Genomic DNA, 60,345 nt, shown 5'->3' on the forward strand with positions numbered 1-60,345 from the left:
ACAAGCAAATGGTGGGAAGGCGTTGAAGAAATAAGAGAGACAAGAGACAAGAGGAGAGCTGCATCTGCAGCAATAGTTGAAAGGGAAATGAACAGGTAAACTATGAGAAGTTGCAGTTTTTACCTGATTCTACTTGGCCAACCGCTCACTTCTGCAAGGAGCTCCGGTCTTAATCTGTGCATTAGAACATGTACAGTCAATTCCATAAGATCAAGGAAAATGCAGTTCATCAGTTTATTTTCCCAAGTCTACGGAGTTGAGTCAACAAACCTGTCTATTGGCCAGGTTTGTCTCCACTTCGGTGGCTGACCATCACACCCCAACCTGCAGCTTTGGAGTCGAATGCTGCCCTAATGGATCCAGTCACTGTACCTACCTGGTTGACCTGCAAGTCAATAAATCAAGATTAGCTAATTTAATTACACAGTCAGTATGGAAGATATTTACTTCATGTTTCATTTTCCGAGAGCAGGAAAAAAACTAAAAACTCAGTTATGGTCATAGCTCAAGTCATGAGTTGTGTAAAATAACCTGTTAGTCATGGATTGATAAAATTTTATTTTTTATTCAAGCCAATATTGTTTTGAACAAATTTTTTTTTTTTTTAAAAAAACAAAACCGTTCATTTTTTATAAAAATTAAAAAATAGTCATATCTCACTAAAATTTTGATCAAATTATTTAGGTTATGGATTGACCGATTGAACCACTCAATTTAACCATTTGAACTATATTAATAATTCAAATTGAATCTAGGTCAAGTGCAGACCCTGGAGTGGTGGTGGGTGACCTCTTAAGCAAGTTTTCAAAATGATAATTTAGCTTAAGAATACACCCCCCCCCCCACACACACACACTAAAAAATTAATAATTTTTTTTTAAATTAACCTTAAAATCTCATCAACTCTAAAAATGAGAATAAGCAAACTAACTAGCATGTTGGTTAAACTTGCCCTTTTTTTTTTTTTTTTGGATGTTGAACTTCAACTTCTTGTTTTGTAATACCCTATTATTGATCTGATAAATCTATAATTTTTCATCTTTTCTTCTTCATAAGCTTGCTATCTAAAATTACTTTCGAGATTTTTTGTCATAAGCATTATAAAGAGGGAGACAACTGTCATAACCTAATTTTTTTATTCCCCCCCAAATTGTCCTTTTCTTTTAAAAACAAAAATGAAAAAAAAAAAAGCAAAAAAAAAAAATTAGACTGACAACTTGTCAAGAGCAGGCTGAGAAGGGTTTTAAATGCATGGAGGAACCAAGCTGGAATTTTGGACAAAATTAGAAGTCTAATTGTACCTCATTGTACCCAAGATTGAAAGCCAATGCAGATTAAAGGTTAAATTAAATGATTACTGGAAAAATTTGCATAAAAATTAAGTCTAAAGACTTAATTAGATTTTTAATAAGTTAATTTGATTTAATCATGAGCCCAATTAAAGATCTAATTATGTTTAAGAATTAATTTAGGTCAAATTAAAAGAGTTAATTAAATGTAAGGATTTAATTATACTTTTAATGAACCAGATTAATTTTTTTAGCGACTTATTTGGTGAAAAAATAAGTTTGAAAGCCTAATTTGAGCTTAATTTAGAAACTAAAATTTCAAAAGACCATATTTATTTTTTCCAAGCTCAATTGGATGAGATAAGACATAAAATTACAAGAAATTAGAAGTTTGAAGGTTAATTGAGGGTTAAATTGAAGAATTTTAAAACCAATGATTACTTTGTAAAAAACCTAGAAATTTAAGGGTCCAATCAAAGAATGTCAATGGTGAAATTGTAAGGAATCCAAAAGATTAGGGCTGATTGAGTGCTCCATTACAAAGTTCTAAAGATATAAGGACCAAATTAAAAAAATAGCATAATTTCAATATTTATTGTCTTCTTCCTATTAAAACAAGAAAAAAAGATGACCATATGTCCATCTTTCAGCCCTAATTTCTCCCTTACCCCTTCACAAACCACACAACTTTTATGTCAAATTATACCCTGGTATATGTTCTTCACTTTAAGACAAATTTCAACTCTAATTGCACAAAAAACAATTGTATATTATCCTCTTCCAAAAACAACACCTAATATTGTTTTGCTTGCAAAAACAGTCTTGGTCCTCCCTTTGTCAATTGTAGAAAAGGACAAGGTTTTGTTCTTAGCTCTAATGAATGACTGAGATATATTCTTCAACATCAAGGATCGAGATCCAATTAACTCATAATCAATAAAACCTTTTTATTTTTCCTATAAACCCCCCATAAAACCCGAGGGGGACACTGCCATGAACAAACCTCCTATCCATGACTGCAACAGTCATTTCCTTAATCCTTCCAGCTTGAAAAAAAAAAATCCAAAAACGACTCTAAAAAAAATAGCAACCACTTCCATCTGTGACAACCATTATACGACAACTCTAAAACCTCCTTAAAACAACCCTTACAAACAATGATAGTAACAACCAATTATAAAGAAAAAATAGGAGCAAACATCAAACTTTAACTTAGCAAAGCTCCCACTATAAAGAATGGTTTGTGGCACTAATAAATGGGGAATCCAAAAGGAGAAGGGTTTAATAATCTATACACTCTTAACCATAATCGCATATTATAAAAGCAGTTTATGACCTGAAACAAGCTCCAAGGGCTTAATATAGTATACAGCTTTAAAAAGTGATATTCTTCAGCTTGGCTTTCATATTTCAAAGGCATACTCATTATTATTCATTTATAGCCAAGCCTTTATAACATGTTATTTCCTTGTTTATGTTGATAACCTTATGACTAATGGTAAGAACTCCACCTTTGTGACTTTTGTTATCCAGCAACTCGGCAATAGATTTTATCTCAAAGATATAGGTGCTTTTTTTTTTCTAGAGGTTGAGGTCATACCTGCTAAGGCATGATTGTTTTTATCACAACAGAAGTATTTTCATGATCTCTTGTCAAATACCAATATAGATGTGTTTATACTCCATTATCTATAAGTCAATCTCCATAATTTTGTTGTATTAATAGGAGTCTTCAATATCTTTTCTTAACGTGTCTATACATTTACTTTATTATGAATAGTCTCAATTTATGCATAAGTCAACACAAAGTCATTAAGCAGCATCCAAATGACTCCTTCATCATTTGAAGCAAATTGTTTTTCATGGTATCCAGATTACTAAAGTTGGTACACATGTTCTTAAAACCTTCTTTGATGACTGAGTTGGCAACATTGGTGATAGAATTTCCACTTCTGCTTATATTTGTTTTCTAGGTTCCACTTTAATTTCTTGAAGCTCAAAGAAAAAAAGAGTTATTGCATGTTCTTTTATAAAGACTGAATACCAAGTAGTTGCCAATGCAGCCTCTAAATCCATGTGGCTATGGAATCTCTTCACTAAACTTGGTTTTATACTCACATCCATACCTCACTTGACATGTGACAATATTAGGACTACATATCCCAGCTTCAATCCGATTAATCACTCTCATATAAAATGTATTCAAATTGTTCTTCATTTTGTATGACTTAGTTGGTCATGGTTATATACATGTTCGTCATGTTCATACCCAAAATCAACTGGCTAATATGTATCTTAGATTTAACTTAAACAAATGAATTTACATAAATTATAATTCTAAAAGTTGTGTACATATATGTTACTTCATATCAATAACAAATGTGTGGTTAAATATTTATTGAAATTCAGTGGTGTCAATTATCTTATAGCTAATTGGTTGTTAGTGATAAACTAAAATCACTATAATTAGTTAGAGATTTATGATTTTTTAAGGAGGTTTTTTTGAAAGTTTATGTATTCATACATGAAAGTTGAAACTTAAAAGAATAGAAAAAAAATCATGTTTTTTTTTTACTAAGTCATTTATGAAATAAATTTCAAACAATTCTAACTCATTTAAATTCTTAAGATTTTAAAGAATTAAATAGAAAAACAATCTTAGACATTTGAAAGTGTTTAGGAATAAACAAATACAAAATTATGAAACCTAAAAATTTAGGAGATTCTTAGTTGTTAGTTTTTTTTAAAAAATTGAAGTAAAAAAAATAATTTATTTTTTAAATTAAAAAAATAAGAATATCAAAAAATGTTCAATGATCAATGTTTTGAAAAAAAATTAAGAAATGAAATGATAAAAAAAATACAAAGAATTTTTTTTTGTTTCTTAAATATTTTAAAAAAATTCTATTTGTTTTATCAAAATGTTTTTTTAATTTTTAATATCTCTTACCATTGTTAATCAACTTACAATTTAGTGGAATTTAGTCATTTTTAGTTGAATTGACTCAATTTTATGTTATAAATAAGTGTTTCTTGTGAAGGATAAACAAATTTAAAAGAAGTACTCTATTATTAAACCGAAACAATAAGTTGGCTATTTATAGCCTTATAAGAAACTTGAAACACAAGTAGAATAGCCCACGTCAATAACAAACACTATGGATGTGGTTACTGACTAAAGAATAGGTTAAATTAAACAAACTTCCCTAAACAATAAGGATGATTATCAAAACAATACTCTACTGTTAACAACTCTAACATCCTCTCTTAAACTAATTGCTACTTAGTAATTGTGGCTTACATCTGATTTTGGACAAACTCCCAACAATTTACGTAGCTTAAAAAATGCATCTAGCTTCAATGGCTTAGTCATCACATTTGCTATTTGATCTTCAGTACCACAATGAGCTAGGGTCGCAATGCCTACCTTTGTGAGTTCATGAAGAAAATGGAAGCGAACATCTATATGTTTACTTCATCCATGCATTACATGATTTTTTGAAAGCTTAATTACTGAATTGTTATCACAATAACTAATAGTAGACTCACTTTGGAAATGACTGAGCTTTTCCAGAATTTGTCTTAGCCACACTACTTGACAAGCATAAGAGGCTATTGTAATGAATTCAGCTTCAGTGGTGGATAAAGTCACTACTGGTTGTTTCTTTAAAGACCACGACACCACTCTTGTACTCATTTTGAAGACATATCTTGAGGTGCTCTTCTTGTCTTCTAAATCCCCAGTGTAGTCATTTTCCGTGTAGGGTATTAGTCTCTCATCTTCACCTTTTTTATAAAGCACACTATAATCTGTTGTGCCCTTCAGATGCCTCAAGACTCTTTTAGTAGCCTGTAAATGAAGCTGAGTATGATTTGTTATGTACCTACTGATGAGGCTAGCTGCAAACATCACATATGGTCGAGTAGCTTTTAAGTACATTAAACTCCCTATAACTTGTTTGTAAAGAGTGTTATCAATTGTCACTCCACCTTTATTTTTTTTAAGTTTGTAACCAGGGAGAATGGGATTATGGACTGGCTTGCTTTTGTCTATTTCAAACCTCTTCAATATCTCAAGTGCATATTTTTTTTTTTTTTGTTAATAAATATTCCATCAACCCTTTGCAACACCTCAACCAAGAAAAAATCTCATCTTCCCAAGATCAGACATGTCAAATACATACATCATAGAGCTTTTAAATTTAACAAACATAGTCTCATCATTCCCTGTGAATATAAGATCGTTAACATAAAGACATATAATCAGAATTTTACCTCCTGCCTTGTTTTTTATGAATAAGGTATGTTCATAGTGACATCATTCAAATCCCTCCTTTATAAAATATGACTCTATACGACTATACCAAGCTTGCTTGAGTTCATATAAAGCCTTTTTCAACTTGTATACCATCTGTTCATGACCTTTTTTAACATATCCACAAGGTTGTTCCACAAAGACTTCTTCATTTAGTTCACCATGTAAGAATGTTGATTTTATCTTGGCATGATTAAGCCCTAGTTCTCCCTCTTATAATTTTACATCAATTATGTTATCTGGTCTTTATTTTTTTCCTTTAAAAATTACAATTAGGAATTGAAACCTAAATGGAAGCAGATAATAGCTTCACAAATCAAATGAAATATATGGAAACCTACTTGATTTTAACATATTAGAAAGAGAACAAATGCGAGAAACTAATATAAACAAAAATGTAAGAAAACAATAAAAAATAAATATGTAAAAGTGTAAAGAAAAATAAATTGTAATAAAAGGGTAAATTTCAAAAAGAATTGTGCATATTCATTATTGCTATAAACAAAGAATCCTATATGAACTAGAGTTCCTAACCCTTCACAAATAATTCATAGCATATTGGAAGCTCACAACATGAATCTTAACATAATTATATATCTATCATTGCATCTTATTCTTTGAAATCATATGTTTCCTAACTAATTTGTAATTTCTATTAGTGTAATATACTATAAACTCTTATTTATAGTTTAACTTGGTCTTATAGTCAATCACGCAAACTTTTATTTCTGTGGTCAATTCTATTATCCTAATCGATCACATCTTTTAGCTCTCCCAATCAATTATGACTCCTAACTCTTTTGATCGATCACTTCCTATCTTTTTTTCTCAACTTTGACTTTTCTTTATTTTAGTTAATCTTGCTATTGATTATCGATTTTACCCTTCTTTTGTTAATAATCAATTTTAGATTTTCTTCCCATATTTGGTAGTAAACAACTATTGTTCTTACTTAGTTTATATATAGATATTTATTTTTGGTGTAAATAAAGGTTTTTTTATTAGGATTCAGGGTTTCATAATAAGTCAATTTAGGTTTTTTAATCTTGTTATTACACTAAGGATGTGGTTATTGGCTAGATTGAGAATAGATCAAACTAAACAAACTTTCCTAAACAATAGAAATTATTATCAAAAGAATAGTCTAGTCTACTCTTAACAACTCTAACATTTTGCAAACACAAAGTAAAATTTGATCAAACATTTTCATATAGGTTAATTTACCAAGTTGATACACACATAGTAAGGATTTTGTGATTTTTCTTTTCTTTCTATCTCATTAATTTTTGTTTTCGTCAACAATTTATGTGTGATTAGTTAGTGTTTTGCTATATTTTTTTAGTATATATTAGATTTGGATAAATGAATTTATAGAAATGAGATAAGTTTTTATTAGTATTATTAAACGGTTAAACTAATATAAATCAATATAATAAATCCATTAACCAAATTGGAGGAAAGATTTTTGTTTTTTTACCGAATTGTAGTCAGAGGTCAGATTATCTACCCGAGTACGTAAAAACCTTTCAATTATGTGAGAACATGCTTCCCAGAGCATAAGCACTCAACTATTTTTTCTATGTATAGCAAATGCCGGAAAGTCTATCCATAATAGTTTTGTATGTAGTTTTAAGATATAATTAGGGGTCGTTTTGGTACATCAACTTCAAAATCTTAACAAGCAACCTATGTATACATATGTATTATTGAGTTTATTCAATATGCTATGTTTTAATATTAAAAAAAATTATCTTGAATTAGTTCTTTATATTTTTTGATCAATTAAGTTAAATTAATGAATTACGTTGAGATAATTTCTCCATAATTTAATTTAAAAATCCAAAATATACAAGTAGTAAAGTCACTTATTATATCAAGTTTAATAAAAATAATAATAAATAATTTCATGTAACCTTAATGTTCTTTTATCACATTCAAAGAAAAATAAATTTAAATTGATTCAAGATGCTATAGAGCGCGGTCCCTTATAGTATCTTCGTCAGCCTTACCAAGAAACCAATCCAACTACCAAATGCTCGGCATATTAAGCAAATTGCCAACCCATAATTCATAACACAGCTTTAAATAACCAAAACTAGAAGTTAATCATGTGTGTGTGTGTGTAGAGAGAGAGAGAGAGAAATCACACGTGCAATATTTACCCTTCGTTTTCAAAAGAAGGAAGGAATTATCCCACAAATTAACATCATAAAAATGGTTCGTGTAAGCAAAATCATCTTGGCCATCTTCAACTGCATTACTTTACTAATAGGTCTACATTACTTTACTAATAGGTCTGGTGATCATGGGTTTAGGCCTATATATCTTTGCAAGAGGAAGTGCCACAGGTTGTGATAAAGTTTTGCAAAACCCAATGATTATAGTGGGTGCAACCATTTCTGCAATATCATTGTTTGGGTTCATAGGCTCATGTTGTAGGGTCAACTTTGCTTTAACGCTTTACTTGATTCTCTTGTTCTTGTTGCTTTTGTGCCTTGTTGGTTTCATGGTTTTTGCCATTTTGGTCACAAATGAGAGCATTGGCAAGTCCTTCTCAAAAACCAAGATCATGGATTTCCATAACTGGTTGAGGGACAATCTTGGTGATGAAAAGCATTGGAATGATATTATTAAGAGTTTTTCTATTCAAACAAAGATATGTCATGAGAATAATCACAAAAAGCTCTCTAATATACAGGTTCATCTCTAGGTTTTCTCGGTCATTTGAAATTCTAACACTTTCTTCTTCAAGCTCTTGTGTATTCAATGTCGACCATCTTGAATAACTCTTTAGGGTGGATGCTAAATTCTTCTTATGAACAACGTTCCATATTTTTCTGAATTTTCCTTGTCAAATAATGAATGCAAATATGTCGGTCAGCCTGAGATACTTTTGACAGATCCTGGTTTTATGATCCAAGCATACACGAATACACACATACAAATATATATGTATATATGTATATATGGATGCTGAGAAATAATTTGTCTAGGCAAGGAGTTTTGGCTATCGAATTTGGATTAATTAGTAGAGAAGTTTTCTCATCATAAATTAGGTTCAAATACCATTTATCCCACCTAAGAATAAAAACTATTTATGCGGTTTTTATTCATTACAATATTGCATATTTTAATAACAATGGTTACCAAGCTTAAAGCATCCCTTCTTTTAAGGCATTAAATCGTGCGCTATTTGTGGTAATTTTTTGCTAATAAAATATTTCCTTTCTGCTTTCCTTTTTCCTCCCTTACAGTCTAGATGTTGCTAGCCACCAGTTTCCTATGGATTTGTATCAAACAATGCGATGCTCTGGAATCGTCCTAAAACCAGCCCAACTATGAAACATAGTGATGACTGCGCTGCCTGGAGCAACCATCAGAACACCCTTTGCTTCAACTGCGAGTCTTGTAAAGCTGCATATGTTGTCACTAGTACGAAGCAATGGGGACAGTTGGCCATAGCCAACGCCTATTTCGTTGCCTTCACTGTTATTTTATATTCCATTGGTTATTGTGTAAGAAGTAACAACCAAAAAGACAGCCACCATAGATACAGAGGCTATCCTTGAACAGACCATTCCATGACCAAGATGGGGACTCAGAAATTACAAGGAAAGGCATGCATGTTTTCACCAGCTATTATTTACTAGAGTTGGCCTTGTAATGACATTTATGTATCTCCTATGACTTTAATAATCAAAACCGTAGTTTGTAATCATATATTTTTTTGCTGAAATATTATTATTCTTCATTAGTATAGCTATTAATTGTTGTTTTGTTTTGCTTCTGCCCATGCGATTTCTTTTCCTTTATCAAAACCTGGTTAATTTGTCAAGTGAAAACAATATATTGAAATTGCATTTGCAGAAATCATGCAGTATGAGAACGAAATTAATATTATTGAGAAATGTTAGTGGTTAACAAGCATGTTACAGCAAACGAGTGTCGCAAGGGACATCTTTACAAGCTTTTAGTAAAAGAAAGTAAAAAAATTCACCTCCTAGTTTATGACAACTAGTCCTTGGAGTTTTCTAGTTTCTAGATAAAGAATTGGTTATCTTGAAAAAAAGATTAAGATCACTCTAAAATATTCTACTTCAAATAATTTGTTTCGGGTATATAGTATTTCTAGTGGTGCTGCACCTTCAAGGATCCAATCTTCTGGAAGGGATATATCTTTCCATTGGATGGCTTTTGGAACAACAATGTTTGAGCGGGTATATATATATATATATATATATATTGTCTGAACTAGTATATATGTATTTTGGTCATTGTAAAAGTGCAACTACTAAATCTTAAGACAGTAATATAGGATCTGGACGTGTACAATCTTTACTTTTTGAATATAGGCATTGGACCGGGGAAGATGGTTGTGGTATATTAGGGATTTGGTCCTATTTTCTTATGTTATGTTTAAAATAGGACATGAAAGCCTCATCTCACACATAAAAAGCCTACGTTGGATCATGTCCATCTAGTCTGAACTTACTTGTCTTAACATAAAACATTATTCATCTACATTCATCAAGAATACAAATTCATCTACACTTCATGTGTCTTACATATATATATATATATATATATATATATAACTTTAATTTACAATTTTAGGGTCAATTTTGAGTTACAAAAAAGATACATAATGCATTAGATTAAATAGAGGCCAAAATACAAAAATTAAATTAATGTTTACCTCCATAACTCTTTTATCTTTAATGTGAAATTCAAGGAAAAACCTTATTGGAATTTATAATTCTCGTGCCAATTTTAAGTTACAAGGAAGATTCCAACCATATCAAATTAATGGAAAACTAATTATGATTTCTAATTCTTGGTTTGATTTTAAATTATGAAAAAAGAATCCATTGAAGTGAAAAAAAAATACAAAATATACATTACGCCAATAATTACAATACCAAATCGACTTCCCTTAGTATAATATCCAAGGAGCAACCTAAATAGAATTTAATAACTCTAGGGTCAACTTTGATTCCAAGGATTTAAACCAATCTACATTCATAATTCAAAATCCACAAAAACAAATGCTAGTTTTTGCTCTTTTCTAGTTTTTTTTTTTTTTTTGTCTCTTCTAAGTTTATGTATTATTGTATTTATATTATTAAGGTTCTTAGAAAAGAAAAAAACAAAAAGAACAAACATGAAACATAATATTTTGAAGATTTTATTTTATCTCATTGAATTATGATTATATATATATATATATATATATATATATATATATATATATATATTCCTTTAGTGTCAACATGTTTTTGTATTTATCTTTCCAATCTAACCTTGATTTTCTACTTATTTTTTATACGATCTGGGCAATGAAAAAACAATCAAATTCGGATTCTGAAGTAAAATACGTAACTATCCAATTTTATAAAAACAGTCATAATTCTCAATCCAACCGTTGGATTGAGCTGAAAGTTTACGTGAAGTCTCCTAACATGTTGTCCTACCTTGGGTTAAAAGTTCATGTAAATCAGAGTTTGGAAAGACATGGAAATACTGGTCAAAAAAGGTTGTATGAATTTTATTATTTACTTCATTTTGACTTGTAGATTTCTTATTTAGCTAAGATTATTTTCCTACAAGGATATGGCAGCATGTTTTGGGAATTTTTTACTCTTACAAGGATATTTAATGGACATAGTTTCCATGTCTGGTATGGACTCCATATTAATATGGAATTCTTATGGTGTTTGAAAACAATTATTTTATCCTCATTAAATAAGTTTCCAAGTCAACTAAGAATACTTTGCAAACAGGGAAACTAAAAAGGAGGCAACTTCAGATTTGATTCTCCTAACTTACATGGAACTTCTAAAGAGCAACAAATCTGATCATATCATATTTAGGATATTAAATTCAGAATTATTATTATTATCTTCTTAGTTTAGGGTTTATTTATATTATTTAGGTTTAATTGTAAGTGGACATCATATAAATCCACATAAAGGGTCCATTAGTGTTTGTTTCAGTCTAGAGTCGGTATAAATAAAGGCATAACCAGATATGTAAGTTATACAATTCAGATTAATAAAACTTCTCGTTTGCCGCATTATTATGTATTGGTGGGATAATCTCCCTTGGTTCTCTAAAGAACTAAAAAAATAACTTATTAAAGAACAACTAACTTCATGGCATCATCCTTATACTTCTCGTTCGCGAATCAATATTTGTTGGGTGGGGGTTTCTGTTTTTAATAGTGTTGGTGCCTGGGTACAAGTTATCTTTGTGTCACACTCCTATCAAACCTGATATACTTGGCTTTCAGGAAAATTGATGTCTTTGTGTGTGGGTTGCATGACCACGTGATCACGAGGTTCGCATCAATTTTTTACTCATTTAATTTGATCTCCAATTATATTATTTAGTCCTCAATCATCTCAGTCCCTCTTTTTCCTTGCATCTCGTTTTACTCCCTATATTTTTATTATTATTTTTCTATTTTATTACACACACAAAAAATGAAATGAAATGAAAAAAGGTGCCTAAAAACATGAAAATGACATAAATTAACAAAATTGCATTGAAAATACAGGAAAAACTAGGGATAAAAATTGGATTATGATAGTTGCCCTCTCTATAAAATACTTATTGTATAAAGACATTTCCAAAATTCATTTTCTTTTGGCTTTATATAGTAAGTTTGTAAATAAAAAAAATAACACAACACAAAATCTAAATGGGTCTAAATTGTTAGGTGACCAACCTAGACATGAAATTTAAAAATAGATCCAAATTGTTTGGTGAAAAATCTCAATATGAGAATTAAAAATTGGTTCAAATTATTATGTGATCAACCTCAATAAGAGAATTTAAAAATAGGTTAAAATTGTTAAGTGATCAACCTCGAAATGAAATCTAAAAATGGATCCAAACTATTAGGTGACCAAACTTGATACAAGAATTTAAAAATTGATCAAAATTATTAGAAGACCAACCTTGAAATTAAATTAAGAAATTGGTCCAAATTTTTAGGTAATTAACTTGACATGAGAATTTAGAAACGGGTTACTTGAAATATAGAAACCTCTTTACGTCACCTTAGACTCTTGCCTCAATTCATTAATCTTATAATTATAATAGTAGACTCACTTATTTGCTTGAGTTCTACTTTTGAATAGGTGATCTAGTTTAAACCCTCTAATATTTTCATGTCCTAATTTCTTATTATTATTGTCTTTGAAATTTATCGATGATTATTTTTGTCTTGAAGCTTCATTTACCCCCTAACTTGCCCTTAAGAGTTCTTTTCATAGTTGTATTTTGTTCATTCTATTTCATGTTTTGGTCCCTTGATACCTTGTCATAACTCCCTTCGATATCCATCCTTACCAGGCATTTATTATGTACTCATGCTTGATTTTTTTTTTTTCTTTTTCTTTTGTAGTATCCTAATTGTTTATTAAGTAGATAAATAAAACTCATCTCTTTATTTATTTATTTATTTCCTTTTATTCATCTAGTTTATGCAATTCATATCAATATCATCCATTAAGTGAGGGATATGGGTTTTTAGGAACATGATTATAAAATAGGAAATTTATGTAGTAGTTATGTTAAAGGAAGAAGACAATCATGACAAAAACAAAATACTCCGAATAAAATTTAGCCAAATTTCAACTTTTTATTGCATTAGGAGAAACAAGTACAACTTTAAGCATAGTATTTCTTTATAATATCTAAATTTACAAGCTTCAACAATTTTCTTTCATCATATCTGATAAAATAAGGGCTTTTTCTAAAAATATTTTCTTTACTACATAAGAACCTTCATAATTAGATGCTCATTTACTTTGATCTACCCTGGGGATTAGTGAAACCTTTTTCAACACTAAATCTGCTTCTATATAGAATATATTCTACTAAATTTCCATTAAATTCGGTAACTTTACTACTTATAATGATAAATCATTTGTAGGTTGTAATGCTTATGAAATATATTGTAGTTTTCACTCATGGTATTAAATTCACTTGGAGTAAGTATGTTATCATGTTGGATGCAGAAAGTAAATGCACAAAATTGTTGAAGTAGATAACTTAATAAAGATAATGTTATATAATTTATGTCCAAGGGGCAAGAAATAAATGTTATGTGAAGTATATCTATGGAGCAAAAAAATTATTGTTATGTCTATTATACCTTCAGGATAGGGTAATTATATTAAGTGAAAATACGCCTATGGGGTGGGGAAAAATAATATGAAAAGAAATATGATTTTGTGGTAGGAACTTATATGTGAATCTTAATTTAGCCATAATGGTGAAATTTAATACATAGAATTTGATTAACTGCAACGACATAATATAATATGTAAAATTTGAATCGGACACAACAACAGGCCTCGTATACTAAATTTTAATATGGCCATGATAAAGAGGGATATTATGTTTTGAAGTATGAGTACATGTAATTAAAAAGAATTGGTGATTATAGAGAATGTAGCATACGAGTTCGAGTATGGAAATGGATCGAATGAATCCAAAAATGTTGGTTTAAAGCATTAACTAAGTGTTTAGAACGCAAACAATAAATCTAGAAAAGTGATGAATAGGCTAAATAAATAAATGGGATAAATAAATACATGAAGTTAGTTTGAAGTATCAAGCAAATTGTATGAGTGAAGTTAAGGAATCCAGAAAATATATTTAAAAACACAAGCCATAAATATTGATTTGGATTTATGAATCAAATCATATAATTGAGTTAGAACATTAAGTTTTGGTAATAAGATGGATAAATCATAGATGATACTAATTACTCTCAAGTGTAAAACATAATTATTGAAGGAAATAAATGAACATAATGTTTCTAAATAACAAGTCATGACCACTAAAGTGGTCCATGATATATAAGTTTATAATATTGAATGGTGAAAAAAAAATGATTATGCATTAGAAAAGATGGATTACATTGCTTAGTGACTATGGTGTCTCAATAGTTATTATTACAAAAAGAAAATGAATGTGGCATTATATGTCTTGAATAGAAAGATAATTGTTATAGATATATAATTATAAATGTAAACTGACGGAGCTGTTCTTGATACAAGTAATTGACAAGGCCAATGCGGTGGTAAAACATTTTGAAGGCTTCACCAAAGGATATTGTGGTGGAAAAGATGAAAACTTTGAGAGTGTATTAATTATATATGTGAAAAAAAGTAAGGAGAAACAGATAATCGATTGATGATCATCCGATTATTAGCATGAAAGGTTGAAAAAGAAGGAATTTATACAAGGAGGTTGGCCTTGAATTGGCATTGCCTTGTTCACTAGCTAGCTAGCTCGCTCGCTCCTCTCCCTAGCCTTGCCTGCATCGATTTTCTGCTTTGCAACCTCTTCCTGGAGCGACTCGATGGAGGAGGCACTGGGGATTCTTTTCTGGGTCACAACGTGGAAGCCCTTCGTAACTTAAGTATTTTGGTTTTCTTGTAATGGTATCTGCTACATCTCCTGCAACAAACGTGCTCATCAAGAGCATTAAAACACCAAAAGCCATCAATCCTTTGGACATTGACATTGTTAAATTATGATGAGAGCAGACAATACACGGATGTTGTTCTTTCAAGAATATTGATTCGGTGACAATAAAGAGCCAGGTCCGGCATATATATAGCATATGCATGGAGTGTTTGCCATTTATAGCACAATTTCTTGTGGATATTAAAAATAGTTAATTCTCTCTGCTTTTTCAGATTATAGACGCACCATTTATAGCACAATGTCTTGAATTTGATACCCGCATATAGCTAGGAGCTCAAATTAATGGCCACATCTTGCATTAGACACTGAGAGCTTAACTGGAGGTCTTGGTCTTCTAAATTCTCAGCATCCCTGAGGAGCACATTGCGTGGTTGTGACTTCACTTGAGAAAAGTACATCCAAGAAACAAGGAGAGATATGGTACCAAAGAAAAGATGTCGTGAGTTCGAGCGTCCAGGTTTGGATCATGGGAACGCATACACAACCACATGCCCACCCAGCTGCAAGAGCTCCCAGTCTGCAACCAGAAGTGTCCCCCAAAGACTAGACAAAAAGAAGAAAGAAAAGCAGCTTCCAATCCTTGACTCGCCCAATAAAGAAAGCTCTGCCCAAGCTCTTCGTCTTCTCATTAAGGAAATTCATACATGCAAGCTGCCAAAGAGACAGCGACCTGCACAAGATCAAAGCACTTAATGCAGAGAAAGGAGGAGTCACTGCAATCTATTCCACTTCCCAGATGTTGCAGTCAAACTTAAAATGTGAAAATCAATTATGGTAAAGGCCACGGCTCTGCATATAAAGAAATAGGCACCTGGGATATTGCATTTCTGATTCTGAGAATCACAGCAAATATGCCCACTCTATCAAACATACTTGACTGCAGCCAGACTTATTTGACACGCAGGGTATATATATTTATTTATACAGAGACAAGTGTAAGAGAGTCGTCCATATCCAAGTCGTAAAAAGGATGTTAAGGGAGAAGATTTATATTTATTTTGAAATAATTATCCATATATATCCAATAGAATAAGAGAGTTGCATTTCAACCCATTCAAGATGAATGTAATTTTAGCTAACAACCATCCCTCTCGTGATTTAACATCTCTTATAGGGGAAATTCTTTTACGTTTTATTCATAAATCGATAGGGTTATTTTTATACCACCTTTCAGTACTTGAACTAAATTCCTTCTACAAGTCATTCACACTTTAATTGATATGTTCGTAGCAACAAAATATTTATGGAATTAGTTCATATTGCAGCCACTAAAAACTTTGTTACTAGAAATTAATATGTCTGTCATTGCTCTTGGTGGCATTCATGAGAGAACCCCGACTCTCACATCAGAGGGTTTTCTTGAGGAAGATTTTATGAAAGTAACTGAGTTAGTTAATGCTATTAATATTATTGATTTATACTTCAAGGATATTGTTATATTTCATGGCATTCTAAAAAATAATAATTTTAGATCGATAATTCAAGTTCATGAGTGTGTATACTTTGAAAAAAACTTGGAATTCATCTTCAGTTCAGCATTACTTATCATCCTCAGATTAATGGATAAACTAAAATTATCAATCGGAGTTTAGAAAATCTTTTGAGAAGTTTGGTGAAAAATAATATTTGAGATCAAAATCTTATTTTTTCACAAGTTGAATTTGCTTATAATCATTCTACTAGCCAAAATACTCGTTGTAATCATTTTCAAGTTGTGTATGGTCAAAATCCATGAAATTCCTTAGACTTAATTCCACTTCCAACAAGTGTAAATTTTAGTGGTGATGTTTAAAAAATGGGATAATAGCTTAAGAGTTTAAGAAGGTGATCTAGTTTGGGTGCATCTTGAAAAGGAAGGTTTCCACATAGTAAGTATGTTAAGCTCAAACTTAAGGTTTTAAAATGGATTGGTGAAGATGCAAGATTGAGCTACCCATACATCCAGGCATTTTAAGACACCTTTAACGTGGTGATGATAGTACATAAAACCCAAGAATGAGTGCATTTGAACCAAGAAAACATAACACATGAATATCCTCTAATGGTCTTGTTAATGTTGAGCTATTTGAGTTTGAGTTGGTAATGCAAATGAATGAAATTTTTGATGTTGTCTGCTATCATCTCATGAGCCAACTTTAATTCTACATTGACATCTTTTCATTGCATGAAAAAATAAGTTTACTTATATTATCTTAAAATTTAAAACATCATCTTTTCAAATTATTCAACAATGCATGTATTGTACTTATGTGTAAAAAATTATAATTGTTTTAGTTTTTAAGTTTTTTGTGTGTTTGGTTTTGTTTCCAACAAGTCAAAAACATGTATTAGACATTATTTATCTAGTTTTCTTTAAAAGTTATTTATTTTAATCTCAATTATATTATTTTAGTTTTGTCTCATAATATGTTTTCGTGGATGATGTATTTTTTATTTCTTAACTTTATATCTCTAAAATATTAAATGAATCTACATCTTTGAAGTGATAAATTATTTGTATTTGTATCTTTTTAATTTTGTACTCTTAAGAATGGTTAGCATTAATTACCATTTGGGTTTGAGAACCGTTTCTACTCTAAATAAACTGTATTAAATTTAAACCTTGATTATCTAATAAATATTGCAATATTTTCCTTCTAACTCAATTTAGTTTCTAACTAGTTACATGACCCGTGCAATGCCACAGGTTAATTTTTTTTAACATAAAAAATATTAAAACAAAAAATTTAAGATTTAAAAGTGTTAGGTTTTTCTGCAAAGTTATACCTAAGAGTCTTGGGTTTAGCTGAAGCGCTTGACCCTAGAGTAATATTTATAATATTAATAATAATATTAAACTTACATGGCTTAAATTTAAATGAGTCTGATTGCAACACCGGACTCAAGAGCATTGGATGTGAGCCTGACTATAAGTTCATGTCATAAAAGCGTGATAATTAAATAAATTAATTAAAAAAAAAAAATCAAAGAAAAAAAACCAATAGGAAGAAAAAAACTAATGAAGATAAAGAAAAAAAATCTGAATTAACTGGGTTAACCCTTTAAATCAGGTTAGTCCATCAAATCTGAGATTCGCGTCATGAAAGTTTGATAACTAAATAGAAATAAAAAATTGACAGGTTTACCTAGAGTTAACAGGGTTAACCCGTCAAACCAAATTAACCTGTCAAGCTCGGGATATATATCATGAAAGTCTGATAATTAAATAGAAAAAAATTTAACATTAACAAACTAAACTAAATGAAAAAAAATTATTAAAAAGAAAAAACAATTCCAGGTTAACTCGTCAAACCAGGTTAAGCCATCAAACCCGAAATCTGTGTCATGAAAGTCTGATATCTAAATAAAAAAATAATAATATTAACAAACTAAATCAAACAAAAAAAAATATTAAAAAAAAAAAAAAAAATTAAAAAGAAAAAAAAAACAGTTAATATATGTTATAATATAATATAATAATTATAATAATATAATATATTAATAATAGAATAAGTAAAAAGTGTGGGGAAGCTACATTGGGAACCTTTTTAGAGTATTACTTAATGGTAGCTCTTTTGGAAATTCATCTCAATCAAACCCATTGAAGGCCCAATCAGAAAGAGAAGATGGTAAGGGAAACAATGATATTGGATTTCATCTCAATCAAACCCATTGAAGGCCCGATCAGAAAGAAAAGAATTTCATCTCAATCAAACCCATTGAAGGCCCAATCAGAGATAGAAGATGATAAGAGAAACAATGGAGACAAGATATTAGACTCATAATTCAGCATTTATCTCTAGCCAAATATGTTTTACGAGTTTTATCATGGTTTGATTGTGCACATCATTTTTAACTCCCACAACAAAGCAATTGTCGATTCAATATAGAACAATCTATGGATAGAGCATTGCCACTTCTTTGATAACTTTTCACCTCATTTTCCTTCTTAACAGGAATCTCTTACAGTTTAGAGTTTTGGTCCTGCTGAGAAAGTTGCTGCCGCAAAACCCTTCTCATGACCTTGTTTGTGGCAGTCCTTGGAAGAGAAGAACAGGGCACAACATGAGAAACCTGCACATTTCAGAATAATGAATGTAAGTCAATTCCATGTGCTTGATTTTGAAAGTTCATAGAGATGTGCCGGGCAGAAATTATTGTTAATTACCCTGAACAGAGGATTTAGTTTCTTTTGCACTGCTGAATTGAAAGAAATCCTCAACTTATCCAAGTCAACAGTAGAATCATCTGAATCCTTGAATACAACAGCAATTACCAATTGCTCAGGCCCGCCTTGAGGTGGAGGCACCCCAATGGCAGCTGTCTCCAGGACATTGCTATCAACAGCATTACAGATGCGTTCAATCTCAACAGAGCTAACCTGCAGAAACAGAATCATTTTTATTGAAGAAAAAAATCCAAAAACAAAACAAAAGAATGTAAGGACCATGTCTTGAAAACATATCAGCTTCAATTGTAGTTTCATACATAACCCATTTTTCAGCATTATTAGGTTCATCCTAACAACAATTTTAAACCCTGTCGCACTGAAATGAATTTGCTCATTAAGCAATTCAAATATGATTGTCTTGATTGGAAATATGTTTGCTATGCTCAAACTTGCAATGCTGTTGCTCGAGGCTTGTATCTGACTGGGGAGATAAAACTCAGTCAGTATACTTTTAATACACCATAACAGAACCACTAGACATGAAAAACAGATGAAAGAATTGAAGTTCAACTATTTAAGGAATGATTTTTAAAAAGAGCAATTTGGTTGCAACAGATGGCTTATGAATCAAAGGAAAGTTTGGGGACAGGTTAATATGATGCTTAGGAGATGAGAGATTAGCTTGTCTGGCTTTACTGGGCTTTATTGTAAGGGAAGGTAACAATGTTCTCATCTTCTTATAATGGGGTGAGAGATTAGCTTGTTTATGTGTCTGCAAAACACACAATTGCTTTACAAAGATTTTATTAATCAAAAGATTAAAAGCACACCTTGATACCCCCAAGATTCATTGTATCATCCGCGCGGCCATGTGCATGATAATAACCTCTAGAAGTACGCTCAAAAACATCCCCATGCCTTCGAAGAATCTGCATGAATGAAATCAAAAGTCCACTGCTCAAGTGGCTGCAACACCAAATTAGTCGAGTGATACAAAGGAGCACTTACTTTTCCATTCCAAAGGGGCATTCCTTTAAAGTACACATTGTAATGGTCAGCATTCAGCAGTGTGCTTGAAGCTCCAAACATGAGAGGACCAAGTGCCAGCTCACCCATCCCTGGTACATTTTGTGGCTGTGCTTGAAGAAACAGGAACAATGAGTTGTCAAATTGTTCATTGGAATATTGGAAAATTCCAATAAGTAGTAAATTTACAAGTTCAGTAGAACCTTTCTATCAAAACAGAGATGAAGCCAAATAACAAGCTTGTCAGAGATTTTAAAAAAGAAAAATAATAAGAAAGAAAAAGAGATTTTCCTTAAAGTCTTTCCAAACTTTCTTAAGCATGACAAGACACAAATTTAGAAGTGCCCTGGTTAGGAAGGATTCCAAACTACTAGAATCAGCTAGAGCATTCCAAAAACTTGGAGATCCGACTACAAGAAAACAAGTAGTTTGATACAACATTAATCTCTGATTTTTCATCTCTATTTTGTTTCTGTAATTTGACATAGGATACCGGGGACATATTGATTTGAATCGCCGCCTTTTCTTTGTCTTGACTCTTGCTTTTTTTTTTATCCGGGAACGCTCTAAATAAACAAATATGGAAGCTATAATTATAAACCACGATTGAATCTATGGAAGCATTAGTTTATACATTCCTCTTAGTATCGACTCTAGGCATAATTTTTTTCGCTATCTTTATTAGATACCATGGATTCAGATATCTAATAAGTTATACCTACTATTGGATTTGAACCAATGACTCCCACCGTGAGAAAGCAATACTCTAACCACTGAGTTAAGTAGGTAATTTAGAATCAAAAAGAGAAAGAAATGGAACTCGTCACATCAATGGATTATAAATGTAATATTATTTATAAGCAATACTGATCAAAGAGATAAAAGTTGGATCATGTAATATTCAACTTGAGAAGAAAAATTATTGACATGATAAAATATATATCACAAGCAAAAGGGCTTCAAATGATTGAAGAGCCGGGAGCAATTTACTTACGATATTTAGTTGACATTCATAAAAAATATCTAATGAATTATGAGTTCAATACACCCTATTTAGCAGAAAGACGGATATTCCTTGCTCATTATCAAACAATCACTTATTCACAAACCTCGTGTGGGGCGAATAGTTTTCATTTCCCATCTCATGGAAAACTCTTTTCACTTCGCTTAGCCTTATCCCCCTCGAGGGGTATTTTAGTGATAGGTTCTATAGGAACTGGACAAGAACTCCCAAGCACACGAATTCTCTATAAATTCTGTAATTTCATACTAACTGCATATATTTAGTAGGAAAACAATCATTGCTCTTCATTAGGGTACAACTAGATAATGTTCCGAACAGAAACGCATAACCACTCATTGGATAGTATTTTTATGTGCACAGATTTCAATATTTGAGTACTAAACCAAACTTCATATACTGCTCTTGTTATAATTGATAAGGACTAATATTTTCTGAAATTAATGTAAGGTGCAATAATGCTCACTATAGGATGACCATCGTCGCCAAGAACAAACAAACTGCATCCCATTGCTGGCGTGCTAAAAGCAGCCAGTGATTGAGGCTGCAACAAGGACCCAGAAACAAATCCGCCACCAATCTCTGTGCCACCGCAATATTCAATAATAGGTTTGTACTGAGCTCGTCCCATCAACCATAGGTATTCATCTACACTTGATGCTTCACCAGTGGAGGCAAAGCAACTACCATATTTGACAAGACCATAATGAATATATCTTGAATCAGTAACGGGGGAAAAAACCCACAATACACAATCTTCAATCGATCAGAAAAACATAAATAAACCCTTGCATATCTACCGCACTTTACAAAGTGGGAACAAACAGAACTAAAGTAAAAGTCTAGAACTTACACTTACCGAATGGCAGACCAATCATAGCCCAATGTGGAGTTTGCACTTTTCCATATCCGGACTATACTTGGGATCACACCAAGCATCGTTACTCTAGCATCCTGGACAAATTGTAGGAGAAACTTGTATGAACTTCAAAAATCTTAAATTCTTAAAGCATATCTTAAGCAATATTACTTTTCAAATCCTATGTCTTTCAAAATATTCTCAAGAAAATTCTGTCAGAAAATTAAATTCTCTTTAAAAAGAAATCATGTCTTTGTCAAACCATTTAACAATTGACTAATGCAATCAACACATTAAAGTAGCAAACATGCATAATTGCTTTTCACACTAATGTCTTCCCATCCAAGCTTTCCACCGTTGCATTATGTATTGTTTCTGAGCTTAACAAAAGAGAGAAGTTCAGTGGAGCACCATTCTGTTTTCTGTGTCAACTAAATTTAAATTCACATTTACTTCCTAAATTTAATAACAGGCTCCAGAAGAAGAAACCAGAGGGTGTAAGAGTAACTTGAATTACATCAACAATATCTTATGGTAGAACGTAATCAAGGTAGAAATTTAATGTGATTACATTAGAATTTTGATTACACTGTTTGGTTACTCTTTTAACATCTCATGGAATGTAAGGATGATTGGAATTGTAATGCGCATCAAATTATAAGTCGTAAAGGTGATTACATGCAGGTAGTGTAATGACAGTTGCAATTTTAAAAAAAAAAAAAATTAAAACAATTATTAAACCATGATTAAGAACAATTAAAGAGTATAATTACATTTCTCAAACAATTTCTTGAAAAGGAAAAGGAAAAGGAAAAAAAAATTTCATCATGCCACCCCTCTTTAGAGTGTAATCACATTAAAAAATGTAATCATTGTTCAAAATATTTAAAGGCAGTAAGTTCAAGAAAAGATCAACTTTAATTTCTTTTTCTAATTGATTATATCAATGAATACTTTGCATCACAATAACATTGAATTTGAGTATCCAGAGAAAGGAGTGGAACAATTATGTTCTTCATTACATTATAGCAAACATGATGTAGGTGAAATTTTTAATAAACTGTTTTAGAGTGAGGCTTGGTTGTTGTTATTGTCTCTCTTTCTCTCTCTTCAAATAATGGGAAATGGAAGTTCAGTTAATATATGAACAAAAGTGAATTCACAAGAAAAATATGTGAAGTTCAACCACGGTCAGAAAGTCTACAATAGACACAGGGTGACAATTGCTTACAATTGATAGAGAGAGACTCACTAGAAATTTTTGGTAAGATTCCAGAATTATCTATGGCTTAAAGTTATTAAAGGAATTAAATTGAACAGCAATTGCAGAGATGACAGAATTCAATTTTCAAAAAAAAATATATATATAGACTGCAAATAGTCTAGAAGTTACGATGATCTGGACATGTGAAAGCATAAAATAACACTAGATTTTGGAACGGGAAGTTAAACTAAGAAGTCAGATGGCAACAGAGAAAACTGGAACTGAGAAATAGTAAATAGACAAATGGGAATGGAATTCATACCTGTACAAATTTGGCAAAGCCAGAAACAAGAGGGGATCCATTATATAAAGCAATGGACGCTCCATTTAATAATGAAGCATATACTAGCCAAGGACCCATCATCCACCCAAGGTTAGTTGGCCAAGCAACAATATCACCCTTGCGGATATCCATGTGGCACCATGCATCAGCAGCAGCTTTGAAAGGAGTCACATGGGTCCATGGAATTGCTTTTGGCTCCCCTACATGAGCAAATGGTCCCATTCACACTTGTCACTAAGAATTTGAAACCTTTTCTCAGTTTTAATATCAGTTTTGAAACCTCTAGAATAGAATTAACAGTTTATCTGAATTGTGCATGGTTAGGTTTAGTTCTGATGTATCTCCTATTGATTTACGGAATCAAAGGTTATTGGTAAACTGTAACAATTAAATCCTATCCAGAACTTCAAAAACTTTGATGGAAACAAGTTACCAAAGATCTTGTCAAGTCAAAGAATGGCATCAGCTTATGATTTGGTTTCTGCTGTTAGATTACAATGAATTTGTGTTATTTTCATTACTTGGAATCATGAACTACAAGTTTAAGTTCTTCAGACGGCTATGGTGAGTGCTAACAACTGTGCCAAATTGGAGTCATTATGTAGAACATGCTAAAGCCACAGAAGAACATAATATCACAAAGCTATTGTAGGTCAATCTCCCCTTCATGATAGATGTTAGAAGGATGCCATTTGACCCAAATGATCCATGAAGTTGGTATGCAAATACTTGCATAGAAATCAGAACCCGAACATTTACATTTTCTTCTGGCATGAAAAACCAGAACTCCATTAAAATATTGAACCTCCTTCAAGTGATAATGAAGAAATTGTGTACACAAAATAGGCTTCTTGAAATTAACTAAGAAAACTAAACTAAAAATTTAAAAAAAAAAAAAAAAAAAAAAAAAACAGCTTCAAGTAACCACCTGTCCTTCCTCATTTCCAGGGAAGTCATGGTTGAAGTCTGCCATAACTTCAAATTTACAACATTAATCTTACTTGATTACTCCAAAAATATCAAATACCTTGTCTTTTGCAATTAGATGACATATTACGACTTTTAGTGATTTAAAAACAGTTTTTAAAAAGATTTGCAATTTACTTCATTATTATTTAACTAAAGACACGGGAAAAAAAATCAACTTGCTCAAAGAAATACCATTTTGAATGTAAACAATAAAATAAAGATCCAGAAAGCTAAATGAGCCTAGAATACCTGAAAGTTACCTGTAGTTCCAGATGAGAAAAGGATATTTGTAAATGCTTCAACTGGTTGTTCAACGGCTGCAAATTCATCTCCTCTGCAGTTTTGATGTTACAAATGAGCATGTATAGCATCAATACTATAACTTCATCAATCACAAGATCAAACTAAAGAAATTACTTATCAGAAAGCTCTCTGATAAATTCCTATTTCATAGTTTACTAAAGAATTGACAAATGTGAAACAGAAAGCAGTAGATATGGTAATGTAAAAATTAAGTTGTTCCAACAAGAAAAGAGAGAAAAACAAGATAATTTTTTTCTTCATTTGTTCCCAACTGCATATGATTTAATGTCTCACAACGACATTCTTAAAGTTATAATCAAACAAACAGCCTACAGTTTGCATAGCTAATCCAATTTCCAAAAAGCTCCTTCAACACCCAGGAGAAGTGAAACTATTCGAAGCGAGTAGCAATTGGCAAGCATATATAACCAAACAAAATAAAGCCAAGTTAAAAATAATGATCTTGACATACAATGAATTACTTCTCCATCACACTAGGATTAATTTTATATCAAACAAGAGGAGAACTATCACCATGGGATTCAGCAAAGCATGAAAACTCAAGAAAATATTTCACGGAACTTTTTATTCTTGGTTGGATAGAAATGCATCCATGCATTCATTGCCTCTGTCACAAAGTCCCGAAATATCACATTTTGGTTGCTTATGTGGAACAAATATCATGCCATATCCAAATTATGAGCAAGAGCAACCATAACATGGTACATCATGCATTTAATCAATGTGAAGCTTAAAACAAGCTACAGTTAATTTTTATTTAAAGTTGAAAATATAGAAAAAGAGAAAGAAAAAACATAAAAAAGCATACCTTAAATCTGTTGCTTTTTCAAGGAAATCATGCCAGGAAATGTCACCATCACGCAAGTTCATGCTGAAGCTACAGCCTTTGGTAGGAATGACAATTGCCATAGGTGCTTGAGCATTCACAACTCGACTGTAGAATTGAAGATATATGGCAAGTCAAACATTCACACAGAAATGCATGAACCTGAATTTTTTACTACATGAATAAAGAGTAAAGAGAATTTTACCTGTACAATGGAATACTTTTATCACCTCGAATTATAAGATCCTGAGGAAATGGGTTTTGTAGAATGAGAGGAAGGTCAAGGACCATATGTTTACATGAGGAATGGATACCAATCATAACATTATCAGTAGAAAATAAAAATGAATAAGTCAGAGCAGATCACCTTAGAGATGTTTATTAAGCTAAGAGTTCTGATACTTACACCAATATTGAGATGAAGCCTTTCATTTTCAGATTCCAAATCTCCAAAGCACAAACTTACCATAAACTTCCTTAGTACTATAACACAGTATCAAGTGAAGATAAAAGAGGGTGAGCTCAAACACTTTTTGATTGATTGAACAATAAATAACCCAGGGAAGAGATGTTCGCACTGAACAAAATCCCGCTGAAAGATCATCACAAACATGAACCCTCAGCCATGATACAAACATGTATGATCAGTACTGACTTAGGAATAGCCCTTATTGAGTTCATTTATATTCAAAAACCAATAAGGATAGCATAATATTGCATGACTAGAGATTAATAGATCCTCACAAGCTTAACACCTCAGTGACCAACTTCATATGAATTTTTATTTAATAATAGATATGTGAAACCTGAAAGTAATTCCATAGAGTGAGGAGCCTTTGTTTGTTAAAGATCTTCATGGTATCCTATGTAATTGATTTATTGTCCCTTTTGACATCTAATACAATGGCTAATCAGAGTCATTTGGGTAAGCTTCCACACAGGTTGTCCTGACATTTGCTGCAAACCAGAGTGCATTAAGTATATCTTAAGGAACTTCATCAAATATATCCTATAAGGCTACACTTCTTACAAAGAGGTGGAAAAGGAATAATCTAAACCAAAGCAGCTTTCAATGGTAAATTTAAATTACCATTGGAAGATATCATGCTTACAAAAAAACAATTGGGGAAATTTTTATTTTTTTTGTTAAATGAGATAAAGTGAACAACAGTGCTTAAAGATACCCTAGGAGCAAAATCTATCACCGACTCAAGTAATCATACAAAGATGAAGCAGGGTTTGCAGAGAATTCATTTAAGTGAAGTGTATCAGACAAGGAAACATAGACTTAAAAATCCACTAGGTTACTCCACAGCTAGAGCACAAATATATCAACGAAGAATGTGAATGTTTTTTATTCCTATGGAAGGAAATAAGTTATTACCTGAGTAAATATGGCTTTCGCTTCTGAAATTTTAAGCCTTGTTGATATTTCAAGTGGAGCAAAGCTATCAGCAATGGATACAACTACATGTCCTGCCAGAACAATAGCAAGGTAGATAATCACAGACTCCACATTCATTGGCATATCAATTGCAATTGCAGATCCTCTGTCCAAACCCAGAGCATTGATTGCGTATGCAACTAACCTGCAAGTTGTAGTGCAAGGAGAAATTTGCGTCAGACATGGAGAAAGTTGGAGGGAAAACTATATGAGAAGAATAACCAAAATCAATGAATTTAGAAGAAGTCGAGATAAGCCTCTTGTGATTATCTCTTAACTTCATGATATCTTAGCACATCAGAAAGAGCTGAGCTGCAGTAAATTATTTCCAATAAAATATTACACTGATTGTATATGATGAAAGATTATGATATTCCTAATACAACTCGCCTCTACCGAGTCTTAAACCCAACTAAACATAATGCACCACGAGAATCTTTTTTGTCATTTTAACTATATCTAGAGCAATAAATACAAAACTTTATATAAAGAGGTATAATTATAGGACAAGCAAAAAACAATGGTATGAGGTTGAAACCATATTAGAAGATTGACAAAGTTATTCCAAAACCTACTTCAAAGCATGTCATTGCAAGGTGTGATAGAATTACAGTATTGCGACTTTTTGTTTAAAGAGGGGCCATTTCCATTTTCCACCATGGAGTTAATGCATCCAAATTATGGCAATGAATTTTAGCCAACAGATAAAACAACTTGTAATAAACAAAACTTGTATGTGAAAACCAGCATACCAAACCTCTGAACGCAATTCCTCGAGTGTCAAACTGCTTACAGGCATATCATCATTTCCTTCATCACGCCATCTTATAACAACATCATCCAAAGTTCTCTTACAATTCAAAGTCAAACAAGTTTTTGCAGGATTTACATATGCTCCAGGAAGCCATTGACCACCTGGGTTTGCCAAGGAACTTTCTCTAGATGTATTCTCGCTTAAAATACATTGGGGAGGAACTGAAAATGATACACTAATTTCATCGAGTATAGTTTTCCAATACACCTGACCAGCAAAGACATAGGAAACCACGCCAAAAATTGACTCACGTTTCAATTTTGACAAAATAAAAGGGGGGGCATAATGATGCACCAACAAATTCATGCACAAATTCTACCTCAGGATTGGATACTGAAAATTCTTGAAAGTGCGAGAAACTTGATATGGGATCCTTATATGTAGAACCCAAAAACTCTTTTCCACGCCTCTCTAACAACTGTCCCACATTCGTCAGCATTGCAGCCTCCCTGTCCATGTAACAACATTCAAACAAACGGGCATGCATAACAAGATAAAAATGGGATAAAAGGGCTGAGTGTCTGTATTCAAGACAAGCGCAAGTGATATTTCAGTTGTTCTCTCTCTCCTTGCACAATTTCAAGAACTACCTCTTAGTATTATAATTTAAGGTTAGCTTTGGTATGACTTCTGCAAAATGATTTTTACTTTTGATTCAAATAATAGTTATAAAAATGTTTGGTTAGATAAAAACTTTTGAATTGCAATGAAAATCTTGATTTAATCAAAAGTTGAATGTCTTTAACTTTTAACTGACGCATTATAACTTATACCGCATTTCTTCTTTAAAGAGAGTTGTTTTTAAGTCATTTTTATCAAATACATTTCTAAACTAAATTCATGTTTTGCCCTGACATGTTTTATACTAAAATAAAAAAATCATGCCAGACAGATCTCAAACTTGACATCATGTATGAAAGGCCTTACGGGTCGGGTGACCAAGCGGGCGGGTCGGGGCCAAAGTCCTTGAAGCAGCCATAATACATCATCTGATGGAAGGAGAAAGGAAGAAGAGGATGAAGTAGGCGTTTGGAGAGAAGAGTCCATGTTTGAGGAGAGGAAGGACCATGAGTGTTGATGATTTCAGAGATATCTTCGTAAAGTTTGAGTGCGATTGATGAGGAAATCCCAAGAGCCTCGATGTCTGATACAGAGATGGAGTCTAAAGCTTTGTAGTGTAGAGAAGCCATCTAATTACAGAGATTAATAATCTGGAAAGAAAGAGGTTTGATTATCTGATTATTTAGAGAGACAGATTCGATCAGATTTTTCTTGGTTGGGGGGGAGATAGCAGCAGCTATCTGTTGTTGCTTAGGTGTGCGGGAGACATCAATCCTTCCTAATTTTATTTTTTATTAGTTTATTTTTTTTAAACTAGCTCGTAATTTCATAGTTATAAGAGCATCGGAGCGGTAAATAAAGACTTAAATTTAAAAATATGTTCTTTTAATTTTTATTTTTTTATTTTAGAATTTCAACACAACCAAAAAAAAACTATAATGACTATTTAATTTATGAAAAGCTATATCTACATATTTTTAAAAAAATAACTAAAATAAAGTTATTGTTGACAACGATTCTTTTTATAGTTAGTTAACAGTTTTTTATTTCTTTAAAAGCAAGGAAAGAAATTTTTTTAAAAAAAAATCTTGTATTGTGCCTCAATCTTTTTTCAAATTTAAAAAAACAATAACAATTATTTCTGGTTAATTAATAACATCAGTTGTATTAATTAGTTGAAATTAAAAGATATGTTTATTTAAAAGCTTTTTATATTTTCTCTTTAATATCTCTTGATTTTGTAGATCTTTTGTTGTTAACTTGATATTTGTGATGATTTTTATTTCTTTGTTATTTTATGTTTTTGATATGGGTTAAGAAAAACAATTTTTTATTTATGTTGTTGTCTTTAATAAAATTAAGAGGAAGAAATAATGGTAGCTGATATTGATAAAAATATAGAGTGACATATTTAAAATTTATTTTTGATTGTCTGTTTTTATTTGAGATTAATTATATTTTATCTTGTTGAAAATACAATTAAACCAGTATATCAATCCTCTTTTAGTTCCAAAAAATAGTCAAATTGTAATGTTAGAACAAGTAAGATGCAATGCTTATTATTAATTCACATGTATGTAAACTACAAAATTGCTAGACATTAAATGCGTGCTTCTTTTACACTCTCCTATAAGGTTTTAACTTGAGGGTTTTTTTTAATGTAGATGGATTCAATTTTTTTAAGCTTTTTCACCAACTTTCTTATGAGTAAGTCAGAAGATATTTTCTTTCAATCAAGTGATTTTAATCAATTAATTGATGATTTAACATTCTCGAATTTAAATGTTCATACAATAAAAAAATCACAAAGAAGTGAAAACTTTTCTCCAGAGAAAGATTGTTTACTTGTCTATGCAGGCTAAATATAAGCAAAGATCCAATTACAAGAGTTGAACAACAAACAAAACAGTTTTGGGCTCGAGTACATGCTTATTTTGTAGAAAATAGAGGAAATTTGAATAATCATTTCCAAATAAACATCTCAAATAGATGACAAGAAATAAATAGAGAAGTCAGTAACTTTAACAACGGAGACAGATAAACTAGAATTACATTTTTAAACTTTTTTCTAGAATAATAAATGCCCGAGTGATTATAGAGTTTTTTTTTAAAAAAAAAAAACCAAAAATCTTCATATGAATAACTAAGTTAAAGAGTTTAATAAACTTAATTAATTTAATAATATAATTATAAAAAATAAATAAAGATGAATTGAAAAAAAATACTTGTTAATATTATAAAAAAAATATTATTTATATTTTCTTAAAAGATCTCAACAATCTTATTTAATAAAGTTAAATAGAAACATGATAACCTTATAAAAAAAATTTGAAAGAAATTCAAAGCTCAATTAGCACCAAAGTAATCGTGCATATAAGAAATTGAATAAAATAATGCAGGTTCTTTTAGGCAATTTAAATTATAAAAAATAAAACTAAAAAAAATTAATTTTAAAAAATATCAAAAAAATTGAGTTAACTTAACTAACTTGCAACCCAGGATATTAGATAAAAAAATAACCAAAAAAAAAAAAGCAATCATAAAGTTCAAGACCTATTAACCTAATATCAACAGATAAAATTGAAAAAAATTTAATTAAAAAAAGTTCAAAGTTAAATCAGATTAATCTTCAAAACTCATGATCTAAGTTATCAGATCAAAATACTCTATAGAAGGCAAATATGAAAAAAATTAGAAAGCAGAATTTCTAATCATCCAAAATTATATAACAAAATAAAAAACAATTAAAATAATGAGTACCAAAGTATATAAAAATATTAATGAAATAAAATGAGAAGAGACATAAATAAAATAAATAAAAAAGGATTAAAAATAAAAAAAAAACAAATAAAAATAAAAAACTGAGATTAAATTAGAAAAAAAAAATAAATGAAATAAAATGTTGAGGGATAAAAAAGATATAAAAAAAAAAAAAAAAAGCCAACCTCAAAAGGCCTTAAAAGAAAAACAAATAGCAATCGAAAAAATAAGAATAAAATTTAATATGAAAATTAAATTAAATGACGATGGATAAAATAAAAATCAAGAAAATTATTTAAAATAGAAATAAAAAAAATAAGGGTCAAATTGAATACACAAATTAAATGAAATAAAATGATGAATGATAAAATTAAAAAATTAATAAAAAAAATGATTAAAAAATAGCACTTAAAATAACAAGGACAAAACTAGATACAAAGATTAAATGAAATAAAAACATTGAGGGATGAAATTAAAAAAAAAAAATTAACCTTGAAAAGCCTTAAAAGATAAATAAATACAATCAAAAGAATAAAAATTAAAATTTATAAAACACATTTAATTTTTGAAAAGGATAATGTGAGATTCTAGATGAGAAAAGAAAAATAAATGGGGGGGGGGAAAAAACCACTAGAGCACAATCGTTGTTCTATCATGCGCACACATTTGATGTCATACTAAAAAGACATTCAATAATCAGGAGGTGACAACTATCACTGTCAGGTTTCAATGCAAACAATCTTTAAGGCTCCGTTTGTTTGCAGGAAATACTCCGGGGAAAAAAAATGAATTCATTGGGAAAATAAATACACTTTCCAGTGTAGGAAAATGCTGGAAAATATTTATTAATGAATTAAATTTTTTTTCAAGTTTATCTAATATATATAAAATGCAATTGTCATAACCCCTAAAATAAATGAAGGATGTTTTTTTCTTTAATTAATAAAATCAAGAGTTGAAGCGTTAATAAACTTTGAAAATAAACCAACTCTTTGCATTTTTAATTCACTGCTACAGTAGCAATTCAATCACTTTAATTCGCTGCTACTGTAGCAGTGAATTTAATTCGCTGCTTATATAAAATTGATACTGTAGTTGTGAATTAAAATTCACTAGGCGTGCGAAACTCAAGTAACGATTTTACGTTGACCGGAAGTTTCCGTTGACTTATAACATTTGTTCCCAAACATGGGAAGTGAAAACAAATTCCAGGAATTCGTTTTCCTTGAAACAAACAGAGCATAAGATAAAATTGAAAATTTCCTTGGATAAAATTCATTTTTTTATTTTTTTTCAATTATTTCACTATCCAATCAAAGCATTGAATGACTGAAAGCCCTTTATCTCTAATTTTAATATTTTTTTTTATTTTTAAAGATATTTAAGTTATTTAACTATGTAGCTATAATATAAAAACATTGAGTTTTTCTTTATCAAGGTAATAATGATAAATGTATTTTATAAAAAAATATCATTTTACCCCAGCTGTAAGTTAACGAGAAGTTTGGGGAAAAATCCGTCAAACAATCGTTCAGCTAATATTGGGTTGTGCTTAAATTTGCACTTGAAGACCTGTAAGCAGAGCGTTTGTGTCATGCCCTTCCATTGATGTGCCTTGTAGAGTGGAAGATGGATGGGTGTGCGTGCGCGCGTGACTCTGTGTGCGTGTGCGTGTGCGTGTGGGTGTTAGAAGGGGGGGCGGGGGGAGGTGACACACATAACATATAGGTGTTCTAGCACCTAATTGAACTTTAAAAAAAAAAAAAAGGATTTTAAGAATAGATAAGAAAACTTTGGTGATTTTCTTAAGAAAAGCAAAGTTTCCTAACCTTTTTTCTTTGTTAATGGTCGGCAAGAAAATGTTTTATTTAACATTTTGAAATTTACTCTAGCTTCTTAAGTATTTTCAGGTATATCTCTCAATTCCCAACATTAACTATTTTCTATAATCCTTCTATCCATTTAATACTTATTTAAAACCCTTCTAATTATCATTTACTTATTTTCTATTTATTTCATTTTCCAAAACCTCCAAATTTCCGGGGGTTTACAGTGTATGTGCAAAATATTATTTTCTTGAGGAAGCCAACCTATTCCGCACAAATAATTTGAGAACAGAGAAATCATTATTACGCAAAATAAAAGAAATCTATTAGGAAAAACTCGCACAAAAGAAATGTAAACGAGAGAAATAATCAAACATTTTTAAATTTATGATTGGATTCTAAAACACAGTTAGATCAGGCAAGTGTATTAAGGGAGTCATTTATTCACTTATATCTCAAGTTTTGTAAAAATGAAGGCATCTTAAGTTATGGGAACCCCTTTTAAAAAAATAAAAGGACACGGTTCAAGACCAAATTATGAATGTATGACATTAATTAATAGGATAAATGTAGCTATAAAAATAAAATAAAGTGATATAAATATTTACGCCAAATAAAGTAATTAATTCCAAGAAGGAAGTATTTTTTCATACAACTATTAATAGAGCACTTTTTTAAAAATATAAAGTAAATGTTTTTGATAAGTCAGACATTTATTCACTTTATTGGTCATATTTCAATTTTTGTAAAATTGAATGCATCTTAAATAATTGCAACTGTTTTTAACAAAAGGGACTGATATAATTTTAGGTCACTTCCATCTTTAAATACAAATTAGTATATTGCTTGCACTCCATAGCGAATCAATACTAATTTTTATTTTAAATATAAAAAACACGTGTTTGTCACATGTCCATATAGTTAAATGTTCCCCATTTACATACATACATACATACACACACACATACATACACACACACACATATACAATAAAATAAATAAGTATATGTTTTCTTTTTTTGTAAAGCGATAAAATGACTAAGGTCTAAGGCTTTTTATAAAAGGACAAGGAGAGCATGCGATATAAACGTGACATAATGGGCGGGTGAGAATTAGGATAGTATATGGAAATAATTTTGGTGAGATAAATCCAATAAAAAATACTATTTTAATAAATATTTGTATTTTAATATATTTGATATGCACAAAATTATTTATAAATAAATGGAATGGCAATGCACGTGATTTGACAAAACAGTAATGGGCAAAACAGTAAATAAAAAAATCGAGTGTGTTAGTGAAAAGCCCTAGATCGTAAAACCCCCAGCGTCTCGTTTAGCTCACGCTCGCTTCTCTGTTTTTGGAGCTTCCGCGGTGCAGCGGGAAAGAACGGAAGGGAAAAAAAAAAATGGAGGCAGCGAGGACAGTGAAGGACGTCTCTCCTCACGAGTTCGTCAAGGCCTACGCCGCTCACCTCAAACGCTCTGGCAAGGTAGTTTTCACATTTATCTAGCCTTGAACTAAATCCCTTTTGGACCTGTAATGAGCTATTGTTGCTTGTCTGCACGGATGGCTCGATCCCTCTTCCCTGGGAAGCTATTTATAAATTTGGTTTAGTTTGGAATTGTTTTTCCTTTTAGTGTAGTTTTTTAAACTGTTTAAGTTGTCTGATAGGTCTAGTTTCTATTATCAATTCCTTTGCCTGCATCTTTAACCTGGTCAATATCCATGATATGACTAGTGGCATGCAGGGCATGGATCGTTATGAGTTTTCCATGTAATCTATTCCTCATGAGTTGCGCAATTAGAAAAGGTGGTGATGTACTTTGTTGCTGACATTTACTGGTATCATCTCCACAATGGATGCTATCGAAGTGAACGTTTTAATTCTCCCAGTTGTTTGAGGTGTAGGATTTAGTTTTGATGCATGACTTCCTCTTTTCTGCAGAATGCTGCTTCTTATTTGCCAATGCTTCTTCTATCTTAAAAAGTTTTATAATTCTGTCTTCATCAGTATTTACTTGTTGCCATATTTTATTTAAACTTTTCACCATGGTAGGCATTCTGAGTTTTTTCTTACGTTTTTATATCTCTTTGTCTTAAAATAGGTGGAGCTTCCTCCATGGACTGATATTGTTAAGACTGGCACACTGAAGGAACTTGCTCCATATGACCCGGACTGGTATTATATAAGGGCTGGTACGTGTATTCTATTTTTCTCTCATTCATGCCTTTATGCATGTGTTGCACACTCTTGTACCATTATATAGATCTTCTATCCTTATTTGATTGAAGTGGCATTGCAGCTTCTATGGCAAGGAAAATATATTTGAGGGGGGGTCTAGGTGTTGGTGCCTTCAAGAGGATATATGGAGGGAGCAAAAGGAATGGCAGTCGCCCACCACATTTCTGCAAGAGCAGTGGTTCTATTGCTCGTCACATTCTTCAACAATTGCAGAACATGAACATTGTTGACCTTGACCTGAAGGGGTTAGTCTATCAGTCTCCTGTATAGTTTTCCAGAGTCACTGAATCATCAACTGGATTCTTATTTTGTTTTTTATTTTTCAAGTTCATCAGCCTTAGGACTGCCCTTTTCCTTTTATGGTTTTTTTCACTTAGTAGTTCCTATCAATTAAACAAATAGTTCCTAAGAAACTTGTGCGTTCAAGTATTGTTTAAGAATCTCGTCCACAGCTCCTCATTCCCACCCCATCCTTTTTCCTTTTCCTTTTTTGTTCCCCGTTGATTATGGTGTGTTAACAACAACTTTGTTTTTCTGTGCCAGTGGGAGAAAAATTACATCCAGTGGCCAGCGGGATCTTGACCAGGTGGCTGGACGAATTGCAATTGCTTGCTGAGAGGTTAGTTTGGGCTTTGCTAAGGAGGGGGAACAGATCAGAACTATTTGGAAACTAGTTGCTTGAATGAGAGTAGATATAGAGAAGACTATTAATTCATTGTCTTGTTTTTCCTGACGCTTTTGGGGTTTATTTGTAATGGGCTTGGGGTTTTAATCTTTTTTTCTTAACAATTAATTGGATTTATTGGCCATAGACTTTTGCTTTCTCTTTTCATTGTGTCAATTTGCAATTTGCAGTAGCTTTTCTTGAATTTTTTTATGCTTCATAGCCACTTGCAATTTACATCAAATACCACCTAAGACGAATAATTCGAAGATAAACAAAGACTAGACTGCTAGAAAATAATCAAGCCAATTATCACACAAAGATTTAGAGAAATGAATAGAAATTTTATACAAGTTTATCTCAGGTTTTTGGACGGGAAGAGTTATTCTAAGTGAATCCTATTAAGAAAACAAATGTAAATAGAAATCTTAGAGAGTTAGAGAGGTTGAGAGTTTAAAAAAAATGAGAGGAAGCTGGAAATTTAGAAGAGGATGAGATTCTTTGGAATCTTTGTAAGGAGTAAAATTAGCAACGGCAAGGAACTTAGTAATTACATTTCTTTCTTGTTTTGTGAAAAGAGAAAGCAAACCTCTAAATTTTTAAATTTCTAGGGTTTTTGTAAATAAATATGATAATTAATCAATACTTTGGTTACTGTGGTATGAGAAATGCTGTAATAGAAAGTAATTTGGAATAAATTGAAATTAATTTTGGGAATTTAATCCCTATTGAGGCCATCAAGGGTTTGTGACAATTTGATAAAATTATGTGATATGGATGATTTTAATGATATTAGGAATGTTGGATATTGGTTTTAAATGTTTTAATATTATTCACTAAAAGTGTGCTTAGAATGATGAAAAATTAAAAATTTACTACGCTTGTGTTGGTTTAATATGTTTTGGAAGAGTGGAATGGGTAGAAAGTATGATTAAATTAAATTGTTTACATATGCTGTTATGCAAACTTTTTTTTTTATATTTATGGTCATGAGAAAAACATTTTTAATTCTTATTAAAAAACAAAATCATTTTTTCATCAGAAAAACAAAAACAACTTCATGAATCAAGAAAAAAAAAAACATTTTCCCTGTATTAAATTTATATCAATTTATATCGAAGATATTATTTTATTAGATATTGTTCAATTTAATATTTATTTTTGAATACAATTCTAGGAGTTTTTTTTTTTTTTTTTTATAATATTGGCAATCATTTGTTTAATTATTATACATGAAACTGTTATGCAATATATATATATTGTCATGAATATTCAATGAAAATAAAATTTAAGTCCTTGTATAAATTTTTATTTACTGAATTATACTTCTTATTAAAAAAAATTCATTTTTCATAAAAAACAAGATAAAAAAAACACTTTCCCCATAATTTTATTTGTTTTTTATACTAATATTATTTTTTGTATAATCATATAATTAATTAGAAAAGATTCATAAAACACGCAAGAATTATATTATTCTTTTCCTTTCTAATGCATTTGAGCAAAAATGATCAAAACATATATTTACTTTCTTTTACGATTCTAAAATTCATATAATATATGTATTTTCTCAATGCATTTCAAATTTAAATTCTTAATTTTGGTCAATTTTTAAAATAAATGATAAATAACTCACAAATATTATCAACTGAAAAACTTGAAAAAATCTTGATGTAAATTGATTCAGTCTAAGAGATAGTTTTCTTAATTTTCTTTACTCTTACATCTTACCAAAAAATATTAATCTAAAATAAAAACTTATAATATAAGCATTCAATTGATTTAAGTAAAATTTATTTACAACAAATTTATGTTAAAAAACTGTAATTCAAAGGAATTTCTATAAAGTTTCCAATGTCTTTGTTGTATATTGAGAAAGCATGGGAACAAAAGTATTGAACAAATCGAAGCATAACTAAGTACATAATTAGAAGGAATAAGGTCTCCGGATGAGCACTACCCTAAAAAGCACATTAACCAAAGGATGAAGAAAAAGATGACTCCATGCATTTGGAAAGACAATTGAGGAGAATCACATCTTGTAAAATTGAAAAGACAATTGTGGAGAATCATATCTTGTAAAATTGATCTCGGTGCCTAAATTCTGGGAAAAGAAGTGTGTGGCAAATCATGGGAAAACTCTTAACCACTTCGTACAGTTTGCAGTAATACTGAAAATTCAAGACTTGGACCATGACATTCATTCAAGACTCCAGGCATTTGGAAAGACAATTGTGGAGAATCAGAAGTATCTTGTAAAACTGATCTTGGTGCCTAATTTCTGGGAAAAGAAGTGTATGGCAAATCGTGGGAAAACTCCAACCACTTTGTACAGTTCACAGTAATATTGAAAATTCAAGACTTTGACCACGACATTCATTTACCTCCTCTTTCCAAACAATCCTTATTTCACCAATAGAAAGTAGAAACCAATTGCCAAAGCCTTAAGCAAGAACACAACTAAAATTTTCAACTATGTAAACATCATTATTAAATCAGACTGCAATTATTCTCCCCATTTACTACAAAAAATGACAGGGACCCTGATGCAGCCTTAAGCATGGGGCAAACTTGTAATTTCAGCAAATTTATTTCAAAGAGGAACAATTTATAGCCATTTAGGAAGCAACGGGTGTCTTACAGGAAAATTTATATTTCTTATTTAGGTATTTCTTTCCCAGTCAAAATAGGAATATTAATGTTTCTTGTTCAAGAATCAAACTCTAATTACGATTAGGAATAACTCAATCCTTATATGTGCATGCGCTTATATTTTTCGATTTCAGTAAAGAGTGAACTTCTATTGAATAAGTGCAGCCTTTGCTTAAATAATGAGGAAGTGTGATACTTCAATCAAGAAGTGATTACTTGAATCTAATAGTGTGAGGCTAGTAGCTTTCTACCCTGTTTTCTTTCTGATGTTTAATTTCAGACCTGTGTTTTCATTTATAAGTCCCTATAAGGACCACATTCTACAACCCTAGCCCTAAAAACAACCGATTTCATAAAGTTCCCTCAGACTTGTCCCGCTTAAGAACCCCAATGTCTCTCTACACATTCAACGAAGTATACAAGACCAGATCATATTTCTCAAGAATGAAATCAATGGCCTATAATAAGAGATCTAACAGCCTCCATTTTTTTAATGAGACATTAGCATCCAACCTCCTACATTCCTATTGCAAGGTCTATCTTGTAAGCAAGGGCCAGCATACAGCTTAGAAGAAGATCAATCAAAGAAGCACGCGGCGTATGGAGAAATTGGCCTCGAAGCGGGAAAATCAGATAATCAATTATCAAAGTGAAAGACATTGTACCCTGTCAGGAAGAAACCTAGGCATGGGTAGTGCAGTAACATATCTCTGCAGACAAGATTTGTGAGCATTTGCAGATGCATCTGAGGATGAGCTCTCAGTTTGACCCCGGCCATGGAACTTAGCAAAGCGATTGATAACAGAAAACCTCTCTAGATCTTGGCATTCCACTCTCAAGTCTGAAACTGATGTTCTTTTGTCCAGTCTGCATCATCATCAGCAGGCAAATAAAACTAATGAGTATATCTCTGCACCAAATATGTTTTATCATTGGACTTGTTATGCCAAGGATGATGCAAGCAAGCAAACTCTATATCCACATGATCAAGTTCCAGCAAACTCAATTGTTCTCGTTGTAATGAGTATATCTCTCTTAGAAACTTGTTTCTAGGCATAACATTCTAGACTTATCGAGCAAATCATTTCAGGTTTATTTATTTATACATGATTCCCATGTCATTCTTCTCAATAAAAAGCCAGTATCCTTATTGCAGAGAAATGTAAAAATACTAGAAGTTTCACAATTCATGAAACAACAGCAATGTTAGAATCCAAGAATCCAATAAGTAATATAGAGAAAGGATATGTTAAAACATGCCGGACATCAAAATTAAAAGTAAAACATCAAAGACAGGCAAAAAAAAGAATAAGTTAGCAAGCAATCAAATATTACCACCAAAGACACTGAAGTCTACCTCAACAAATCATTCTCCAGCTTCCTCGTCCTACTGATAAGGTCTTCTGTGACCTTTGAGAAGTACTGATCCCTATTCTTCTCTGATGTTTTTATCTTCTCGGGCAGGCTTAGGAGGAGGAAAAAACAAATAATTTTTTTACATTATCATATGGATTTAATGATATTTCCAACTTAAAACTATCAATCTTACTTCCAGTAAAAAGCATGCTTAGAAAACCAAATGGCATGTACCTAATTATGGACCGCAAAAATAGGTCCTTGAGTGAGAATTTAGAGGCAGCCCAATCCTTCAGCATTTTGCATGAAGTGGCTGCTCTTAAGACTCAAGCTGCACCTTTATGGTTGCAAGCCCAAGACATTTACCATGGTAGCAAATAATTGCTCCTAAAAGCATGCTAGAAAACTTTTAGATAATAATAATAAAAGTAATTCTTACAGGTCTCCACTGTCAGAAGGCAGAGAAGTATCACTTCCAGTACAAGAGAGTGTGCTGCATGCATCTCCTAGTGTTGATCTGGAAACAAAGAATGCAGCACTCTCATAATGTAAAATAGCATCTGCAGAAAGAATTGATGCCAGAGGAGGGTGGAGAAGTATCTGCATAAGCTGTGTAGTCAATATAAGCCTTCTCTTTGATCTATGGACCGGCAGTCCATCATCTACCATTTCATCGTCATCTTCCACCTGTAATCAGAAATGAAAAACATTTGCACACCAGGAAATTGTAAAACGCCTATGAGGAGAAAAATATAACAGATGAATATAGCTGGTAAACTGCTGTAGCTATGAGCACACCTTCTCAGTCAATCTATTTGCTGCCAGAGCCCAGACCACTTCTGCTGCACTGCAAACAACAAACTCTACATATGTTATAATCCCCAGGGAAAATAAAAATAAAAATAAAATGAATGAAACAATCAGCCCTGCAAATAATATCAAAGAAAATAGCAATGAATTTCTGCAGTGAAAAATATTAAAAACCCAAACATAAATAACTAAAAGGTGCATAAGTCTCATTAATAAAGATAGATAAGGCACTTATAGTTTATGCCAATCACCTGAGATTTTGAAGTCTTTGAGGACCCAGTGTCACTTCCTTATGCCATGGTACAAGCTTGGATATGGCACTTTTACGCTTCTTTGGTCTCATAACCAGCAAACTCACATCAGCAGAATCAGGCTGCAATGACTGAGGGGTGGAGAAATTCTCACAAGCTATTGATGAAGTGATTGAACTTTTTTGAATAATACCAAATTGACTAGCAGCAACAGCATTTCCTTGCTCAAGTAAATTATGAGCATGTGATCTTTCAGAAGGTCTTCCAGATGTGGAGGGCAGTTCTGAAGGCTTCATAGTGACAGCTTTTTGTGCATTATTCATTTGTAATATCTGTCCATTCTTAAAGGTTTCATAATGATCAAGCCAGGATGGAGCCATCTGGTTACTCATTTGAGAATGCTCATCTCTGACAGAAACTGCAGTATTGCTATTGGCGAAATGCTGAAAATCATTCCGACCAAATGCAAGCATATCATTAGAAAGTGCATTTGTGTCCTGATTATCAGCTGTTTTTGCTGAAAAGCTTAGCATCTTGGAATGTCCAGGGGGGGTTGAAGTGTGATTTGCTGGAGCATCTCTGACCATATTATTGTGCCTATAAAACTGCTGACCTCCCTGAGCAGCTACCAAATCAGCATCCACAGAACCATCAAGACTTTTAAATCTTTTCAAACTTCTATTAACATGTTCGACCTCCGCATTTTTCATTCCCTGCATTTGATGCAGCAGGGAGTAATTTTGATACAAAATATTATTGGGTTTCAAAGATCGGCCAAAAGCTTCAATTTGTTTCTGAGTACTGGTTAGGTTTGAAGCAGGTGTTTCAGTAAGATGATTCACAACAGATACTTTCTCATGTGAAGCACTCATTGTCTTCTGGGCTCGATCATTCTCAGGTAGAACTTGCTGCAAGTGGTCTCCTTTGGCTGGTTGCTCTTTCCCAACAAAACCATGTGACTTCATTGAACATTCACCAGATTCAGCTCGACTGCTCCCTCCATTTTGCATAATTTGGTCATCTAGCTTCTGTGGTTGAGAGGAAGTTATCCCTGAACTGTTATGTGATTGAATATTGGGTTTAAACATATTGGATCCAGTCTGAAACGACTGAGTGCCAAATGGATGTAGCTGAGTTGGAACACTGGTCCACAAAGTAGGTGGCATTTTTGAAGAAAAACCATCTTGTGATGAAGCATAACACTGAGGGGCTGGCGAAGCTTCCAGCACGGGGAATTGTTGAGCAGAATCTCTTGCATGGTTTTGGTCGTCATCACTTGGCTGGGGCATCTCGGTAGAAGAGGCAAAATCATTATGTGAAGTATGCCTGGATGTGTCAGGAACCAATGGCCCCGCTGATTGATTCAATTGATCTCTCTCAAAAGACTCTTCTGTGTGTTTTGGTTGAGAAGAAAATCTATCAAAAGATTCATTAACAGATTCACAGGCAGTTGCTCGTCCTCCTGTATCAGGCATATGCTGATTTGGAAGATGACTTTTCGAATAAGGAAAACCAGGGGGAAAGGCAGTAGAAAACTTTCCTTGGGCACTATTGCCAGCATGTACCAAGGTGCCAGGAGCAGTATTCCTCAAATGTCCATGAGATGTATCACGTGAAGGAGGTAAAGACTGAACAGAGGATGTAGGAGCCAACAATGCATGTCCCTTCTCCCCTGTATTTGAAATGACTTGAGTTGAATTGAGAGAATCAGTTGCTAGTGAGGGGCCGTGGGAAGAAAAGGCATGTTCTGGAATTAGCAATTGCTGGGATGGAGGAACTAGAGGATTGACCTGTGGGTTTCCAATTGCAGATCTTGCATGTTCCAATTCAGCAATTGAATTAGTCTTCCATATACCAGCACTGTCACCCATCACCTCAAACATAGGACCTTTTTTATCAACATTATGAGAATCTTGGAATGTGTTTTCATTTCCCTGGTTTTTGAAAGCAACAGTAGTTCTAGGAGACACGGAACCCATAAAGTTCCAGCCACATGGACTATTTAATGGTTGACCGTTGGAGCTATATGATTGCATGCCCTGTTGATTTGCCCAAGAACCTGGAATGCTTTTAGCATTTGATCCTGCATCAGTAGAATGAGTAGCTTTTCCATAAAAATGACTGCCTTCAACAGCTGCTTTTTGCATGAGGCTCGTATCAGACCACTTGGTTCCATCTTCCGGAAACTGCTGAATATGTCTATGAGGAGAAACAGACTGCAACCTCTCCATGCGTTCATGTGAAGTGTTGACTCCAGATTGCTGAGCCGCCCCTGGGATATTATGATAATTCATGCCTGTATTGGCATCATGAGACAAAGGCAAGGGTTGAGAGTTCAAGGAAGATGCAGACTGCAAGCTATTACCATCCCAATTTGACTGATGTTTGCTACTAGCATTCAGGGAGGGAGTCTGCTGATTATCAGCTGGAGGTTCACTATTTATAAAAGTCAGACCACTCCACTCTTCTTGAAGCCCTGTATCGCCACTAGAAGTTTCTGCTACAGCAGATTGCATAAGAGCACTCCAACTCCCACTTTGCACAGAAGGCAATGAACAGAAGAAGTCTGTATCATCCAACATGTTGCAACCTCCAGAACCCCGGTTGGTACCCCTGCCAAAGGCATCCCACAAATTATCATCTGAACCAAACAAAATCTTTGCCTCAGTTGGATCTAGGGTAGCCACATCCTGGGAAGGAGCAACCTGTATCGCTGTTTCCTCTTGTGATGTTTCTGATACACCACCCAGGTCTTGCTTAGTGCAAATTTCTTGCTGTGGCCCATCGCTTTGCTGGGGATTCAATAGCTGCAAGTTTTCCAAATTAAATCCAGTATTTATACCCTGACCATCAGAAGAAGCAATCATGTTTTTCCCCTGATATCCCAGTCTAGAAACCAAAGGTCCATCCTGCACACTAACCTGCTTTGGAAATCCAGTATACTGATTGCTTGTTAAGGAATCACTGCTGCTTGATATCTGCTGCATTGACGGCTTATCCATTTGGACAGGAGGATACTGGCTTGGAGTGACTCTTGTTCCAGGGACAGGGACACCATAAAGAGATTGATCAACCGGCTGAGGCACCATACCCATCAAGTTTGGTGTTCCCTCGTTCTCCTGAGGGGAAAACACGTGTCCTCTAAAGGATCCTTGCATAACTGGCGAAGCACCTGGCTGTGGCCAGCTTGTGTTAGCTTCCATGAGCTCAGATTGCCATGAATAATTAGATGTTTCATGAATAGGATTGCCATTGATCAAAGCCTGTGAGGGATTGGCAGCTGCCTGTTTTGCAAAAGCAGCAACTTGATTAATTGAATTCAGCTTCCTTGCTTCTTGTTGCTTCTGAAGTTGTTGCTGCCTCTGCATTTCTTGCATTTGCTTAAGCATAAACTGTTGCTGTAATAGCTGCATGTCACTAATCCCAGACTGCTGTCTCGGCAAAGATTGCAGCATGCCAGGATGCTGGCTACTAATTTGCTGCAGACCTCCGAAAAAATCATAATTCACTGGAGACTCATTAAAGTCCATTTTGACTGAGTTTTTCTTGCGAATTCAGGACCAAACATTCAAAGCCAAAGAAGAAAGCAGATAAATGTATAAAAGAATACATAAGCCAGTGAAAATGAAACACACACACACAAAACCTTTCCTTCTCTTTCTATCAACAACCTAATACAACTTAAAATCTCACATTTTACAAGCAAGTTCACAAAAGATCAAGAAACACCAAACTCAACAAATCCCAAGATAGTCTCTTTTTACCACAAAACAACGAAGCAAGTAGCAACACACTTGTCCATTCCTACAGCACCAACAACTAAGCTTAGAATTTAAGAGAGATAAAATTAGGGTTTCTAGAGAGAATTTGGACTCACGGATTCACTTTGACGCCTCAATTTGAGCTCCAAATGGAACGATCCTCTATACAATTGAAATCTCTAAAATTTTTAATTTAGGGTTTTGAATCGAATGATAGACCGATGTTAGGTTTGGTGTGTCCCGAGCTGAGGGCTAAAGTGTAAAAGGGAAAGGAAAAGCGTTTTTCTGGAGAGGGTAAAAGGAGAAGCATGTGGAAATGGTTGAGGGTAGAGGGGTAGTTTAGGTGGCGCTGCAATTAAAATCCGCCATGTGGCAAAAAATAAAATAAAAATCAGACAGAAACCACATTAGTTGACTGTTTTGCTAAATTTGGTCCATTTATCTTGACTGGTCATTTCATGAAGATTTTGGTATCAGAAGATTATTGTATTGTAATTCTATTATAAATTTTTTTGAACCGCCCCAAAAAATATAAATTATTAGTTAGATTACATTTCGGGTATTTATAAAAAAAGTATTAATAAATGGTAATGAAAAAATATCTTTTAAAATTGAAGCAAGTAATAAATTTTATTTATTCTAAAATAAAGTTTATCATTTTCACTGTATGATACAAGATTTGATATAATTAAAAAATAAAATACATAAAACAATAATGTATGCTTCTACAGCACACCAAAAAACCCAACAATAAATACACTACCATAAAAGTCTCAGGATTCATTATATAAAAATGGATAAGTGTTTCTAAATTTATTTTTTATGCAAAAGTGAGGAAAACGACACTGTTCTTTCATTGGTTATATTACATCAACATGCATATTGTCATGAGCCTATCAAGCATGTTAGATCCATGATATTTTTAAATTTTTTTTTTTTTTTTTTTTTTAAGTTTTTATAGTTTTTAATTTTACCCTTCAAATTAAATTTATAGTTTTTTTTCAATAACAATAATATTTTTTTTTCAAATTTATTAATAATATTAACAATAACAACAACAACACCAATAATAATATATATTTTTTAATTTTATCTTTCAAATCAAATGTATGATTTTTTTATAGTAATATTTTTTTTTTCAAATTGATTTATAATTATATTAATAATAATAATAATGAATATAATAATATTTATAATATTAATAATAATATTAAACATGTCAAACTCACGTTGGTTGAGTCTGACAACCATATCAAACTCAAGGTACTTTTTAATTCAGTCCTTATACTTTTGATTTTTTTTTTATTTTTTCCCTTGATTTTTGTTTAAATTTCTAATAGTTTTTAATTTTACCCTTCAAATAAAATTTATGATTTTTTTTCCAATAGTAATGATTTTTTTTAAATTTTATTAATATATTAACAACAACAACAATAATTAATTTTACCCTTCAAATTAAATTTATGATTTTTTATAGTAATAATATTTTTTAAAAAAATTAATAATAATATAATAATAATTTAGAATATATAATAATATTAAACATGTCTGGCCTAAATTTAAATGGTTTGACAACCATGCCAGATCCATGTTGGTTGGGTTTAGCAAGCATGACAAACTCACTTTCTTTCCCCTCTTTTCTTCTTCTTGTTTTTTTTTCCTCTCTACCCCCCTCAAAAATCACACTTACCATTCAAGATTTCAAAGTTGTTCTCTTAGTTATTGATATTTTAATTTTGATCCTTATTATTTTGATTTTGATTTTTTTTTATTCTTGATCATTTTATAAAAAACAATGGAAAAAGATATAGAAAATAAGAAGATACTTGTTAAACTTAGAAATCAAAATTTGAACAGTTAGTATTTCAATTTTTCCACTAAGATTTGGACTTTAAAATGACAAATGAGATAATTTTGCCAACCTTGCTTAAATCACAGTTCAAAATGCTAGAGATGGAATAAAAACCAATGAAGGGCCTAAATTGAAATCAACAAGATAAGTTTTGTGCTATTAAAAATTGTGAATTTTGGTATATAAATAGCAAACCTTGGTTTAGTTGTACTCATCAAAGTTATAGACCTATGTTTTAACATTCCAAAAATAAAAACCTCGCATAAAGCCGGGTTGTTTGTTACATAATTAAGAAGTTTACCGAATATGAGTTTAGATACACGGTAATAAAAAAGTTTTGTTGTGCGCTGATATGGGTGGCAAAAAGATTGTGACATTTTATGTTGTATCACCCCACTTAGTTGATTTTAAAAATGGATCCATTGAGATATATCTGTACCAAGCCCTATCTCTCAAGCTGAATTGCAAGGTGACATGTTTTGTTGGCAGAACACGATATAGTGTACATGATGAGAAAGACCATAAAAGAAAATGCAACTGCTAACCACCTAGCCGATAATACTGTTAAAGATTATAAGACATTGTATTTTGATTTCTCTAATGAAAATGTACTAACAATAGAGGAAGAAGAAAATAAGTCAAATCGATGGACCACATTTTTCGATGGAACGATGAATGTATACGGTAATGAGGCCAAAGAATAATAAACTCTCCTAACAAAAAAAAGTATTCGGTTTTAGTTAAACTGAACTTTGAATGCACAAACAATACAGTTGAGTATGAGAGAGAGGGAGAGAGGTGTTGCAAGGGAGAAAAACTTCTTCTTCCCTTGCTTGTACGCATCCAGGTGAAGAAGAAGCACGATGTCGTTCAAAACGACACTGTTCAATGCCTCTCTCTTTTGATTTATTCAATTTAGCCCCTGATTCGGTCAATTTTAATTCCTCTATTTATGCATCTTTTCCAGTTTGGTCTTTAGTTTTGAATTTATTTAATCAAGTCTTTAATTGGCTATCAAACTTCAATATTTATACAATTAAGCCCATGATTTGATCAAATCAACTCTTAAAAATTATAATTTGACCCCTAAACTTTAATTTCTTCCGATTAAAGTCTAAATTGACTTAAAAAATAATATTTTTTTTACAATCAAACTCTCCATAAATTTAATTAAACCTTCAATAAAATTTAGTTAAGTTTATAAACATTTGATTTTGAACTTTTCTTTCTTAAATTGAATGTTTTTTGTCAACGGGGTTCTCATTAATAAAAAATATACTGTCAAATTTCAATCTTTGTATTTTTAAACTTTCTCAACCAATTTTTGATAATTTTCTAGGTGCTCTGACATCCTCTTCTCACTATTATTATTTTTTATTTTTCTTCGGAACATTTTTTTTGACTTTTTTGTATTTGTTTCTTTTTATGTGGGGATCCAAAAATAGATAACAACACCTCCTTTGCAATGTTTTATAGTTGTGAGTGTGCTACCTCATTTTATCTAGTTTATTTCATTATTCATGCGTTTTTTTTTGTGAAAAGTCATTTATTTTCTCTCTTGAACATTTTATGTGTCATCATTTGCCTTTTCCCTGCTCTTCTTTTTGAGGTGGTTTTTGCATTTTGTGTTATGTTGATTCCACTTTTTGTTTGTTGGTTTCGTTACGTTCTTTTATTTTATTTTATTTTGTTATGGAAAGTCATTTATTTTCTCTCTTTAACATTTTATGTATCATCATTTGCCTTTTCTCAACTCTTCTCTTAAGGTGATTTTTGTATTTTGTGTTATGTTGATTCACTCTTTGTTTGTTGGTTTCATTATGTTTTTCAATCTTGGCTAGGATGAAATTTGAGAGTAAATTGAAGAGCCGTCAAAGAATTGAAGGCCAAATGAAAAAAAAAAAAAGTTTGAATCTAATACTAAATTGAAATGGCATCAAAGAATCGCAGGTTAAAAAATATTAAAAAAAAAAATTGTCATACACTAGCAAGTGAGGAAGCTGCCACATTGAGGTGACACATGCAACTTCTTTGGAGCTTCAATGGTAGTATTTTTTGATATTGTTGAATCATCTTGTCAAGGACTTCACCATAAAGCGATGTGTGTCAACAGTGAAGCTCTGACATGACTCCAAATAATCTTGTCATCTTCTCTCTTTTTTTTTACTATATATTTCCTTTTTCATTCCCTTAATTTGTGAGCAACAACTGAAAAAAGAAGAAGGAATTATTGTGATTTATAGTGTTTTGTATGCACAATGAAAAAATCATTAGTTTTAGTTTATTTTATAATTATGATTTGTAATGTGATGTACTTATTACTAAAGTGCACGACACACTAATTTGTTTAACCACACTACCTTTTGAATTTTTCAAAAATACACTTAGTTTTGATAATATGCACCCGTATGTCCAGAGAACAAGGTACCTTCAAAACTAAGTTCTGCTAGATAATGACTCTGAATAATATAAGTTTTTTTTCTTTTTCTTTTTTCCAAGTGCTGCGATGGAAGCTGGTTCCGAACTGTAGGGTAATGTCTCTCTAACGCCTTAGCTTTTATGTTGAGCTGGGGTGTTGACATCCTTTCATAATTCACTTGCATCATTTTGAACGAGATGGATTACCAAAAGTTCAACACCCTTTAATTTAATCATGTCATCTCTACAACAAAATCGATGGTGAATACACAAGCTTGAAAAATCATAGATATCAAAGCAATTGGTGATGGTGTAAGAGGATAGCTAGAGTTAAAGAGGATGGAGAGGAGATGATATGGCTTAAATGACAATCTTAGTGGATTGAGGGACAACTTCATACTAAATGTCAGAAAAATCTGGAAGTTGTGTGGTTAGATAAATTAGTGTTTAAGCAATTTGGCTAGGTTTTAGTGGGTTCCGATCAGGTTTAAGCTGGTGCCCATCAGGTTTCAGGCCCTAAAACCAAACTGCTCCCGACGACAGATCTCTTCTCTCAAGATAAAGAGAGTTCCAGAAGCATACCCACATCACTTCATGTATCCCTTGAAGGTCTGTGCTTCCTCGGTTTCATGATTTCAGCAAGACATGAGCATGTTGGCATGCAAGCTTGCAGCGTATCTCAGGCCATATCGATCCTGCACTGCCCAAAAGTGCCATGTGGGCATGCAATAAATAGAACGAAGCAGTTACTAGGGTTCTAGCGACAACCTATGATCATCAAAGTTTCATTTTACGACCCAGAGCACAATTCTATTATAACAGAAGACCCCTCTCACTGTCAAGGATTTTTTTTGTCTTCTGCAATCCCACAACAGCTGCTTGGTAGCCAGGAGAGCATATCGTGGATGCCTGATAGAATCCAAATACAAAATGTCTGGCGAGTTTAATACCCAGAGCCTGTTGTGGTGAGGAGCCATTCCTTCAGAACTTATTAAAGATGAGTGAAGTTACATTGCATCTCCCCTTGATTTGATTAACCATAAAAGAAGTTCAAAAAGACTAGATAGCATGTGGCCACGAAAATCGAAATAGCAAATCAAAGCGATTGGTAAAGTGATTAAACACGTTTCTTTGATTACAGAAAACAAAACAAAGCTGCTCAAACAAATCAGAATAATAGGTGGACATGATAGAGAAGTTGCAAACCCAGGAAAAAGATAAGAAATTATCCTCACCAAAGTTGGGAACATTTAGCTTCTCTTTAAATCCATTTGTCAAATTTGACAACAACCAATTATAATAATTTTCCAACAAAAAACGACCATCCTACTTTCACCATTACTCTTTTAGTCTCTGATTGAAAGAATCTCCCTCTCAACTTTGTGAGCCAGGTCGAGCTGGACCCAAGTAATTTGTAACCAATCCCATGATTGCAAACCTAGTTTTCAAACATGTTAGAAACCAGTAAGTAAAATAAAAAAGGAAAATCAAATCCTTTCAGAATACAACTCAGTGTCTTGTACTGCTGGATCTATGCTAACAGAAGAAGGTTATCATATAAACACACACACAGAGATATATAGAAAAAGAGAGGACTTGAAAACTCATTGAACCCCGTCACATGCAGTTTAATTCTATTTTCTGACAACATAGAATTCTAAATAGTTGTTGATAGAGTGAAAGCCCAATAATAGCTTTTTGTAATAACTCACCACTCACAAAAACAGCTGTACCATTGCAGGTATCCAATTCTTCAACACTCATACATGAGAACCCTTGTTTTCTTCACTTATTAAATAAAATCACCAAGAAGCTCAAAATCAGGAGTCCCTCCCTTGAACCACATTATGCTCTTTCAAAGTGTTCAATTATGGAAAAGTGCAGGCAAGATAAGAAACAACCAAAATAGAGTACATGGTGAAGCAAAGTAGAGTTAAAGGGGCTCCCAGAATTACATTCTGATAAACTCTGATTATAATCGACAACAACTACTTCATCCTAGTGAAACTAGAAGACCCTTTCCAGAGGTTAGACATGGTATGGTTGTTATTTTCTAGCATCTAAGGGCTAATCTGGGGATGCTCGGAACATCTAATCTAAGAGGACCATAAGGTTATTTCATTTGAAAATTGAAGATTTTAGGTCAGAACATCCACTTATATACATCCAGGTAATTAGTAATTTATGCTCAAACATAAAAGTTCATGATTTTATTTAAAATAGCACAGTTGCAGTTGAACAATAACAATTGTACTCCTAAACTTAAAAAAAATGTAGTCAGAGTAGAAGTATTGAATTGAAAATCAATTTGGAGCACATTTAACCCATTAAACACAAACCAAATTATAGATCACAGTATTAAAACTTCTCCTATTTTACCTCAAATTATACATGAAACAATAAAAGTAAAGGCACACAATGAGACAATAGAGCAGTGACATAAAAACCTTGCAAAATTCTACTTATCATCTTCCAGAAAAAGAAATGTATCATCCTCAAGTCATAACGGATAATAGAAATAATCTGAAAGCACCTGCATCCCCGTTATGATACATCTCCCGCCACTACCAATCTACTAAGAACATATAAAAACAAAAACTTGGATTGTGTTTACTATCAGAAAATAGCTTCTTTTTGTTTCCATCTCTAGTTTTCATATTTATTGTGAAAAGATCTTTCCATGTTACATTAAGAAAACATGTTTACTAAATACAAATTTGCCAAAATAGAAAACAAGGGCTTTGTTCGACTTAAATTGAAAAAAAAAAAATTACCATAAAATATTATGTGCACAAAGACCATTATTTTTTACAGAGGAGGATTTTGAAAATAACTTTTTAATGTTTTTCAATTTTCTAGAGAAAATAATTTTCATTTTCAATTAGTTAATGCGAAATTCTTTAGTTTTATGTTCCATACATATTTTTTCTAGAAAACTAAAAACTTGAGTAAACCCAACCTTGGACACTCCATTTAGAATCACCATCAATGCCACAGGGCAACAACCATTAATCCACTTTCTCCACTTACACCAAAGCCCTTTCTCTCCAAAAGCTATTAAAGAAAATAATTATTTGATCAGTTCATGAGCCTTCTCGAAGTCTAGTATAAAAAACACAAGAGTGTTCTTACACAAGAAACAATTGCATTCAAAACAACAAAGCTCTGGTATCCCAATCCAACATGTCCAGTTCAAACTTCTACGAGCACTAGCTGACTAAGCTCAGGAGCAAAAACATCTAAGATATCCCATTTCCCTTTGAAGTCCTTGAATTCAAGCAATGTCGAAGGACACTATAGGTTCGAACTGCTAATTCTCAACAGAACAATGCTTACAGTCCTACAGTGACACCAATCTATGATTAGTAACCTTTCAAAAATCTTGCCAGGATAATCCCCTTATCCCTTTCACAATGGTTAGTTCCATAGGTTATAGATATGAGAATCAACAGGGGTATATTCTTACCAATTAGACTAGTGCAAGAACTCTTCTTGTAAAACCCAGTATCTATAACTAGTTTTGCTTTGAAAACCAACCATGCATCCAAAGTTGGGTTCTTAGATAAATTAAGATCATCTTTTGGTAAGAGAGCTCTTTCAGACCCAACAAGCATTTTTGGAGTTTCTCTCGTGAAAGAAATTAATTGATGCAAAAGCGCAAGGTTCTCTTACTCAGATTATGTGATCCAAGGACTTAACACTGTTTTAGAATTTTTGACTTGGCAAATTGAAACAACCAAGGCAGAACTTAAAGCTACAAAGCATATCTAAAAATTAAGAGAATCAAATCAGATGACTTGCATAACTTTTACAGAAACACACCAGCTTGACTTGACCACTTCATGATAAAATGGTAGGAGTGTGTTCCTTTTTCAGATAAATATCAATGCCTGACTAGTAGACAAACCCATGACCTTAAAAAGGCTTACTTCCTTGCCCCCCTACAATTTGGAAAAGATCTCCAAGAATATGATAATGACACTGACTAGCATTTAATGACCTTCATAAATGCTATGTATTAGACTTGCTCGATCTTTATATCTATCTATCTATAAACAGGACAAAGTAAAAAAAAATAAAAAAAATCTAGTCCTTAACTCGGGAAAATCACATAATCTAAACAACAGGATAAAATCAAGGGTGAACTTACATGGATGCCATGGAAATCTGCTTAAGATCATTTTCCATATTCCTCATGTTTGAGAGAGATTGGGCACAGAATATGAGAGCAAGCCACGAGCACAGCTTGTACTGCCACCCAGTCAGCACCAAACATCAATCAACTTGTTAGTCGTAGTATTAGATGATTAGATTAGATTGGATTAGATTAAAAATGTGCTGAATAAATAAATGAATTTAATTAATTACCCTAAACATGACGCCTGCCACGCCGAGAATAACCGCAATGAAACCTGAGTAATCAACGGGTAGATCCTGCGGTGAAACCATCGGTGCAACAAACGGTTTCGCGGCCGATGGCTGCCGTGGATCGTTCGCCGAAGTCGAGTTGTTGTTGTGCGATGACATCTGTCTCTTTCTCGATCTAGAGAAACAAATTATCAATGAGTTGATTACTGTGTTTACGATTTATGTAGACGGAAGGGGTAAATTGATGAGGTAATCGAATTACAGCCACATCATCTGAAGGTCTCTTCAGAATCTCAGATTTAATGTGTTTGTTGAGAGTGTTTTCTAGTTCGGCCTGATTCATTAACCGAGGCCTAGCAAAGATCAGGACAGTGAAAAAACCGGATTTTTTTTCTTGGAACGACGTAGTTTTAAAAGCTTTTGTTTAAGGAAAAAAATATCAAAGGTTAACTTGGATGAACTAATCTGACACATGATTCAAGACCACCTAGTACAAATTTAACTAACTTTTTAAATGATTTTAAAAAAATTTTAAAAAGAAAAAAAAAGGTTTTTTAATGCATTTCTTTATCTTGATTATAGTTGTCAAAGCCTAGAATTTTTCGTAAAAAGGATTGTGCTTGACAAACAAAAAAAGAGGGGTTTCATTTATTACATCTACCCAAATTAATTATTTTTTTATCAAAATCATTTTATTTTATTTTTTAAAAAATATTTCTTGGTGCTAATCCGCTTGAGTTTGAATCGGGTTTAATTGGGTCAATCACATATCAACTAGTCAGGTTAATTGTATTTGTCCGAGTCAATATCATTTCTTATTCAGGCCTCATTTGTTTACTGGAAAGTAGTTTTTTTGTTTAAAAGTGAATTCCAGGAAAGTGAATTATTTTTCAATGTTTGGTAGTGTAATGAAAAATAAGTTGGAAAATACTTTCCAGTGTTTGGTTATTTCATAGAAAATGAGATGGAAAATAACTTATTAATGTTTTATTTTTTTCAAGTTTATTAAAATAACGAGAAACAAATCTTACAAATTAAAAAGTTGAATGAGAATAAAATTGAAAAAAATATAATTTCATAAATTATCTTAAATAAAATAAATAATAATCAAAATAATAAATATCAAATCTAAAAAATAAAATAAAAATGAAAGATGAAGAAATTAAAAGAATAATAGTTAATATTTCATAAATTATTTCAAATAAAATAAGTAACAATAAAAAAAGTGAGGACCAAATTTAATAGATAAAAAATTTCAATTAAAAAATGATAAGGGAAAAACAAATAACAATTATAAAAATAAGGACTAAAATTAATATAAAAATTAAATTCTAAGGGATGAATTTGAAAAAAAAATAAATTCAAAACAAAATATATATAGCAATCAAAAATTTAATGACCAAATTTGATATAATTAGCAAATAATATGATATTTCTAATTTTTTCACAACTTTCGGAAAGTGTTTTCCGTCCAAATTTTCCTGGAAAACACTTTCCTGAAAACCAAGCCAAATTTTTCCTTGACTAGAAAATGTTTTTCGTTTACCAACTTTTCTAATAGCAAACAAACACAGAAAAGTTTGGAAAGTAGTTTTCCGGAAACCGCTTTTCGGGAAACAAACATGGCCTCAAATTAAAACCTAGCCATGATCAAGATGTTTAGTTTTTTTAGCATTTTTTGGAGGGTTTTGTAGAGTAAGTTGGGAACTAAACTTTTATTTTTTGCCACTTGTCATCCATAAACAAATGGTCAAACTGAAGTAGTAAATAAGATTTTAACTCGCTTATTAAGAGTTATCATTTAAAAGAATCTTAAAAATTAAAAAGATTGTTTGTCATTTATTGAATTTGCATATAATCATAGTGTACATTTTATTATTGATTATTCATCATTTAAGATTGTTTATGGTTTTAATCCTTTCACACCATTATATTTTATTCATTTACCTGTCGATGAAAGGGTTAGTTTTGATGGTAATAAAAAAACACAAATGAAAAAAGACTTACATGCAAAGATGCAACAATAGATAGATAAAAAAAAAAAAAAAGAGCAATATGAATTCAAAGCTATTAAAAGATGCAAATTAGTAAGGTTAGAATTAGAAGATTGGGTTTTAGTGCATGTAAGGAAAGATTTCCTGAACAAAAAAGGTCAAAATTAATGCCTCAATAAGAAGGTCTTTTTCAGATTATAGAGAGGATTAATAACAATGTTAAATAGATCTACTAGGTAAGTATGGTGTTAGTGTTACATTCAATGTTTCTAATCTCTTTTTATTTGATGTAGGTGATGATTCGAGTATGGAACCTTTGAAGGAGAGAGCAAATGATGTGATTCAAGCAATACTAAAAGGTTCGTTAGGAGTTCTAGCTGGTCTAGTGACAAGACTTAAGGTTAAGAGGTTTAAAGATGCTTTCAATGGGTTTCTTCAAGACACATGGGATAAGATAGACTTCAATAAGATACTAAATAATGAATATCAAACCTTAATTAATTTAATTCATGTTCAATAATGGCTTATTGATGGGTTTTCAGACATTACAAAAAAATTAAAATAAAAAGATTCAATATGATATTTTTGACCTTTCTCCATTGTTTTGGTCATAACCTTTGTTCTGAAGGTCTCATGGTGTATTTATAGCTCATGAGTCTTGTTCTTTTATAAATAGGAGGGTCTGAAGTGTAATCTATCTCTAATAGAATTTAATGAGGGATAAATATCCCTTACATCCATATTAATGTTTGATGAAAATATGGTGGGTCCTTAGAGGATTTTTATATACCTAAAAGGTATAAGGAGATTAGGGTTTAAAATGTCAAATATAGCTAATCTCATGGAAGTTGAGTTCTTCCTCGAGGTTAGTCATTCCCCTGGACATACCAAGAGAGGATGATCATTCCCTTAGGCACGCCAAGGAAGGATGTTCATTCCCTTAGGCTTGGCTAACTACCAAGTCAAAGTGCCTTGAGTCTAGCATGTTTGCGAGACCCACGTTATCTTGGACTTTGCTAAACGTAAAGTCTAAGTGCCTTGGGTCTGGCATGTTTGGTAAACCCACGTTACCTTGGACTTGAAGGAATGTTAACCTCAAGTGTCTTGGATCTAGCATATTTGCTAAACCCATATTATCTTCGACTTGGAAGAATACTAAGTCCAAGTGTTAGGCGTGGCACACTACCAAACCCAAAAACATTTGGGTCTGGCTAGTGTTAAACCTAGCATTCCAAAAGCTTGGCACACTGTCAAGCCCAACATGTCTGGGTCTGGCTAGCACCAATTCCAGTGTTCCAAGGTATACTGTTAAGTCCCCATTTAGGGTAAGCTTATTCCTTTTAACGTGTTCAAGGGAGAAGGGTCATAAGGGTTTTTTAAACCCCTTAAAAATAAGTTTATCACTTATGGATTCAAAATGCATGAGTTTAGTTGCTGCATCATAATGAGCTTGAATATAACCACACTTTACAACCATTATATTATCATTTGCTCATTGTTTATATGATATTTCTATATGCTAACTTTGCTTCATATTTGTTTATTGTTTTTGTTTTAGTATGTATATGTGCATTCAAGTTCTAAGGCCATTAATGTCCTCATAAATGGGATTTACTTCTTTGAATTCGTTTTTTTTTTTCATTTTGAAATGCTAATGTTAAACAAAAAACAATTGTTATTACAATACTAAATAAGCTTTAATACCAATAATAAAACCAAGGGTGCAACACTAATTACATTTTATCAATACTTATAATGTCTCAAGAGAGAATCAAATTTGAATTACAAATTGCTACCCCTAGTTTCTTCTTCGTTTTTATTGATTGGGATAACATGAAACCAATTTATTACACTGACTGATTGCTACATCGATCGTAAAAGAATAACCAACCAAGCAATCATTTTCATGAACAAAATGGGCAACAAAAACATGTATTACTTTCCCTTCTCCAAAGAAAAATAAAATAAAATTAGTTTAATAAAAAAAATAATGTAAAAAAATATTTAGATAATAGAAAATTACTTGTCATTGTTATCAAACTTGATTTAACTGTTCGATTGTGAAACCTTTCAGTTTGATTCCTTATCTAATTTGAATTTAAAATTAAATTATATAAAAATTATCTTGATACGACCATAGTTATCAAACTCATAAGTTGACTTGTAAAATTGTATGATTTTACAAGTCAACACAGATATAACATGTGAAATTGGGTGAAAAATTTAAAAATCTACAAACTCGATTAAAATTAATTAAAATCAGTCAAACTCGGTAAATTTAGATCGAGTTTGCTGAGTTTGATAAAATTGGGTTTTTGCAATCTTTGCATGTTTATAGATCTTTTTATTATTTTGGATCTCTTTCTTCTTCTCTTTTCATCTCAAGCTTCAATTTCGCTCCCAAATCCCACTTACAGAAAACCGTCTACATCTTGTTATCAAGCTTTTGGATTTAGCTGGCAATGGTAAATTCACATGTTCATAAGCACCCACCCACCCACCCACCTACCACCATTACAAGTGCAACAGTCACTTGAGAAGAATAGATTTGGGATGGGCTTTTTATTGCAGACATGGTGTCTGATGATACATCTTATGATGTGGGATTTAGTGATGCTGATGGATTTGATTTTTAAGAGTTTTTTTATTTTTCCTTCGTGATAATGGGATGGTAATGGTTGGTGTGGAAATGGTGGGTCTTGAGGCGCCAAACCCATGGTTTTTAGACCTTTTTATATCAAACCAGTGACCTTCTCTAGCTGCTCTGCTCTACTCTATTGAAGAGAAAGAGCATCATGTACTGTTCCTCTCTCCCTCTCTCTTCTCTCGAGCTGGATAAAGGAGGCCAATCTTGTAACCAAAGGCAAAGGAAGATTTATTGCTGTGTTAAATCGCTTTTTTTTTTTTAAATTTCCATGCTAATTTGTCCAAAATTTTGCTGGCAACTGCCTGATCATATGTATCAAGTTGCCATTTGCACAGGAAAGAAATGTTCATTAAAGTAATAATTAATTTATATGCATCACCGTTTTTTTTCCCTCGCACTAAAACTATTACTATTGAGAAAAAAGAAGACTTGCATTCTTCCTCTTCATCTTCTTCTTCTTCTTAACTATTATCATTGAAAGATAATAATTGTATGGAGCACGTAGTTGGGACAGTCAAAATAAAGTAGATTACATAGTTGTAAGAGAAAAGGAAGACCGAAACTCTCGACTTTTCTAGATCTTGAATTTTTTTCTCTTTAAATAGGCGTGGCTGTTGGGACAAGAGCACTAAAAGCCTGTTTGGTTGGTGTGGAAGTAATTAGGCATGTATGGTATCTCATTTTTTAAGAGCAAATGTCCAGATCAAAACAAAAAAAATTCCTAGAAATCATAAAAAAAAAAATTCATTATAATTTTATAATTTTTCGATATGTTTTTACAATTAAAGTTTATTTTATTTTTTACATATCATATTAAAAAATATATTTTTAATAATCTTGAATGTGACCTTATCGACTAGATAAATTTAACCAAATAAAAAAAATAAAAAAAACAGAGATCAAGTTAACCTTAATCAACTTGTTAAACCAGTATCTCAAGTTATGAACTCTACTAATTCAAATTAATTTTTTTTTTAATTTATTATATAACAGAAAATATAAAAATTAATTTAATATCAAATGATAAATAAATAAAAACTTGTGTAAGAAATTGACCTAGCCATAGGTTAAAACAACCCAAAAGGCCAACATATAAACTTGTTTGCAGTTATGTCCAGCCGTAATCTTTCTCCTTCCGTTTTCTTTTTACAAGCAGTGAGCCTGCTTTAATATCAGAACTACTGAAAATGATGAAAGCAAAACTAAACCCAGATGCCACAAATCTAACAAGAGTAATTCTTATGTTAATTGAAGCAGAAATCTCGTTAAAATTTATTTTAAAAGAGAATAAAAGAGCAATATTAAGTCAACAAACCAAACCAGGTTTGATCCTTGCAGTTAGAAAATGACCAGGCTAATTAGAGATTCATACAATTGGAGAATAAGTTCTGAAAGGGAAAACATAATAATAATAAAGTTTGCAAACACGCTAGATCTGTTCTTTTACTCGAGAAATTATTACATTAAAAAAAAATCTCATTCATATATAAACCTATCATTAAAGATTTATTTGAAATTATAATAAGAATGACAATTCAAAAATATTTTTTTATTTAGAAATTATTTTTATCATCAACATATTAAAATAATCTGAAAACATTAAAAAATATATATAAAAAAAAATTCAAAATTTTTAAAAACAAGATTTAGAGGTGCCGGCCTTCTAATCAAGGAAGAATCTCTAAATTGATAAACCACTCTCCATTGAGAGCTAAACCCATTAAGCATGCTGAATATTCAGTCCACTACTTACCAATTCTTTCAGGACCTCGTTTCCTTGTCCCAATCTTCTATTTCTTTTTTCACATGGTAGTAAAGCAGGTGCAATTGCATTTAGAATGCCCAACCAAATTCCTTGACATGCAAGAAATTTTAGTACCTTTCACCAGATGTTTTGCCCGGCGCACATTAAAGAAACCAAATCTCAAAAAAACTAGTGTGATACTAAAAAATATGAGATATTCTTTCGACCTTCAACTTCTGAATTCAACGAGGGGATAAAAATAAACAGAAACATGACACAAAAAATTAAACAAACCTCAAATTAATAGAACCACTAACAATATAATGCATCCATGTGCCATTACCATGA

At 32.0% G+C, this 60,345-nt stretch overlaps 5 protein-coding genes across 13 annotated transcripts in view; 1 reads left to right on the forward strand and 4 right to left on the reverse strand.

Moving 5' to 3' along the window:
- Window positions 1-18,860: 18,860 nt before the first annotated feature.
- LOC118033394 (probable acyl-activating enzyme 17, peroxisomal) lies at window positions 18,861-29,445 on the reverse strand. Of its 4 annotated transcripts, XM_035038360.2 has the most exons (14): window positions 29,016-29,442; window positions 28,408-28,537; window positions 28,027-28,295; window positions 27,215-27,419; window positions 26,036-26,076; window positions 25,813-25,938; window positions 24,941-25,014; window positions 23,691-23,911; window positions 22,165-22,259; window positions 21,772-21,988; window positions 20,267-20,392; window positions 20,089-20,187; window positions 19,256-19,468; window positions 18,861-19,161 (listed from the first exon to the last, which is right to left on the reverse strand). In XM_035038360.2, exons 1-14 carry the CDS (start codon window positions 29,276-29,278, stop codon window positions 19,051-19,053), a joined length of 2,190 nt encoding a protein of 729 aa, XP_034894251.1. In that variant the 5' UTR covers window positions 29,279-29,442; the 3' UTR covers window positions 18,861-19,050. The 4 variants fall into 4 exon arrangements, 2 of the variants coding, with proteins under 2 accessions (XP_034894251.1, XP_034894253.1); XR_012168060.1 differs by lacking the exon at window positions 18,861-19,161 and having other exon boundaries at window positions 19,329-19,468; window positions 20,089-20,212; window positions 29,016-29,445; XM_035038362.2 differs by lacking the exons at window positions 18,861-19,161; window positions 19,256-19,468 and adding an exon at window positions 19,534-19,739 and having other exon boundaries at window positions 29,016-29,444.
- Window positions 29,446-34,555: 5,110 nt separating this feature from the next.
- Window positions 34,556-36,304, forward strand: LOC118033393 (small ribosomal subunit protein eS19x). The gene is made up of 4 exons (XM_035038359.2): window positions 34,556-34,727; window positions 35,344-35,434; window positions 35,542-35,725; window positions 36,024-36,304. Exons 1-4 carry the CDS (start codon window positions 34,644-34,646, stop codon window positions 36,094-36,096), a joined length of 432 nt encoding a protein of 143 aa, XP_034894250.1. The 5' UTR covers window positions 34,556-34,643; the 3' UTR covers window positions 36,097-36,304.
- Window positions 36,305-39,213: 2,909 nt separating this feature from the next.
- Window positions 39,214-45,282, reverse strand: LOC118033392 (uncharacterized). Of its 4 annotated transcripts, none has more exons than XM_035038356.2 (6): window positions 45,091-45,281; window positions 41,214-45,017; window positions 40,951-40,999; window positions 40,592-40,839; window positions 40,154-40,261; window positions 39,214-39,663 (listed from the first exon to the last, which is right to left on the reverse strand). In XM_035038356.2, the coding sequence occupies exons 2-6, from the start codon at window positions 44,741-44,743 to the stop codon at window positions 39,441-39,443; spliced, it is 4,158 nt and encodes a 1,385-aa protein (XP_034894247.1). In that variant the 5' UTR covers window positions 44,744-45,017; window positions 45,091-45,281; the 3' UTR covers window positions 39,214-39,440. The 4 variants fall into 4 exon arrangements, with proteins under 4 accessions (XP_034894247.1, XP_034894248.1, XP_034894246.1 ...); XM_035038357.2 differs by having other exon boundaries at window positions 41,214-44,020; window positions 44,135-45,281; XM_035038355.2 differs by having other exon boundaries at window positions 41,214-45,281.
- A 5,033-nt stretch (window positions 45,283-50,315) lies between these two features.
- Window positions 50,316-53,972, reverse strand: LOC118033391 (protein Asterix). The gene is made up of 3 exons (XM_035038354.1): window positions 53,613-53,972; window positions 53,395-53,495; window positions 50,316-50,682 (listed from the first exon to the last, which is right to left on the reverse strand). The coding sequence occupies exons 1-3, from the start codon at window positions 53,769-53,771 to the stop codon at window positions 50,619-50,621; spliced, it is 324 nt and encodes a 107-aa protein (XP_034894245.1). The 5' UTR covers window positions 53,772-53,972; the 3' UTR covers window positions 50,316-50,618.
- Window positions 53,973-60,269: 6,297 nt separating this feature from the next.
- LOC118033390 (uncharacterized) overlaps window positions 60,270-60,345 on the reverse strand; it is an 8,324-nt gene continuing 8,248 nt past the window's right edge. For all 3 annotated transcript variants that reach the window (XM_035038351.2, XM_035038353.2, XM_035038350.2), the window contains one exon: window positions 60,270-60,345. This exon is cut by the window's right edge and continues 999 nt beyond it. The gene's annotated coding sequence lies outside the window, so the exon portion shown is untranslated.

The sequence above is a fragment of the Populus alba genome, chromosome 15, assembly GCF_005239225.2.
Source record: "Populus alba chromosome 15, ASM523922v2, whole genome shotgun sequence".
Classification (NCBI taxonomy): domain Eukaryota; kingdom Viridiplantae; phylum Streptophyta; class Magnoliopsida; order Malpighiales; family Salicaceae; genus Populus; species Populus alba.

What these genes read in the sequence shown, in the direction of transcription:
- LOC118033394 (XM_035038360.2), bottom strand. Translation starts at nt 29,278, where the DNA reads ATGGCTTCTCTACACTACAAAGCTTTAGACTCCATCTCTGTATCAGAC. An exon ending in CCCGCTTGGTCACCCGACCC is followed by an intron (nt 28,538 to 29,015) that starts GTAAGGCCTTTC and finishes TTACATGGACAG; the next exon opens with GGAGGCTGCAATGCTGACGA. An exon ending in TGCCCCTTTGGAATGGAAAA is followed by an intron (nt 20,188 to 20,266) that starts GTAAGTGCTCCT and finishes TCATTCATGCAG; the next exon opens with ATTCTTCGAAGGCATGGGGA.
- LOC118033393 (XM_035038359.2), top strand. Translation starts at nt 34,644, where the DNA reads ATGGAGGCAGCGAGGACAGTGAAGGACGTCTCTCCTCACGAGTTCGTC. An exon ending in ACCTCAAACGCTCTGGCAAG is followed by an intron (nt 34,728 to 35,343) that starts GTAGTTTTCACA and finishes GTCTTAAAATAG; the next exon opens with GTGGAGCTTCCTCCATGGAC. An exon ending in GTTGACCTTGACCTGAAGGG is followed by an intron (nt 35,726 to 36,023) that starts GTTAGTCTATCA and finishes TTTCTGTGCCAG; the next exon opens with TGGGAGAAAAATTACATCCA.
- LOC118033392 (XM_035038356.2), bottom strand. Translation starts at nt 44,743, where the DNA reads ATGGACTTTAATGAGTCTCCAGTGAATTATGATTTTTTCGGAGGTCTG. An exon ending in CAAATAGATTGACTGAGAAG is followed by an intron (nt 40,840 to 40,950) that starts GTGTGCTCATAG and finishes TTCTGATTACAG; the next exon opens with GTGGAAGATGACGATGAAAT. An exon ending in CCTTCTGACAGTGGAGACCT is followed by an intron (nt 40,262 to 40,591) that starts GTAAGAATTACT and finishes CCTCCTCCTAAG; the next exon opens with CCTGCCCGAGAAGATAAAAA.
- LOC118033391 (XM_035038354.1), bottom strand. Translation starts at nt 53,771, where the DNA reads ATGTCATCGCACAACAACAACTCGACTTCGGCGAACGATCCACGGCAG. An exon ending in TGGCAGGCGTCATGTTTAGG is followed by an intron (nt 53,496 to 53,612) that starts GTAATTAATTAA and finishes ACTGGGTGGCAG; the next exon opens with TACAAGCTGTGCTCGTGGCT. An exon ending in CAGATTTCCATGGCATCCAT is followed by an intron (nt 50,683 to 53,394) that starts GTAAGTTCACCC and finishes TTTGAAAACTAG; the next exon opens with GTTTGCAATCATGGGATTGG.